This window comes from Lathyrus oleraceus, chromosome 6 (genome assembly GCF_024323335.1).
Source record: "Lathyrus oleraceus cultivar Zhongwan6 chromosome 6, CAAS_Psat_ZW6_1.0, whole genome shotgun sequence".
NCBI lineage: Eukaryota > Viridiplantae > Streptophyta > Magnoliopsida > Fabales > Fabaceae > Lathyrus > Lathyrus oleraceus.
Genome location: NC_066584.1, coordinates 50,715,887 through 50,787,975, shown reverse-complemented (window position 1 = coordinate 50,787,975; position 72,089 = coordinate 50,715,887). Strand labels below are relative to the sequence as shown.

Sequence of the window (72,089 nt, the reverse complement as noted above, 5' to 3'; positions counted from 1 at the left end):
TCCGCTAAATTCTTTTTGAGTAATGGAGTATTATACAAACGTAATCATGATTCGACTTTGCTTCGCTGTGTGGATAAAAAGGAAGCAGAAAAGATTATGGAAGACATGCATGACGGTATTTTTGGGACTCATTCTAGTGGACATACGATGGCCAAGAAGATTCTGAGATTAGGGTATTATAGATCTACCATGGAAGCTGATTGCCACCATCACTCCAGAACTTGTCACAAGTGCCAGATCTATGCGGACAAAGTACATATACCTCCTGCTCCATTGAACGTGTTGACAGCCCCTTGGCCCTTTGCAATGTGGGGCATTGATATGATTGGAGAGATTAAACCTACTTCTTCTAATGGACATCGTTTCATTCTTGTTGCCATTGATTACTTTATGAAGTGGGTAGAGGCAATCTCATTTGCTTCTGTCACCAAGAATGTGGTGGCACGGTTCATCAAGAATAGTCTTATTTGTCAGTATGGCATCCCTGAAAGAGTTATCACTGATAATGGTACTAATTTGAACAACAAGATGATTACTGAACTCTGCACGCAGTTCAAAATAAAACACCATAACTCTTCTTTGTACCGACCAAAGATGAATGGCGTCGTAGAAGCTGCTAATAAGAATATTAAGAAGATTATACAAAAGATGACAGTAACATACAAAGAATGGCATGAGATATTACCATTTGCGCTTCATGGTTATCACACTTCAGTACGCACTTCGACAGGGGCAACTCCTTTCTCTTTAGTCTACGGAATGGAAGTCGTTTTACCAGTGGAAGTTCAGATTCCCTCTCTAAGAATTATGAAAGATGCAGGCTTAGATGAAGATGAATGGATTTAGACTCGACTCGATCAGATAAATTTGATTGATGAAAAGAGACTTGCGGCTGTTTGTCATGGGCAGATATATCAGAAGCGCATGACCCAGGCATTTAATAAAAAAAGTCAAGAAACAGGTGTATCAAATTGGCGACTTGGTGATAAAGCGTATCATTCTACCACAAGGTGATCCTAGAGGCAAATGGACTCCCACATACGAAAGGTCATTTGTAGTTAAGAAGGTATTCTCTGGTGGAGCCATGATGCTTGCTACAATGGATGGAGAAGATTTCCCGCATCCCGTGAATGCGGACATAGTTAAAAAATACTACGCATAAAAGAGACCCACTAGGTCGACGTATCTAGGCAAAAGTAAGGGCATCCCGGCGAACCAAAAGGGTTCGGGCAAAAATTAGGGATAAACATATAAAATGTACACCCGGCAAGTCGAAAACCTGAAAAGGCGGCTTGGACAAAAAAGGGTATCCTGGTGGACTGAAAACCTGAAAACGCGGTCCATGCAAAAATTAGGGATTAAAGCGTATGACTATGTCCCGTTCTCGATCAACCTCACCAAAGTCAAAGGGACTGAGCAAGCCAATCACTTTTATCCGACAGCAAGGGATGAGATGCTTGAAGATATAATGGCAGTAGCAGAATTTAAATCAATAAGACTTTTTCTCATAGCTGTTTTCTTTGCTTTCTTGACTATTTCCTCTTACTAGGATTTCTGTCTCCTTGTATTAAAATCACCTGTTTATAGGCCCTCTTTCAAAATCAATACAATTTTATTTCCAAAAAGATACTTTTGTTTTACTTTCTCCGTTTTGTTTGCATAAACGTCCATTGATTTAATTCGAATTAATATATGCATTTGAATATGAATATGTTTATCAAAAATACATGCATAAAATAGAAATAGCAATTACTAAAAGACTTTAGGATCAAGGATAAGGTCTAACCATGCTTTCCAACAAATCCGGTTGCAAATCCTGTTCCCCAGCAAAACCAATTATTCCCCGAAGAAATTGGCACTACTAGACAGACTGGTCATCTTTGTTATCCCCAGTCAGGTTCTGTTGAATATTTCTACCATCAGACAGAAATCGAATATCCCCAGTTAAGAAAGGGTCATCAATATAAATATCTCCAACCAGAATATCGGGATTTATTTTCCCATGGCAAAAAATTTCAGACACATAATTCATTCATACATCATTTCACAGCATATGCATGCATGCAATGTTCGCATTTATTTTCAAGAGCATAAAACATCTCATGCATCATAACATGGCATGAAGCTAACTTTTTTTTCAGGTTAATTATCCTCCTGATACAGCTAAAATAAAGATTCATTCAGACGAATCTTTATCAATTACATTCAAGATTCAGATACATTTTTCAGATATAATCCATATGAATATTCATTCTGACAAGCATTCTGATATCCTCCTAATGATGGCATCTTTAAGCCCATCCCAGATATTCATTGCAAATACAACATATACAAATATTATCAGATATAGCCTAACGTACGGCTCATTCTGATTCAGCCTAACATATGGCTCCTTCAATTGTTCCAATACGGTCTAGCGTACGACCCATTTGGATACTCATCCCCTCAGATACTGCCTAGCGTACGGTACATTCTGAAATGTAGTCTAGCGTATGACTACCCCTTTTATCATCAGATACAGCCTAACAGACGGCTCATTCTGCAACTCAGATACGATCTAGCGTACGACCCATTCTGATCTTTATTTCTTCAGATACAGCCTAACGGACGGCTCATTCTGCTAACTCAAACACTACCTAGCGTACGGTACATTCTGAAATGTAGTCTAGCGTACAACTACTTTTTATCTCAGATACAGCCTAATGGACGTCTCATTTTGCTAACTCAGATACTACCTAGCGTACGGTACATTCTGAAATATAGTCTAGCGTACAACTACTTTTTATCTCAGATACAACCTAATGGACGACTCATTCTGCTATTCAGATACGATCTAGCGTACGATCCATTCTGATCTTTATTTCTCTAGATACCGTCTAACGGACGACTCATTTTGCAACTCAGATACATCTAGCATATGATTCATTCTGATCTTTCATCCCTAGTGGAGTCGCCAGCCTAATGGACGACTCATTCTGCAACTCAGATACGGTCCAGTGTTTGACCCATTCTGACCCTTGCCTCATCAGGTTCAGCTCACCCTAATGTCACCTAAGGGATGACTCATTATATGGTCTAGCGTACGACTCAGTGTGACACCCATGTCTTCAGATATGCTCTAACATACGACGCCCTCTGAAGCTCTCACCATCAAACTTTCTGGATGGCATCTTTAAGTCCATCTCCATCAAGACTATCTTTTAATTAACAAGTGCAAATTTTTGGGGCATTCTAAGTGTTCAATAATCTTCCACCTCCCGATCACGAATGACGTACATACCATTCTAATTCTCTCGGTTTAAGAATATTGAACAGGGGCAGCTGTCATACCCCAAAATTTGCCCGTTATTTTTATGATACTTTCAACGGGTCCCAATGAGGTTTATTCACTTTTCAAAGCATTAATCTCAGAGGAACAAAGATCCAGCGCACAGGTCACCCGAATCCAGAAGATGACCTGAAATGTCATGCTCGCTAGGCGAGCAAACACTTTGCTAGGCGAAGCCTACGCTTCACCCTTCACTCCAGCGAACTGTTAGTTGTTATTTTAAGTGTCGGGTTTTTGTTATCGTATCCACAGGGATTGTAAGATATCACCGTCGTTCGATGGTTGTATTAATCTTAGCTTAAGTAACACAGGGGGTTTTGGTTTTAATCACGTTATCTTGCATAAAAAGGTAATACAATGCGGTAAAAGTTTGATTTGAATATTTGAGAAATATTGCCAAAGTTAGGGTTCAACGATCACTTTGCATGTATTTGTTCGGTCAACAATCTTATAAACTCCTTTAGATGATAAATTATTTCACAAAGTCCCCCCAATGTGTTTCTCTCGAACATACATTGTGAGTTTTCCCATTTTGATCGATTGTTTATCTCTAACACAACCTATCAAAATGACAACTTTTTGGTTCAACCTTATGGTGAACAAAATCATTCATTACTATCTCTAGCTAACAAACAAGATTGGATGAAAACCTAGGTTAAGAGTTGGTAAACATCTCTCGATCATAAACCAACACAAAGAGTTTTGAATAAGAACAAAGTTTTCATCATATATTCACCATTAAAGAGTTTACACATGAAGATCCTTACATTTACACACAAAGCTAATGATCATCTACATCTAACCTTGACAAATGGAGGACTTAGCTACTCATTTTCATGGTAGCTTGGTCGGCAAGTTTCGGAAGAAGGTTGATCAACATCCGAGTCGAATAATCGAGATTGGATGGGAATCCACCTTCTTTTTGTAAAAGATGGTTAAGAGATGAAGAGAAATGAAATTTAGGGCACAAAAGCTTCTAAGAATAATGCTGTAAAAATATCTAGAAAAAGTGCAAAAGTATGGAAAACTAGGTATGGCTCCAAAAAGTGGCACTTGCTACTTATAGAGCTGTACTGGGCTGTCATGCTCGCTAGGCGAGCAGAATGGCTCGCCTAGCGAGGGTCTAATTGAGGCACATGAGGCACCTGCGCCCAGAGAAACAGCCTATCTCAGACTGTCATGTTCGCCTAGCGAACAAAACCTTCGCCTAGCGAAGGACACGCTTCAACCCTCGCTCCAGCGAGGTTGAGAGGTTTGGCTACTGGAATGCTCGCTGGGAACTCGCTAGAGCCTCGTCTAGCGAGTGAGTGCTGGCTGCGCTTTTCACCAAGTCTGGAAGCGTTCGCTGCAACGTTCGCTGGAAGCTCGCCTAACGAGTCCTTCGCTACAGCTCTCGCCTAGCGAGCAAGCTGATGAATGCATCTTCTCTTTGGTTCCTTTGCCAACTTTCTTGTGTCTTCATTTTCAATTATTTCATGCCTTCTTCCTGCACAATAACACACAAATCAAAGGTACCAAGATCGTTTATCAATGTATTGCATTTCATCTAAAACAAAGGTGATTTTGACAATTTAGCAAGGAAATGGAGTGAAAGATACCCATATTTGATAGCTCAAATAAGCACTTTTGGGTATCTAACAACTCTCCCCAACTAGATTCTTGTTTGTCCTCAAGCAAAGTATGCCTCTTGAAGGACAAGAGGATTTGCTTTAAGAAAATGGTTTCTCCGAAGTTGGATAAAACGGCTCAAACACAAGCGAATCAGCATATACAAGTTTCCAACGGTTCGAATAAAACAATACACAAGAACTAAAACTTAATAGCTATGCGAAATATTTATCTATCTACAACAATATTATTCTGAATGAATCACCCTATCTCTCCTCTTCGAATAAGGAATGAAGAATTTACGCGTTTGCAACCGCGGGAATAATCTCACTCTCTAACAAATAATGAAGAAATCAATTCGATTCATACAATGTCTAACAATTATAAATGGTAATGTGGAAGCACGAAGATCACTAAGGGCTTTTCGGTTGAAGCTTGGCCAGGTTAACAAACAAGGGTCATTTCTAAGGCCATTGAAAACGAAATTGTCGATGCAAAAGAGACATTCACTGTACACATATTCACACATCTCGACTTCGTTCCATTTGTTTCTTATTTGAAACCTTCACAACTTTTATTTCACAACTCAATTTTTATTTTTCACTATTTTTCTTCCAAGCAAGCATTCATTTTCATTCTTTCTATTTTTGTTCTTTTCTTTCACATCATAATTACAAAACATATGTTTCTTTTCTATATTTTTATTTTCAATGCTTGCTCGGTTTTTCATTTTTTTTTTCAAGAGTTGTGGTACTTACCGATTCTCCCCAACTTATTTCTTACTCACCCTAAGTGAATTCTCTTAACTTTTTACGGCAAAAGAACAATAATCAAGATTTTTCGGGTTGTAAAAAAAAGATTTTTGAAATCTCGCTTTATTTCAAGCTGAGATTCAACTGTTTAAGCTCAAAGGGGTTAACGAATACTCTCTCTGCTCACAGGTAAGTTGTTTTTGGATGTAGTTATGCTCGATAGAAAACAAGTGCCTTGATCATTTCTAACTGCTTCCACATATTCACAATAACAAAAGACAAAGCATGAATCAAATGAATCAACAAAACTTATTAGAATCCAGCATTTAAGTGTACAATGGAGGTTTCCTCACAATTTGTGGTTTTAAGTTCTAGATGAAACATTCATTCAATTATGTTGCAAAAAGACAATATTCAATTTACCAAAAAGAGTAAAGTTCTTAATGCATTCTATAATTCTAGCCGGAGGTAACCATGTACCTTAGCCTATCACTTGTTTATTCTTATCATTGCCATCCAAGCTCGGATGCACCTTCCTTGGGTACTTCTTTGAGGATCAACCAATCTAGAGGGTTTGCCACTCAATCAACCAAAAATTTATTAAAACAACAAAATTTAAAACAGAAATAATAATATAAACTTCAAAATTCAAATTTGTTCGTGGGGGACAAAACACCCCAAAAGTACAAAACCAAAGTCAAAATACAGAATCCGAAAATACAATAGAAATAAACATAAAAACTAAAAAATACAATAACTTAACCCTCCAAGGGCTCAGAATCCTCCTCGCTACCGGCCTCAGAACCGGTAGCCTCATCATCATCATCATCAGCTGCACCACCAGAAGACGCATCAGCGCCCGCCCCCTTACCATACACAGGCCTGTCCACAGGCCAGTTGGCGTTAAGCAGAAACTGCTCACGCGTCATCAAGGCATGAGCACCACTTCCCTGCAGTTGTAACCGCTGCATAGAGTCGTGCATATCTATCATGGCACACTGGGTTGCTGCCATCCATTCAAAACTGTAATCGCACCATTTTGTTAGTTGTTATTTTAAGTGTCGGGTTTTTGTTATCGTATCCACAGGGATTGTAAGATATCACCGTCGTTCGATGGTTGTATTAATCTTAGCTTAAGTAACACAGGGGGTTTTGGTTTTAATCACGTTATCTTGCATAAAAAGGTAATACAATGCGGTAAAAGTTTGATTTGAATATTTGAGAAATATTGCCAAAGTTAGGGTTCAACGATCACTTTGCATGTATTTGTTCGGTCAACAATCTTATAAACTCCTTTAGATGATAAATTATTTCACAAAGTCCTCCCAATGTGTTTCTCTCGAACACACATTGTGAGTTTTCCCATTTTGATCGATTGTTTATCTCTAACACAACCTATCAAAATGACAACTTTTTGGTTCAACCTTATGGTGAACAAAATCATTCATTACTATCTCTAGCTAACAAACAAGATTGGATGAAAACCTAGGTTAAGAGTTGGTAAACATCTCTCGATCATAAACCAACACAAAGAGTTTTGAATAAGAACAAAGTTTTCATCATATATTCACCATTAAAGAGTTTACACATGAAGATCCTTACATTTACACACAAAGCTAATGATCATCTACATCTAACCTTGACAAATGGAGGACTTAGCTACTCATTTTCATGGTAGCTTGGTCGGCAAGTTTCGGAAGAAGGTTGATCAACATCCGAGTCGAATAATCGAGATTGGATGGGAATCCACCTTCTTTTTGTAAAAGATGGTTAAGAGATGAAGAGAAATGAAATTTAGGGCACAAAAGCTTCTAAGAACAATGCTGTAAAAATATCTAGAAAAAGTGCAAAAGTATGGAAAACTATGTATGACTCCAAAAAGTGGCACTTGCTACTTATAGAGCTGTACTGAGCTGTCATGCTCGCTAGGCGAGCAGAATGGCTCGCCTAGCGAGGGTCTAATTGAGGCACATGAGGCACCTGCGCCCAGAGAAACAGCCTATCTCAGACTGTCATGTTCGCCTAGCGAACAAAACCTTCGCCTAGCGAAGGACACGCTTCAACCCTCGCTCCAGCGAGGTTGAGAGGTTTGGCTACTGGAATGCTCGCTGGGAACTCGCTAGAGCCTCGCCTAGCGAGTGAGTGCTGGCTGCGCTTTTCACCAAGTCTGGAAGCGTTCGCTGCAACGTTCGCTGGAAGCTCGCCTAGCGAGTCCTTCGCTACAGCTCTCGCCTAGCGAGCAAGCTGATGAATGCATCTTCTCTTTGGTTCCTTTGCCAACTTTCTTGTGTCTTCATTTTCAATTATTTCATGCCTTCTTCCTGCACAATAACACACAAATCAAAGGTACCAAGATCGTTTATCAATGTATTGCATTTCATCTAAAACAAAGGTGGTTTTGACAATTTAGCAAGGAAATGGAGTAAAAGATACCCATATTTGATAGCTCAAATAAGCACTTTTGGGTATCTAACAACTCTCCCCAACTAGATTCTTGCTTGTCCTCAAGCAAAGTATACCTCTTGAAGGACAAGAGGATTTGCTTTAAGAAAATGGTTTCTCCGAAGTTGGATAAAACGACTCAAACACAAGCGAATCAGCATATACAAGTTTCCAACGGTTTGAATAAAATAATACACAAGAACTAAAACTTAATAGCTATGCGAAATATTTATCTATCTACAACAATATTATTCTGAATGAATCACCCTATCTCTCCTCTTCGAATAAGGAATGAAGAATTTACGCGTTTGCAACCGCGGGAATAATCTCACTCTCTAACAAATAATGAAGAAATCAATTCGATTCATACAATGTCTAACAATTATAAATGGTAATGTGGAAGCACGAAGATCACTAAGGGCTTTTCGGTTGAAGCTTGGCCAGGTTAACAAACAAGGGTCATTTCTAAGGCCATTGAAAACGAAATTGCCGATGCAAAAGAGACATTCACTGTACACATATTCACACATCTCGACTTCGTTCCATTTGTTTCTTATTTGAAACCTTCACAACTTTTATTTCACAACTCAATTTTTATTTTTCACTATTTTTCTTCCAAGCAAGCATTCATTTTCATTCTTTCTATTTTTGTTCTTTTCTTTCACATCATAATTACAAAACAGATGTTTCTTTTCTATATTTTTATTTTCAATGCTTGCTCGGTTTTTCATTTTTTTTTCAAGACTTGTGGTACTTACCGATTCTCCCCAACTTATTTCTTACTCACCCTAAGTGAATTCTCTTAACTTTTTACGGCAAAAGAACAATAATCAAGATTTTCCGGGTTGTAAAAAAAAGATTTTTGAAATCTCGCTTTATTTCAAGCTGAGATTCAACTGTTTAAGCTCAAAGGGGTTAACGAATACTCTCTCTGCTCACAGGTAAGTTGTTTTTGGATGTAGTTGTGCTCGATAGAAAACAAGTGCCTTGATCATTTCTAACTGCTTCCACATATTCACAATAATAAAAGACAAAGCATGAATCAAATGAATCAACAAAACTTATTAGAATCCAGCATTTAAGTGTACGATGGAGGTTTCCTCACAATTTGTGGTTTTAAGTTCTAGATGAAACATTCATTCAATTATGTTGCAAAAAGACAATATTCAATTTACCAAAAAGAGTAAAGTTCTTAATGCATTCTAAAATTCTAGCCAGAGGTAACCATGTACCTTAGCCTATCACTTGTTTATTCTTATCATTGCCATCCAAGCTCGGATGCACCTTCCTTGGGTACTTCTATGAGGAGCAACCAATCTAGAGGGTTTGCCACTCAATCAACCAAAAATTTATTAAAACAACAAAATTTAAAACAGAAATAATAATATAAACTTCAAAATTCAAATTTGTTCGTGGGGGACAAAACACCCCAAAAGTACAAAACCAAAGTCAAAATACAGAATCCGAAAATACAATAGAAATAAACATAAAAACTGAAAAATACAATAACTTAACCCTCCAAGGGCTCAGAATCCTCCTCGCTACCGGCCTCAGAACCGGTAGCTTCATCATCATCATCATCAGCTGCACCACCAGAAGACGCACCAGCGCCCGCCCCCTTACCATACACAGACCTGTCCACAGGCCAGTTGGCGTTAAGCAGAAACTGCTCACGCGTCATCAAGGCATGAGCACCACTTCCCTGCAGTTGTAACCGCTGCATAGAGTCGTGCATATCTATCATGGCACACTGGGTTGCTGCCATCCATTCAAAACTGTAATCGCACCATTTTGTTAGTTGTTATTTTAAGTGTCGGGTTTTTGTTATCGTATCCACAGGGATTGTAAGATATCACCGTCGTTCGATGGTTGTATTAATCTTAACTTAAGTAACACAGGGGGTTTTGGTTTTAATCACGTTATCTTGCATAAAAAGGTAATACAATGCGGTAAAAGTTTGATTTGAATATTTGAGAAATATTGCCAAAGTTAGGGTTCAACGATCACTTTGCATGTATTTGTTCGGTCAACAATCTTATAAACTCCTTTAGATGATAAATTATTTCACAAAGTCCTCCCAATGTGTTTCTCTCGAACACACATTGTAAGTTTTCCCATTTTGATCGATTGTTTATCTCTAACACAACCTATCAAAATGATAACTTTTTGGTTCAACCTTATGGTGAACAAAATCATTCATTACTATCTCTAGCTAACAAACAAGATTGGATGAAAACCTAGGTTAAGAGTTGGTAAACATCTCTCGATCATAAACCAACACAAAGAGTTTTGAATAAGAACAAAGTTTTCATCATATATTCACCATTAAAGAGTTTACACATGAAGATCCTTACATTTACACACAAAGCTAATGATCATCTACATCTAACCTTGACAAATGGAGGACTTAGCTACTCATTTTCATGGTAGCTTGGTCGGCAAGTTTCGGAAGAAGGTTGATCAACATCCGAGTCGAATAATCGAGATTGGATGGGAATCCACCTTCTTTTTATAAAAGATGGTTAAGAGATGAAGAGAAATGAAATTTAGGGCACAAAAGCTTCTAAGAACAATGCTGTAAAAATATCTAGAAAAAGTGCAAAAGTATGGAAAACTAGGTATGGCTCCAAAAAGTGGCACTTGCTACTTATAGAGCTGTACTGGGCTGTCATCCTCGCTAGGCGAGCAGAATGGCTCGCCTAGCGAGGGTCTAATTGAGGCACATGAGGCACCTGCGCCCAGAGAAACAGCCTATCTCAAACTGTCATGTTCGCCTAGCGAACAAAACCTTCGCCTAGCGAAGGACACGCTTCAACCCTCGCTCCAGCAAGGTTGAGAGGTTTGGCTACTGGAATGCTCGCTGGGAACTCGCTAGAGCCTCGCCTAGCGAGTGAGTGCTGGTTGCGCTTTTCACCAAGTCTGGAAGCGTTCGCTGCAACGTTCGCTGGAAGCTCGCCTAGCGAGTCCTTCGCTACAGCTCTCGCCTAGCGAGCAAGCTGATGAATGCATCTTCTCTTTGGTTCCTTTGCCAACTTTCTTGTGTCTTCATTTTCAATTATTTCATGCCTTCTTCTTGCACAATAACACACAAATCAAAGGTACCAAGATCGTTTATCAATGTATTGCATTTCATCTAAAACAAAGGTGGTTTTGACAATTTAGCAAGGAAATGGAGTGAAAGATACCCATATTTGATAGCTCAAATAAGCACTTTTGGGTATCTAACACGAACCTTGTTGGTTTAGCTACTGGAATGCTTGCTACCTACTCGCTAGATGCTCGCCTAGCGAGTAAGTACTAGTTGTGCTTTTATCCAAGTCTGGGAGTATTCGCTGGAACACTCGCTGAGTATTCGCCTAGCGAACCCTTCGCTAGCTCACTCGCCTAGCGAAGCTTGCGGATATACAAAAATTCTGGGCCTGAATTGCCTTCAGTCTGAGCCCACAAAGACACAAAAAATCAGCTATAAATTCCAGAACTTCATTTGAAAAAGGGAGACAACGGAAATCAGAAAAACAGGGGAGAAAACCCTAGAAGCTAATTCAGAGAACTCATCTGCACAAAGGTTACCTCCACCAACCCTATCAGGCATAAACCCTAAGATTGCCCTGCAAACCCGATGGTGCAAATTCAATTTCATCCGATCCCTCCAATCAAGTTTGCCCTATTCCCACTACTCTATGCTCCCAATTTGAAATTTCTAAATGTATGAGGCATTATGGTTGAATTTGGAAAGGCGAATATCGTTAGGTTTTGCATGTGGGTTTATATGTACATAAATGTGTAAAACAATACTTTGAATATTCGATCACGTAATTTCTGTAATGGATGCCATAGGGTTTGGGGTTTCCGAAATCGTACCAGTATCAAAGAAGAACCCAGAACCCGCAGTCGTTCACTAGCACCTCGCTAAGCGAACATGTAACGGGGGTTCGCCAGGCCTTCGCTAGGCGAGGCAGTAGCGAACATGACAGTAGTTAATTTTTTCTGTTTGCATTCTGATCTATTCTGTATTTGGTTGACATGCTTTCTATTTCATTTGCACTTTGTTTGCCTGACATTATTATTGCTATGATTCTTTTGTTCGATGCAACTCTTGATTGCACCCCATCCCGTTATTCTAACATGTTTGCTGAGTTTTTGTAAGGGATCCCATGATTCTTGAAAAGATAGCTCGGTATTCCACTTTATTTGTGGGATACCATTGTGGAGATTTATTCTGTTTACTTGGCTAATTACATTGCCTTCGAATACGTGATCTTATCCCTCTCTTTATTGCCTTACGATATTACGGTCATGTCCCGCGAATGTGGGGATACCCTTAGCAAAGACCCTTTCGATTAAATCATCATCACCCCTAAACAGATAAGTCATAGTCCTCTCGATCAAAAGGTCAATGTCCCTACGAGATAAACCTTGTCCCTCGAACGTTGCCTTCGAATATATGACTTCGTCCCTCGATGACCCTTCGTTGTAGCCTACGATTAAATGATGATCGTCCCTTCGAATGCTAAGGTATCCTTACAAATGTTGCCTTCAATGACCAATTAACGACCCCACGATGTCCCTTTACATCCAAAGGATAAGACTACTTACTTCTCAATAGTAAGGACAATTTTACCCTCCTAAGGATAGGAAATACCTATAAAGACCTTGGTTAGGTATAACTCTTAAATGCTTGCTCACAACTTAAAATACTTTTCACACCTCACACTTTTCAAAACATCATTTAGAAAATCACCACTTGGTATACATTCGCACCAGAATCATCGCCGAGTTATATTTTTCTAAACATCTTTCAAAATCAAACGAGATAAACACTTTGTATACATTCGTACAAGAATCATTACAAAGTTAAACTCTCCTTTAAAAATATTTTCTAAACACACCATATTTCTCAAACACTTTCTCAAACAAGGAAAACATAAGTGAGTTAAGCAATTAAGAGCCCATGGATAACCATGGATACAAAGGGTGCTAACACATTCCCTTTGTATAATGTACCTCCCGAACTCAAAATCTAATCAAGGTCTTTCCTGTTCTTTTCCGCCTTTCCTTATTGGATAAAAGAAAAGTCGGTGGCGACTCTTGCTATCCGCAACATTGCTTTTCAAAGCAAAAACACAAAGTCAGTTCACCGCATCACAAAATAGATCCACAAACCAAAACAAAGAAGCTCAAAACACACGAGCTGAGAAAAATTGATAGGATGATCGAAAAAAACATTCACTGCCACAGACTAACCCAAACTACCGCCCAACCAAGCCTCTGTCATTTCCATTTTCCGAGGTCGTCTTCTGCCGCTACATGCCACCGCCTCCAGACTGCCTACTTGCGGTTTTTGACGACCTCTGAGCTATTTTGATAGATTTTCGGTTTCTCCATTCCCGTAAAATGTTTTCTTTCTTTTTATCACTTAAGATTTTAAGACATACTTTAACACTTTGTTGTATACTAATTACCTCTTTCCATGACAACTTCTCTTCGTCATAATCAATAATACTTTTAAAGGATTAAATAATAACTAATTTAATTGCTTACCAACATTTAAAATTAAATTTTAAAGAAAAAAAGTTTAATCCTTATGTACAAAATTTCACAAGGTAATACTAAAGAAGAAATCCAGTCTAATAATTCTATCTTTAACATAATATAGGATCAAATCTTAAAAAAAAAACATAATGAGAACTATTTAAAAAATGGAAATTAAAATATGAAAAGAGTGAATCTTAAAAAAAAAACATAATGGTGAAATCGAGGCTACAAGAATGGTTATTGACTTTATGAAGCTCTCCAAAATCAAAGGTTAAAAATGATCGGTGAATTTTCAAGAGAGCGAAAAATGATACTCCCTCCATTTTTTATTATAAGTCGTTTTTTACTTTTCACACGTATTAAGAAATGTAATCATTATGGTATGAAAAAGATAAATTATGAAGAATTTTACAAAATTATCCTTTATTAATGGTATTGGAAAGATAAATTGATATAATTGAAAGGAGAGAGAATAATAAATATTTAAGGGTATAATAGGAAAAATAACATTAATGATTCATTGGTATTATAAAATGACTTATATTGTGGTACAAAATATTTTTCCAAAGTGACATATAATAAAAAACGGAGGTAGTAATTGTTAGGATTTTAGGTAAAAAAAAATTGGAGATGAATTTGGATATGGTGTTTTCAGGTTTTAAAATCCTCACATGATCAAGGATACATGAATAAAATTTGGAGAAGAAAAGTTATGGTTTGAATATTAATTTTTGTGTAGAAAGTTAGGGTTGATAGAAAGTAAGGGAATATGGTCTAGAACTTAAAAAAATAATTAGAAATCACAGTTTTTCATACACGGTCTTAATCTTCAGATGTGCGAAGTCCGCATGAGGTGACTTCACACAAGATTTTCAGACACGCTAAATTTATACACGTGCGAACAAAAATACAAAACTTTCATACACACGAATAAAATTAAGGGAAAACACATGTACATGTGCAAAATTTGAGAATAAGACTAAGTTATACAAGATTTTTTCAAGGATAAGACACCTTTGAATTTCTAAACTTCCTAAACACAAATCCTAAAGGTCAATCTACACACTTTTACTTAAATCTAAGTACATTCATAGAAAATTTTGGGATGTTATATTCATTATTTTAATTTTGTATAAACATAAAAAATAACCTCAATTGTCATTATGATCACTTAGAATCTCCTTTGTTATTCTCATTTTATTTGAAGAGTTTTTTTATCTGTTTCTGAAAAAACACTATTTTAGTTCAAAAAGAGAGGATTATTTATACTCATATGTATAAATCATTATTTTTACTATTTTTATTTTAGACAACGTTATAGTTCTTATTAATTGTGTTTTCTCTTTTGTAGACATGCCCACCATTTAGTTTTAAAATAAATGAATGTCACATGCACACATAGTAATTTTTTTGCATTCATCTAACAAATACCCCGGTCTTGAAGATATATACAAAATTATTGGTGTGAAAATGTTTGGTCTTTTAAAGGAGTATAAGTTTTACAATTTGATTAAGAATCATATGATTCATGGGTGTCGTGGTTTGGCAAATAAAATTCCATCTTGATTGAAAGATGGGAAATATTCCAAGTATTGTCCAAAAAAATTATAAAGTTAAAATATAGTTGAGATGGTTATGATGTATATAAAATAAGAGATAACGGACATACAATAGAGAAAAATGGAATCATACTTCATAACCGCCATGTAGTGCCTCACAACCAATTGTTTTTGTTGAATTATGAAACATACGTCAAAGTGAAATGGGACAGTCAAAGTACTTTAATTAAATACTTATTCAAGTATATAAACAAAAGTTGTAATTTAATTTTAGTTGTTATTGTATCTTACGAGACAACTATAAGAGACAACTATAAGAGGTGGGAAAAAAATATTGATGAAATAAAATAATATCTAAATTATAGATATATTTTCCCAAGTGAGTCATGTTTAAGAACATTCTATAAACAATACATGGGAGGAAGTCTATTGTAGAGAGATTTTTTTTTCATGGAAGAAGAAAATTCAATGTACTACAAAGATTGTGAGCAAATTGGAAATGTGTTACTCAAACCAAGTGTAATATAATTCATGTTAACATCTTGATTTAGGTAAACAAAATCGTTGAAGAGGCAAAATTGATGACTTATGGTCTTTTTTTTGTTTGAAATTTGTTTATGTTAAACAAAGGAGAAGTTGAAAATCATGTAAAGGAGGATACACTATTGGAAGTCTTATTTGTGTTCCACATAGAACATGAGAATTTTATTATCTAAGGATGATGTCACCTGCGAAGAAAATACCATTAAGTTATGGCGACATCAAAAAAGTTAATGGTTTTCAACATAAACTATTAGAGACGCTTATTTTGCAATAAAATTTATGCAGCATGATCGAGAGTTTGTTTAGGAAATAAAATAGGAACATGTTTAGGGTTCTTATATATATTTTAGGGAAAGTTGTTTGTTACTATGTTGTTATTTGCATTAATAAATAGACAAGGGTATGTTTGGTGTAATTTGTGACAATACTAATTTGATGGTATTCTTTATGAGCAACCTTGGTTAGACATGAATCGAGGTAATCTAATCATATTTAATTATATAGTTTCTTAATTGTCTCCATTAGGACTAACACTCGCAAATTAATAAACACAACAACTCACACTCATGGCAATAGAATTATAACTACAAAATAACATAAGAAGTTTGAAGGAGTTCAAGTAAATGTCATATCCAAAGAATCGTGTAATTGTTTTCCCTGGAAATAAGTTGATTTATGGTGAAATAAAATGTGATCGAGTTGCTCAAAACCACCTATGTCAAAGGTTATTTTGCTCTCTTACATGTAAATGATGCATGTTTTCAATATGCCCAACATATCATGTCTTTACGTATGTTTGCCATTAAAAAATATATTTACACCTATGTTTTGGTCTAGATGAACAAAGAGATATATTCTCTAAACTTATGCAAGTTGTTCAAAACCAAAAAAGAAGGGTATTTACTAATATATTTAAACCTATGTTTTGTTCATGCATATTTTTCGATATGACTATGGTGATACTAGTAAAACATTTTTGTGGAACACATTGTCAATTGTACTTCGTTCAAAAAGATAGATTGTTTTAACTGTTGCCTCAAACATGAATGCAAGTTTATCGTTACCAGGAGGAAGAATAACACATTCTAAATTTAAAATTTTAGTTCAAATTATTGAAACTTCCATTTATAATAGACAAAGAATTTAAAATTATAGAGCTTCTAAAATTAAAAAATCTAATTATATGGGGTGAAACTCCTATGACACATAAGTTTTGCTTCAAGAAGCTCCTATGAAGCACCTAAGAATCTTATATGGGATGAAACTCCTATGACACATAAGCTTGAAAGATTTATGAGTGAAAATAAGATTGCATCTAAGAAGATATTTGGAGGAAAAGTAGTTGTTTTTTGTAATAATTCCCGAAAGATTGTTCTAGTTACACCAAGAGGTAGTAGATATGATAATGTTCATGCAATAATAAATGCTTCATGTATTTGGGATAATTTAAAAGTCCTAAGGCTTACAAAGTATATGACATAAACATGAGTACATATCATAGTAATGAGAAACACACAAAAACTTTGTTCACGCGGTTCGACCAAATTGCCTTTGTATGCGACTATAAAGTAGCTATAGTTACCTTTATTCATGTATTGTGAATTGATTGGATTGGAGTGTTACAAGCCATATATATTATACAAGGTTTTAGTTGATCTAAAACATTAATCCCTAGTTTCCATCAACAAACAATTATCTATATCCATAATTATCTCAATAATACGAGTAATTTTGTCAACAACCTATAATTATCTCAATAATATGAGTTATATTCTCAACAATCCATAATTATCTCAACAAACCATAATTATCTCAACAATATGAGTCATACTCAACAATCTCCACCTTGACGAATATCAAACCCCTATGAAGATTTCTACATAATGATTCATCTTGGAAACTAGGGAGGTGCACCTCCTGCTTAACACTGAGAAATATGTAACAATTCCAAACAGTGTTTAAATTTTTCGTTGGTGACTGGTGTCAAACCCCAAAATTTGTCTGTTAATTTTTATGATAAATTGATTCATGCATGACATTCATTTCACATTTGCATTCATTCATTAGCATACATTCTCATATAAATTATAAATTTTAATTTATTTATTATGTGATACAGATATAAAAAATAATAATAATTTTGGTTATCTGTATGATATAAATAAATTATATATATATAAATAAAATAGTTTTAATTTAATGATAAATAAAAATAGATTTGAATTTTAATTGTATAATTAAAATTTTAAATTAATTTTATTTGTTAAAGCTCATTAAATTATAAACTATTTTTTATAATTTAGTGACTCATGTTCCATTTATTCATTATTTATAAATAATATTTATTTAGTAATTCACGTTTTTACTTAATAAAATTTATTTATAAGAGTAACATTTTTTTAAGCCCATAAATTATAAAATAATTTTGGTTGATATAAGTAAGAATAATTTTGATTTTTTTTTAAATGATGAAAGTAAAAATAGAAATAGGTTTAAATTTTAATTCAATTATGTAACTAAAATTTAAATTAATTTTTATTTAAATTATTTATTATTTATAATAATATTTGTATTTAATAAATATTTAGCAAAGTTAAACTCTAATCCACACCATTATAAATACTTCATATGGCTGCAGCAAAAGGGGACGAAAAAGAGGAGAGATACATCAGAAGAAGATACACAAGGCAATGCAGAAGCAAGAAGATTCACGGGCAGGGAAAAGAGAAGCAACCATAAAGCACTCATAGCCTGAATAAGAACAACACACATACAGTGAGCAAGCTAGAAGAATCAAATCCCCAGTAAATGTTCATTATGGAATTTGCATCCAGCATGATTACCTTGCAATACTCCTTAATTCATGCATGAATAATATTGGTTTAATATAAATATTGAGACGATGTATTCATGGTTTGGTGGATGTTGATATTGCTTTATTCAAGTATGCATCTGTTCTTGATATGTCATAGCATGTTGGAGAAATTCTGTTTGCATGATTAAAGAATTATATCTGTCATTTAATTATTATTATATGAGTGTTATTTCTAGCATGATTATGTTTATTTCACATGCTGTTATTACGTAATAATGATGATGATGATATAATGGATGTTTATTTCACATGCTGTTATTACGTAATAATGATGATGATGATAATACAAATCCTTGGTTGTCTTTAACATGTATGTGTAAGGTTTGTTTTATCATTATCACTTGCGGTAAAGAGAACTAATACATGAGTAAAATAATATAAGCTTCTTGATTTGTGCATGGCTATTTTTATTATTGCATGATGATTACATATGATCTTATTTTATGTGTGTGGTTTGATATAAGATGAAGTTACAGGTTTGTTGTATTCACATGAAAGAAACAACATGAGAAAAAATAAAATAGCATGCCATAAGAGAGAAAGCTGTAACATTCATGGTGGTGTTGTGTCTGAAGGAGAATAGCCATCCAAGGCGCAGCGGAATTTAAAAATTTCTCCATTTAGTGATCCTTACGAATGGACATGATCAGTGATAGAATCGTTACCTCTTGTGGCGATTCAAACCTTTGGTGCAGATCTCTGATAATGATCAAAACCTTTGATACAGATCCACGGGGCGATCACGAACGTTGAACGATGACAACGTCTCTACTCAGTCCACACGAACGGATTCCTTCAATCGCAGTGCTAGCTGTTATGAATGAAGGCTTTGAGTGAGAGAAAGAGGGAAACAGAATTCCAAGTCTCTACTTGAATTTCAATCTGAGTGGAGTGGAGTTACAATGCTTCTACCCAAGGGGTTCTATTTATAGAACCACTTGTGTGGGCTTCAAGCTAAAAAGCCCACTTAAGTGTATTTTGCCCATATCTCATAATATGCCAAAATCACTTAAGTATTTGGTACCTTACCATATTTCGTTTCCACTTAAGTGCACCGTACCTTACGGTGTTCCTTAGTTACTCTATTTCTCATCAATCCGTCCTTTGTGTGTGACCCTATAGGTTTTCGCGATGTTGGCAATTATATTAAATCACGCATTTAACATAATAAACAGTGAGCGGTATCTAGCAACACATCACTGCTACCCAAGTCACGAAAATGTCATGTGATCTGACAAAACCTCCTGTGATAATAATTATGTGTATAATTACCCCTTTGCCCTTATGTCTATATTGAACACAAGGTATAGACCGTGTCACCCTTGTCCAGTTCAATATTGGGCCCATAGTTATTTATCCTGTTACGCAGGATTGACAAATTCCATCTAGGACACTCATGTCCCTCAGCATGCTTCATGGAGTACCCATCAACTGTCTTTATGGTTATCCAGTTACGGACAACGTTGGATCAACAATAAAGCACTCGACTATACATCTAGGATCCATAGTGGTTTCAGGTCGAAGAGTGGTATACACTATTATCACCATGTGAATAACTTATGACACTTTGCATAACTTTCTATATAGTATTCTCATAGCGGGTCAATCCGGTATAAATATTACTCCTAATATTCATACCTATGTTTAAGACTTGATAACTCCTTATCCATGATCCATGAGATGTGATCATCAGTCTACAAACATAATAGTCTTAATGCTTTAATGTTATCCCACTTCACACTAAAGCTCGACTACGGATACTTTAAGAATAGTGTCCTTATGTTTAATGTGTTCTCATGATTAAGTCACACTTAATACATTAAACGGACTATCTATTCTAGGGACTTTATTAATCAACCATAATAAAGAAAATGTCTTTAAATAATTCGATACAAGTACCAAAAGTATTGGCCTCTAGGGCTTACACCAACAGTGTCAAAATGGAAAAATCCATGTAGAATTAATATATATTTTAATGAAGGCTGATAAATAACGAATGGACCAACATGGCTCGTTGGTAGCTCCCCCTCGTTTTTAGCTTTTCAATGTTTTTACTATGTTTACTCTCTTTCCACTATAATTAATTCACCACTATTTTTCTATTATTAAAATAAAACCCATTAATTAATTTTCTAATTAATATATTATATTAGTTATTTAAACTAGGATATAATTTAATCTAGTTTATTAATTAAATTTTCATATATCACTTAATTAATTAAAATGAGCTATTTTGAATAATAAAAATCTAATTATATTTCTTTTTCCCTCTTTTCTTTTAAAATTTCTATCAATTTAGTCTAAGTTTTTCCATAAATTCATAAAAAAAAAGTTTCTATTATTATAGACTAAAAATATTCTTAATTCATTCTTAAATTTAGTTTATTTATTTCATTTGTCATGAACTTTCTATGTAATAGATTTAATTAGGATTTTTTTTATTTCTTTCTTTTTAGTTTAATTAGGTTTTATTATTTTGTATGCCCTTTTAATTTTGTACTCGTTAATTAAGATTTAGATATTGTATATCCCCTTTTAAATTATGTACCCCATCCCGAAGCCATGTAATAGCGTAGTCTTATTTTCCGCACTTTAATATTTCTATACTGTGACTATAACTGTCTAGATGTATGCTAATAGGATTGCATGGAAAGATAAATAATCGAACTTAGATAAATAATCGAACTTAGATAAATTAATTCAAGATAATATATCATTTCCACACTTGCACCTCTAGGGTAACCCTCTCTTTGTTGCCTTACGATATTACGGTCATGTCCCGCGAATGTGGGGATACCCTTAGCAAAGACCCTTTCGATTAAATCATCATCATCCCTAAACAGATAAGTCATAGTCCCTTCGATGAAAAGGTCAATGTCCCTACAAGATAAATCATAGTCCCTCGAACGTTGCCTTCGAATATATGACCTTGTCCCTCGAACGTTGCCTTCGAATATATGACTTTGTCCCTCGATGATCCTTCATTGTAGCCTACAATTAAATGATGATCGTCTATTCAAATGCTAAGGTATCCTTACAAATGTTGCCTTCAATGACCAATCGACGACCCCACGATGTCCCTTTACATCCAAAGGATAAAACTACTTACTTCTCAATAGTAAGGACAGTTTTACCCTCCTAAGGATAGGAAATACCTATAAAGACCTTGGTTAGGTATAACTCTTAAATGCTTGCTCACAACTTAAAATACTTTTCACACCTCACACTTTTCATAACATCTTTTAGAAAATCACCACTTGGTATACATTCGCACCAGAATCATCGCCGAGTTATATTTTTCTAAACATCTTTCAAAATCAAACGAGATAAACACTTTGTATACATTCGTACAAGAATCATTACAAAGTTAAACTCTCCTTTCAAAATATTTTCTAAACACACCACATTTCTCAAACACTTTCTCAAACAAGGAAAACATAAGTGAGTTAAGCAATTAAGAGCCCATGGATAACCATGGATACAGAGGGTGCTAACACCTTCCCTTTGTATAATGTACCTCCCGAACTCAAAATCTAATCAAGGTCTTTCCTGTTCTTTTCCGCCTTTCCTTATTGGATAAAATAAAAGTCGGTGGCGACTCTTGCTATCCGCAACATTGCTTTTCAAAGCAAAAACACAAAGTCAGTTCACCGTATCACAACTGGCTTGGTCAACATAGCAACTGCATTCTCTGAAGTACGAACCTTCTAAAATAATATCTGACTGGAGGCCAACAACTCTATGATCTTGTGGAATCTTCATCGATATGTCTGGTCCTAGCATGATACACCTGATTATTCACAAAATAGATAGCACTATAACTATCACAGTGCAACTAAACTCCACCTTACTCAACACCTAACTCCGTCCCTATTCCTATAAGCCACAATGCTTCCTTGGCAGCTTCAACTACTTCCACATAATCTACCTCAGTTGTAGACATGACTACTATGGATTGAACTAATGATTTCCAACATATAGGCCCTCACAATAGTAAACACATATTTGGTTGTAGACCTCTTATCATCCTTATCATCTGCATAGGTAGAATCCACACATTCCACAACTGATGGAACACCCTGCTCCATGTTGAACATGATACCACGATCCTCTGTACCATTTCAGTACCTTAGGATCCATTTGACTACTTCCCAATGTTGTTTCCCTGGCTTGTACATGAACTTGCACACTTGAATAACAGTTTATGCCAAATACGATCTAGTGCAAACCATAACATACATCAAACAACCAACTGCACTGGCATAAGAAATCTAAACATACCTTCAATCTCCGAGTCTATCTTCAGACATTGTTCCAAAGAGATCTTAAAATGACTTTCCAATAGAGTACTCATATGCTTTATTTGCTTGTGTCAAATCTGCTTTAAACACCTTTAACATAGTGTTTCTAAAACAACCATGATTTATTAGCTCATATGTTCTTATGAATTTCCATCCCAAGAATCTTCTTTGTAGCACCCATATCCTCCGTATCAAACTCCTTACCCAACTTGTTCTTCAACTCATTTACATCATGATAATGGTTGGCATAAATCAATATATCATCAACATAAAGTAACAGGAAAATAAAAGAGCCATCACCAAGGCTCCTAACATAATTACAATAATCATAATCACACCTTCTATATCCATTATGAAGTTTGTATGAATCAAAGTGCTTGTACCATTATCTCGAAGACTGCTTCAAGCCATAAAAAGACCTTTTCAATTTGCAAATAAGTCTACCATGTCCAGTATCACTAAAACCCTCTGACTACTCCATGTAGATTTGTTTCTCTATATTACCATGGGGGAAAGTTGTTTTCACATCCATCTACTCTAAATGCATATCCCTACTGGCTACCAGGGCCTATACTACTCTAATAGAAGTATGTCTAATGACCACGCTGAAAAATATCATCATAATCAATCCCCTTGTGTTGTTAATAACCCTTTGAGACTAGGAGAGCCTTGAACTTTTCCCCTTCTTTTTTTGTTACTATTGGATTTTTCTTGTACATCCACTTGCAACCAATATCTCTTTTTCCTTATGGAAGTTGAACAAGATCCCCTGTCTTATTCTTTTTCAAGGACTCCATTGAAGGAGAATAGCAATCCAAAACGCAACAGAATTTAATTCTTTTTCTCCTTTAGTGATCCTTACGAATGAGCATGATCAGTGATAGAATCGTTACCTCTTGTGGCGATTGAAACCTTTGATGCAGATCTAAGGAGTGATCACAAACGTTAAATAGTGACAGCGCCTCTACTCAGTCCACACGAACGGATTCCTTCAGTCTCAGTGCTAGCTGCTATGAATGAAGGCTTTGAGTGATTGAGTGAGAGAGAGAGAGAGAGAGAGAGAGAGAGAGAAACAAAATTATCATCTAAACGAATGATTTTGCATAAGGGTTTTATTTATAGAATCACTTGCGTGGGCTGCAAGCTAAAAAGCCCACTTAAGTGTATATGGCCCATATCTTATGATATACCAAAATCACTTAAGCGTGTGGTACCTTACCATATTTCGGATTCTACTTAAGTGCATCGTACCTTACGATGTTCTACAATTCACTTAAGTGCATCATACCTTACAATGTTCCTTATTTACTTTATCTCTCATCAATCCGTCCTTTTGTGTGTGACCCTGTAGGTTTTTGTGACATTGGCAATTATATTAAATCACATATTTAACATAGTAAATAGTGAGCGGTATCTAGCAACACATCACTGATGCCCATGGCACGAAAATGTCATGTGATCTGACAAATCCTTTTGTGATAATACTTGTGTGTACAATTACCTTTTTGCCCTTATGTCTATATTGAACACACGACATAGATCGTGTCATCCTTGTCCAGTTCAATATTGGGCCATTAAACATTTATCCTGTTACGCAGGATGGGCAAATTCCATCTAGGTCACTCATGTCCCTCAAGATGCTTCGTGGAGTACCCATCAACTGTCTTTATGGTCATCCAGTTACGGATAACGTTTGATCAACAATAAAGCACTCGACTCTCCATCTAGAGTCCATATTGGTTTCAGGTTGAAGGGCGGTATACACCATTATCACCATGAGAATAACTTATGACACTTTGCATAACATTCTATATAGTATTCTCATAGCGGGTCAATCCAGTATAAATATTACTCCTAATATTCATACTTATGTTTAAGACTTGATAACTCCTTATCCATGATCCATGAGATGTGATCATCAGTCTATATACATAGTAGTCTTAATGCTTTAATGTTATCCCACTTCACAATAAAGCTCGACTACAGATACTTTAAGAATATTGTCCTTATGTTTAATGGGATCTTATGATTAAGTCACACTTGATACATTAAACTGACTAGCTATTCTAGGGACTTTATTAAACAAACATAATAAAGAAAAAAACCTTTTATTATTAATAAATAATTCGATACAAGTACCAAAAGTATTGACCTCTAGGGCTTACACCAACATCCATCTCATCCATCATAACACTCATACACCTATCTTTCTCCTGGCTAACCATAACCTATAGAAAAGTTGAAGGGTCTCCTGAACTGGTAAGAAGAGCATATGTTGCTAAGTCTTCAAACTTGTATCTCACTAGAGATGTAATATAACGGGGCTCCCTATCACGCACAAGTGTATAATCCTGTACTCCATCTGAATCATGCAGTCCACCTGAATTCGAGCCTGATTCATCATGTTGTTGGGCTAAAATCTGCCTTGGACTCACCGGTGGCTCCTCAATATCCATATGAATCTTGTCTTGTTTGGACTTTTCTACCTCACTATCTGTCACAAAGGCCACATATGACTGTTTCAACATCGACTGCTCATCAAATACAACATCTTTATGACAACGATCGTCCTCTTAACTGGATCCCACAACTTGTACCTCTTCACACCTTTATTGTAGTTAATAAAGATACATTATTTTGACTCGGGGTCAAGTTTAGACCGATCCTTCACATCAAAAATCCTCAAATTAATCATATCAATGGGGTTACCTGTACACACCTCATATGCAACTTTGACATTCAATGAAGCATATGGTGATCTTTTTACTAGATAGCATGCCATATTGAGTGTCGCTGCTCAAAAACCTTTTGAAAGACCAGCATTCAATGGAAGGAACCTTGTGCTGTACTCCAAAATTTGCCCTCTTCTTTTCAACTCTAATTGGCTTATGTTTTATCATCATATACATTTATGCATATCATTGATTCTATGGTTATGGGATCAAGGTATCTCTCTTTTGGCCTTCTTCAAGCTTTAGAAGAAAGAAAGGTGACAATTAATGGAAGAAGGTTAAGATATCCTCAACTTCATGATTACTCAAGCTACAAGGGGTTTCTTATGCCCTAGGGTATCTCAAATGGCACATTACTTCATCAGTTAATTGAGAATTGCTAGAGATTGGAAGTTGATCACACTTTCCTATCTTTTGGTCCTTGAGCTAAGAGTGTTGGTTATCCTAGTGTGTGGCATACCAATGGACCAATTTTTATTCATCTACATGTTATCATTATACAAGACATTTTTGCTCACAAGTTTCTCCATTTTCCCTAGGGTAATCAAGGTTTTGAAGATGTGCACTCATCTTTATCTTTTTGGACTAAAATTAGGGTTTATGATAAAATTAGTTTATTTCTGATTTTTTGAGCAAAACTTGATTCCATGGTATTCTATAAGTCCCTAAGTATCTACGTGTAGGAGATTGCCCATTAATTTTATTCAGAAGAAGTTCAATGGCTCAGATGATCAATGGTTGATTCAATTGGGGGAAAAGTCAACTAAGCAGATTAAAAAGTCAACTCTTGATTTTTTGGTCACAATTGTGTTCCACAAGTCAAATATGGTCTATGGTTGAAATTTGATCAAGAAAAGTCAAGATATTCATCAAAAATGAAGAATTATGAAAGGTTGGATAAATTGGAAATTAGGGTTTTAAGGAAAGGTTACAAATTTTGGGCAAGTTTGCAACCAATTTCAGTCAACTTCATGGCCATGTTTCACCTAGATGCAAGCTCCATTTTAAGACAATTTCAACATGATAAATGCAGTACTAAGTTTCATCTTTCCAATGGTTCCAAGAACTCCTCATTTGGTTGGTTACAACTCAAGATATACTCTTCTAAAGTCATGACCTTAAGTTTGTAATTTGGTTTTATACTTAGTAAAAAATTTCCAAGTGTTTGATCAAGTTTCAAGAAACCCCATCCACAACCATTTTCACCTAGATGCAAGTTTCATTTCAAATTTACTTCAACATGAAAGTTGTAGATCACATTCCCCTCTCCATTTTAGCTTCAAAAGGTTTCTCATTTTTTGGCTTAATGAGCAACTTATTGAGTTGCCAAGTTGGGTCCTCAAAATTGTCAAATGACCTATAATTTGCATGCATGCATGCAATTTCAAGTTTCTATTTTCGTGGCCATTTTTAGTGGACCTCTAGGCCTTATCTAATTTTTTTCCCCAACATGAAACTTGTTCATCTCCCTTCCCTCTTTCCAAAAAGCCCAGGTTTGCTTCATTTGGTCAAGAAACCATGGAGTTATGATGACTTGAACTTGACTGGTCCTTAATTTACATCATCATGATTGTCATCGATTTTATGCATGTCATCACCATTTGCTTGCAGCATAGCCACTCCACACGCACGCCACACCTCTTTCTTGCCTTTTATGACCAAACAACACACATTTTTCATGCATGCAATGATGCCTCAAATTGGCCAAATATGCAAATGTTCCATTTGCCCTTCCTTCTCTTTCCACTCTCTCTCAAGTCTCACGAGTTCAGGACCTCTTCCATTCCATTTCAACTCCCCAAAACGACATAAAACTCACCTTAATCCCATCCAAAATGCATGATACAAGTCTCACTTTCTCTCACTCTCATTTTGTCTAAAATTGGAATAAAAACTTTGCCACACGTGTTGACCTTTATGCCCTCACCTAGGGCTAATATAAAACTCATTTTCATTTTCTAAACCTATGGAGGACGTGGGAAAGAGGCAGAACAAAGACATAGCAGATCTGAACATCCTTCACTCTCATTTACTTTTTTTCCTCCATTTTTGATGCTACTCTTGATCATTTATCTGGATCACCATTGCTCATCATCTTCCTATTGGTCTTGTTCTTCTTCATTCTCCAAGAACCAAAGGTGCATTAGACACTCTCCACCAGGTAAGTTCTCCTCACTTTGTTCTTCTCCATGATAGCCATTCACCATGCTTAAGCTCATGCATATGCATCTGGAAGATCTACTCTTGAGTAGATCATGGAGCTAGGTCACATTTTCATTTATAGTCATGTTTAAATGATGTTTAAACATGGTTGAACCCTTATATTCATCCTCACTTTTCTCAATTATCTATTCTTTATTTTTGAAATCTAAAGGTGCCATGTTGTTCTACTATCTGCATACTTCATTTTTTTATTTAAACTTCATTTAATTTGGTGGAGAGATGAGAAAGTTATTTGAGGGAGAAGATGGCATGTTAGAGTCGGGATTAGGGTTTGTAATCTTATTCTGATGCATGGTTGAGGTTGAAGACGGGGAGGTGTCGTGTTGTGATTGACCATGGTTTTGTTTTGTCTTTTTGTGCTTAAGTGATAGAGTGACCGGTTGATGAAATGTTCCACATGATTTAAGCGTGACACTGCCTATTTTATTTCATTTTCATTTTTCTGTTGGATGTGTGAACCGGGCCGTGTTCATTTTGTTTTCCCCACCCCCCTTTCCGGCCCATTTTCGTGGCCAACTAATCTCCTTTTATCCTTTTTACTAATGCACACCCCCTATTTTCCTTTCTTTATTATTTGATTATTATTGTCCAAAAATCCCCAAATAATTCATGAATTGTACTTTGAATGTTATTTAATTTTCCATGTTTTTTAATTTCATTTTTGATTTATTTTAATATTTGTTTTGATTTTTAGAATTAAATGTGTTTATGTGTACCTAGTTGTTTATTTTGGTATGCACTTGTGCAACCATGTAGGATCTCTTTCCCATTCTTTCTTGACTAATTCATCATCATTTAGGAGTCCTAAATACACTCATATGGATCATTTTAGGTATCTCCAATTGACGCTTCTTTGCTTGATTACCTTGATTTCTATTTGCTTACCTTTGAGATCATAGTTTGGATTGTGTCTTGTGCATTCCAACTTGAGTACTATGAGTCCAAATGAATTTGATTCCTCTTGTTTATGTTTATTACTTACTTGGTCTTGGTACCCTTATACCTTGCTCTGATAATTTTTTGAATGACATTCCATTGCCACTTCATCATGATGACACATTAAGAGCTACATTCTTCTTTTCTTGACCTAGTTTGGGGTTTAGTGGATGGTGAAGCTCTTAGGAGTTTGAGATCCATTTTTTGTATGGTTTTATGTTGTTCTCATTTCATTTCTTCATGTCTCAATCTAATTTTACATTGATCATTTAATTTGATTGGACAAATGACTCCTTATTTGGATGATGTCCATCTTTTGACTTGCTAGTTATATTTGGACTTTAAGATCCTTTGCTTGTTGGTACCTATTAAGGTTTAATGTTTTAATATTATGATTTAAATAGGACTTTGCCTTTGTCTCATGACTTATAAGCATTCCTCACTTGAACTTTGTTTATCTTGTTGCATTTTGATAAAGTATTTTTTTTCCTAGGATGATATCTTTACTTGTTTATCAAGTTACTTGACTTTGATGTGGGTGTGAAGTTTGAATGACTTCCCTTGTTGCTATTGAACCTCATCTTGAGTTAACTTATTTCACAAGTCATACAACCCTTGATTTCATGTGTATGCTTCATTGTTTGTTTACTTCTTGCTTAAGCTTCTTTGAACTTGTGTGATTGTTTGCCTATCTTTTGGCTTATCTTGGAACATAGCTTGTGTGATACATTCTTGATGCTTGAGTGACTTGTATGTGGAGTTTAATATGTCATAAACTTCTGACTTGTATGTTTTTATACCATTTCCCCCATAATTCTACTTCATTTGTACTTGCTTGAAGTTCATTAGCCTCTAGGAGCATGACTAGGGTTTGATTTTTGATTATTACTTATCTTAACGTTTGAGTGTGCTTTGGTATAATGCCTTTGAGATGTCTTGATTTTCTTATGAGTATTGACACCATGTATTTGCTTTTGATCTCATTCATTTACTATTTACTTTGCCATGTCTAATTGTCCATACACTTGTGTTCGTTTCACTTTACAACTTTACAAGATGATTGTGTACTTTAAACCATGCATGCATGACCCTTAGGAGCTAGACAACATGTCTTTGTGCTTATTTGTGTATGATGGTTATGCCCATTTTGGTTTGGTAGTTTGTTGCTTGCTTAAGTTGTTCCCTCAACCTATTTGAATTTTGTCCCCCCCCCCCCCCCCTTTAATGACTAGTTTGAGTGAGTAGTTACTATATGTTAACATGTGACTTTTTGGTGATAATTTGTGATGTCTTAAAGCATTTTTTAGACTTGAGAATTCACCTTTTATCTCTTTCCGTATTGGTATGATTTCATCTTCTCTTCCATGACTTGATATGGATTATTTACCCTTTTTTTCATGACTTGATATGGATTAATTTGTTATTACTTTTCTTTTCTTTCATGACTTGATATGGTATTGTTTGTTTATTATTCCATGACTTGATATGGATTGTCATCTTCTTCTATCTCTTTTTCTTGTGTGGATAACATGTTCCCCATAGGATTTATTTGGTTCATTCTTGGTTAAGATTTAACTAAAGTAGACCTTAGGTTTGTTAATCAAGCATGACAACATTAGGTAGACCCCATTGGTCCTTAACCATAGGTCAACCTTTGTATGCTAATTTAGGTATCTGTTTCCCTTTTATCCTAACTTTAGGACCACTATTGCATGCCAACATTAGGTTTATCTCTATAATTCCTTTGGATTTTCCTTTCTCTCTTGCATTCATTCTAAAATAAAAACCTTTTTTTTAGTCAAAATCTAAAAACATTCTAATATTACTTGAACTCTTTAAATAATAAGAAAGAAGTACTCAGATACATCCTGCCTTGGGTGGACCATTTGATGTATTCTTTCAACAAAAATACTCAACCAATCACACTTCTTTTGCCGCTTGGCTTTTCTTATGAAAATTTTCAATAAGGGTGGTACCCATAAAAAGCACCAACAAACCAAATTTTTTGAGAAAAACTATGATGCTCTGATTCTTTTTTATACGTAGGCATTGGGTTGCAAAACCTAAGCGAGCGCAATAATAAAATTTTCTTTTTGTTTGTAAATAATTCAATCTTTTTGCATGCATTCAATTTTAGTTGGTAAGTTTTAGTATAAACACACCCTTTTGATTAGAACAACAAGAGTGGATCATGTAGAGTACTACAAACGTGAGGGGTGCTAATACCTTCCCCTCGCATAATCGACTCCCTTACCCATCTCTTGGTTGCGAGACCAATGGATTCATCCTTTGTAGGTTTATGCAATGCTTCCTTTTCCTATCTTGGAATAAATAACATTGGTGACGACTCTGTTTTATGTGTGTGTTTTTTCGAGATGCGACACCTTGCCTTCTTCGTCAGGGTCTTGTTCATCCCCTCTGCAACACCATTTTATTATGGTGTCTTCCTCACATAAAAGTGCCTTTAGATTCCATTCTCCTCAAATAAATGCATGAACTTATTGTCAATGTATTCAGTTCCATTATCGACTACAAATACTTAATTTTTCTCTGTGTCTAGTTCTCAATCTCTGCCTTCCACAGTTTGAACTTGGCGAAGACCTCAGATTTATATTTCATAAAATAAACTCACACCTTACGATAAAAATCATTAGTGAATGTCATAAATTACCTGGAACCTCTAATAGAGGGCTCTTTTGTAGGCCTCAGACATCAAAATGGACAATGTATAAGATTCCATTGGTCATGTGTTGCCCAATCTTGAAACGAAATCTACACGGTTTCCTAACAACATAATACTTGCACAATCCAATTGTGAAACTGCGAACACCCTTCATCAAATTCCTCTTATGTAGTTCCATCATCCCATATTCACTAATATAACCCAAACGCATATGCCACAATTTTGTTGCATAATTATCAGTTTCAACAGATGCTACATCATCCATTATTATGCCCCCAAAAAATATCTAAATGTTGCCAATAGTTATCCTTGTCTTCATCACTATCATTGCACCTCTGATAACCCTCATGATGTCTCTATCTCCATGTAACCAGAATGAATAACCATTCGATTGGAGAGTACCTAGAGAAATCAAATCCCTCCTTAATTTTGGAAGATAAACACCTCACTCAACGTGCACACGCCACAATCATCCAAAACACTTTCACTTTTCCCATTTCTAGTGATGGTACAAATTTTATCATCACATAAATAGGAAAAGCCATAATCACCTGATTTAAAAGAGTTGAACCACTCCCGATGCAATGTCATATGGTAAGAGCACCCAAAATCAAACACAAAGCAAATCCTCTTCACTATAAGAACCATCAATTTGAACTACATTTGTTGAACTATTGTTGTCTGACTTTTTGGACATTCCCTCTTCCAATGTCCAATTTGCTTCGAACCATAAAATTATGTTGTTTTTCAATCCTTAGAATTGAATCTCTTTTTATTTTCAGAACCCATTGCATTACCCTTGCCTCTACCATGGTCTTGACCTACCTTCACAAATAAACCTTCACCTAAACTTCCTTCACTTTCCTCTACACTTTGGCAATGTTATACGTGTTGCAAATCGAATTCAACTTAATTGCCTTCTTCCCGTATGTGAGAGTGGTCATCAGATGTTCATAAGAGCTTGGTAAAGAACACATCAAAATAATGACAGTATCCTCATCATTAACCTTCACACCAAGTTGTGTCAAATCAATGAGGATGTTGTTGAAAGGGTTTACATGAGTCTCCATATCGCCTCCTTCCTATATCTTCAAGCTATAAAGATGTTATTTCGTGAACAATTTGTTCACGAGCGTCTTGGATATGTATTGATTTTCCAATTTATCCAAAACATCCTTTAGAATTGTGAGGTCCAGGATATGATTCATCACACCATAAAAAAATGCAAAGTCTTATCAAACATGTGACTTTCTCCTTCATCTCGTTTTAATAAATGGTTGTGATGTCCATCAGTTTCTCATCACGAAGCGTCTTCTGTAAATCTTGTTGAGCCAACAAATCCTTAACCCACATTTGTCATAAATTGAAATTCCTTATTCTTTCGAACCGAGTCACTTCGAATTTTGCACCTCCAGGATTAAGCGTCATCTGATACCAATTGTTAGAACAAAAATGTGAATACAAATCAAAATAGAGATAAATACACAAAAACTGTGTTCATGTAGTTCGGTCAAATTGCATACGTCTGCAACTATATAGTACCTATAGCTCCCTTTATTTGTGTCTTATTAATGCATTAGATTACAGTGTTACAAGTCATATATATATATATATATATATATATATATATATATATTATAATATATATATATATATATATATATATAATATTATATATATATATATATATAATATACTAATTTTAGCTCATCTAAAACCACAATCCCTAATTTTCTTCAACAACCAATTATTTTTAATGTGTAACTAATACTTGAATTGTATGGTTGTTAAAACACAATAAAATTGATCAAATAATTATTCATATTTGAAATTGTGCACGATTTCTTTCTTGTTGAGTATGCAAAGAAAGGGGTTAAGATTAGAAATTTTTAGGTTGGGAATGGAAATTTTGGGCACGTGTTTCTATCTAGTTGAGTAAGCAAAGAAAAGGGGTAAAATTAGAAAATTTTAAGTTGGGAGATGAAATTTCTAAAATTAACTAATTTGAAATAAGGTTAAATAAATTAAAAAATGGTCATGATAATAAAAAATTTAAAATTAATTGTTATACACGATCAGATCAATGTAAAAAAATATTATAAAATAGATATCTCTAATTGTTGTAAACTTGTGATTGACAGACAATACTATTTACTCTAATGGTGTTTATAAATTAAATAATAATAATATAAAATAATGTAAGATCTAGTTTGTGGACACCTGTGCTTCAGTGATTCTGTTTACCAAATCAGCATAAGATAAATAGCAAGGATTAAATTTGTTAATGCAAAATATGTAGAGAATGAAATAATTTTATAGGAACAGAAAACAAATTTAACTCAAATTTTATATCGCATTTTAAAACGACAATACAATCCATAAATTTGTGGCACAACTTTCAGATAACTAACAAGAACAAAATATTACTCAACTTAGTAAAATATTACTCAATTTAGTAACATCGATAACTTATTCATGAATATATGACCTAAATCTTCTCTACATAAATAGATAAGCAAAACAACTATCAAAACCGAGAAAGTGGATATTCCTTGTTTTGAATATCTACATATAGACAACAGCATTGAAGACACCCAGTTAGGTGTTATACCTGTTCGTTTCCCTTGAGAATATTGTACTTACAAAGTGGACATGTTGCATTCATCTTTAGCCATTTTACTATGCAAGAAGAATGGAAGTGATGGTTGCAGGGAAGAGTATGAAGCTCCACTCCATCCTCATACGGACAGAGGCATATACAACATTCCTGAAAAGCAAACATCAAATAATAATAAAAATATACTCCACTTAAAATTGTAAGTTATTTTAGAAGTGTTCGGGCCTACATTTTACTTCCAAGAAATATTTAGCAGAAACTCAACTAAAACCATCAACAAAATCTTAATAGAAATCTACTATCTGTTTTTTTTACTAATAATCCTTTTTTCTTTTGCAACATGACTTTAAAAAGCTAAACTAAAACCATTTTTCTTGCTATTTGTTTAATTCAAGTTTGAACTTCTATCAGTTAAATGGTAAATTTCTAAAATATCAAGGGGCTTCGAAAGCTAGTTTTTAAGTTTGATTCATTTCTTTTTCCCCTTTAAATGCCCAGATTCACATGCATGCAAACACGTAGAGCTAAAGTAACAATCTTCATGTGCAGTAACACTAAAATAGAAAATCAGGGAACCATTGATTTCCCTTTCTCAGAAGTGATAAATTATAAATATCCAAGACTGAAATAAATTGTGTTTCAGGAAACCATACTGCATCCTCAGGTAAAAGTATCCGTTCATTATCCAAGTATTCACTGGATGTATCTGTGGGAACCATCGATCCAGCTCCACCGCTAGCCTTTTCCTCATTGTTTAATAATCGAAATCTGTATTTTGGAAGTATACTAAGGTCTGCTTCTGACGCACCTTCCTATATTCTCTCAAAATGAAACAACTAGAACAGTTAGAAGGTTCCCATGTTATTGTTCAGTCAGTTCAAAATACTTTTTTATTCATACCTGTCCTGCAACAGCATAGAGAATAGCAATGATGCAGGGCAAACAACAACAGAGAGCAATGCCAATCAAGCATGCCAAAACAACACAGAAGATGGCAAAGAAGACATCAAATGCCAGAAAGATGACAGCCAACCTGTAAAGATTGAAAAACAGATCATTATGTTCATTATATCAACAAACTTCACAAATCTATCAAATAGAAAAAATAGAGTAACTGCCCATTTTGGACGTCTATAAATACCCTCAGTATCACCTTTGTTCTTCATTTATATTTGAGATATCAAATTGGTTCTTCAATAGCAATTAATGAAATCAATTTTGTTCTTTTAAGGACTGGTTGGGTTGTCATGCTAAGGACCATACTGATGCAGTTATAATGGGTGGCCAAATTTGGCCTTTGACCAAGAAACATTCTTTATTGAAAAAACTTTCCACGGTACTTCTGAAAGCTACGAATTTGAAAAAGAAAATCTAGGTTCTATTGTAATAAGTGGTGACTAATATTTAATCACATGTTTCACTTTAAATAGAGGAATATAAGGAATCATTTTTATATACATAATTCAATTAAATGGATCTAGCCACTAGTTGCTAAGTGTAGTAACTATGTGTGCTGGTATCCTCTTATAATGTATAAAAACAAAGGGTATTGAAGAAGTCTTCTTTTATCCAAAAACAAGAATGAAAAGGAGCATGTCTTTCGTACATAATAAACCCCCCCTAAATCAACAAACATATACAAAATCACACACACACACATGCATTTTCAGGCACCTTAACAAATAGAAAATATCATGTGTATGCGAGTGAATCTATAAATGCAGATTAAATATCATACTCTTAAAATTGATATATAACATTATTCTTAAAATGTAAAAAGTAAAAGCTTACCAGTACAAGCTTGGAGCATTTTCCAGAAGGATATCACCACCAGAGACAACCCAGTAAAAACCCACCATCCACCAAATGAATGAAACCCCGGTATTTATTGATTCACATCGCTTGGTGAACCTGTTTTGCAGATAAACAAAATAAGTGTCTACAAATCTTAATTACTTGATTCAGTCCAGCAATGTGATAATAAGCCAAACCACACATCTTTACATATAGCTAAAGTGGATTAACATGCATTAGCCAAGTTCATTTAGAAGAGGAAGAGACATTTTATTTAATTTTCAAAAACTGTACATCGGATAATGTGAGGTATGGTATGGCATCTGTTACAAAAACGTAAGTAGAAGGTGGAATATATACTGAAATCCTAATGAAACTACAAAATAGGAAGAAATCCAATGATAGTTGTCAATAGCACCCTGCTGTAGCTGCGTAAAACACCGGCCATTACTTTCACTTATGTGGTGTAGCAATTTCATGATACTGCCGCAATCAATGGTGGAGCTTCCCAGTGAAAGGGGAGTCCCTGCTCCCCAATTTTTTTAAATATTAGGTATATATATATATTAATATATATAATATATATATATATATATATATATATATATATATATATATATATATATTATATATTTGGCATTGATTTATAGTATATTGCAAGAGATGTAGCGGCATAATGTTAATTTTTCTACTGCTAAGGTTTGGTATCAACTCCAGCAGGATTCATTTTTGCATTTCTACATTGAACAATTGAACAAAATGTGGCCAGTGTCTTCATGGCGTCGAACTCTCTTCTTTATATAAAAAATGTTTTTACTGTTTCGCCTCAATACCAAACTTATGCTTAGATTACGCATTTAATATGTATATGTATCTATGGCCCCCTCAAAGAACCAAGGTAAGCTCCACCACTAATAGTGTTTGAAGTGCGTGAAAAGGGGGCAACTTAAGCACCCGAGAATTAAAAAATGCCCTAAAAAACCAACATTTCAGAGGGGGCCGGGGGCAATCTAGGGATTTCAAGACCAATAAAGGTTACAAAATGGAGAATGCTAACTGTTTGTAGTCTAACACGATACACGGCAGACACAGCCTTCATCCTCCCGACATCCCAGTTTCTGACATTATGTTGGAAACAGAGTAGCACAATTGTGAGAATTTTATGGTTATACTTAATTCGTGATGACATGTTGTCTTTTAACAGAAAAAGGGAGCCATCAACCTTTCAAGAGGCTGGAAGAAGCTTAGATGCTTCTCTCTGCGGCGGATGACAACAATGCATGAAGGAATAGAAGCCTTGCATAAAAACAAAACATGTGAACTTGTTGAATTTCCAAAAGGTCTGAAAGCCATCAGGAATAAATGGATATACAAGATAACGAGATGGTAATCTGCTCATGTAGAACGATATCGTGCAACACTGGTGGTTAAAGGATATGCTCCGAAAGAAGGCATTGATTTCAATGAAATATTGTCCCCAATTGTTAGACTCACTACTCTCAGAATAGTGTTGGCTATGTGTGTTGCATTTGATTTACATCTTGAGCAATTGGATGTAAAGACTGCTTTTCTTCGTGGTGAATATGAAGAAGAAATATATATGCCCCAGCCATAAGGTTTTGAAGAAGAATAAAAATAAAACTTGATTTGCAGGTTGACCAAATCTCGGCACAGTTTAAAGCAGGCGCCGAGGTGTTGGTACAAGAGATTTAATTCCATCATTATTAGCCTTGGGTACAACAGACTTAGTTCACACCATTGTACGTATTACAAGAGGTTTGAGGATAATGTAATGATTTTATCATTTTGCTGTTGTATGTGGATGACACGTTAGAGACCACCCACCAACGAAGCTTGACGACAACTTTTCAGCCAGCATTAACTGTTTTCAATTCACTACCTCAGGCTTCCTTTGTCACTTTTCTGCTCACTTTTGTTCACTTTTCTTTCTGCTGCAGGTTGCCCCCCTGGTCTCCCTCTTTTATCACTTTTGCCTAGTTTCTCTTCTCATGTTTTTCTTTCACTATGCGGTTTTCTTACACAAAATGATTCCAATCCTATGTTATATTTATCAAATAAAAAACAAAGCCTCCAATGTCAATGTAAAATCTACAATAATATGCACAACGCGACATTATGACCAGCCACAACTCTGATGATCTCACAACAACTTATTCCAAATAAATATGATAACAGTTTCTTCAATAAGTCCACAACATAATAAAACAAGTGTCCTAACATATCACTCTAATGTAATGTTATGTTGTATATTGCCAGCAATCTCATAAAAACTTGAAGTTAAATTGCAGGCAACATAAATATTCATTGAACACTACGTAGAACATAACATCATGCTCTTTTCAGTTCTGTTTAATTATAATTTTTTGCAAGTAAAATAAAAGTACACAAATCACATAACTAGTTATATATAAAACTAATATGTTAATTAACAAAGTTAAGTTAAATTTATATGCATACATAAACCCTAGCATGCAAAAAAACTTGAGCTGCAAATAGTAAGAAAGTCAAACATCTAAAAAAATCGAATATAATTTACCTGGACTGAGATGAGTTCCCGTCACCGTCATCACTGTCGCTTCCGTCAGAACTGGCTCCGTCGTCGTTCTCCCTCTGCCACCGCCTCGAATCTCTCCGGCTACGGCGGTTGTACTCAAGCCACACTAGAACAACATGAACGAAACACTGCAGCGCGTAACCGATGATCCAAATTCGGATCGGCGTGATCGGAGTCTCGTCAACGGTGCACGACAACATCACCACCGAAACCACAACGAACGCCATGTTCCATGATATATCTAGCGCTACAACTGGCTTCGAGTATCCCCAGTCAGCACGCCGCTCTTCTAGTTCACGCGCCGCTGTCTCTCGCACCAGAACCGACGGTCCTCTCCGTCCGGCGGCGCGTCCTAGAAGAAGCGCGAGGGATGTAGAGCGTCCTCCTTCATGGCGTGAACGGAGGAGCGGCGCCTCTTGCGTTTCAGAGGTTGTTGTTTGAGAAGACATCGTTGAGCTAGAGAGAGAAAACGCGCGTTTGCATAATTGAAATTGAAAAGCGAAATGAATTGAAAAGGCAAATTATTAAATATAATAGAGAGAAAAAACCTTTGGGAGATGAATAAGAAATTGGAATTTAGGGGAAAGTGCTTTTATGAATCTCGCGCGAGTTGTAACTGGTTAGTGAAGGAGTGGAAGAAAAAGGAAAAAAATGAATAAGTGATTATTTATTAGTAGTACTAAGAAGGAAGAGAACAGAACAGTGTAACGCGTTGAAAGGTGGATCGGAAGGGGAAAAATGGTTGTTGAGAAAACGGTGTGGTACGGTGATTGGTGGATGATAGGATATTTGAAATCCCGTAATTAGTGTCACAGATATGTTATGTTACTATCGTGTTCATCACTTCATTCTTCTTCCATTACAAACGGTGGCAACCGATCCAACAAAAATAAAGAAAATTATTATTAATATAAGACTTTTATTTTTTAATCGTTAACATATGTTTTGAACACGTACGTTAACAAGACTTTAAAAATAATGGATAATTAAACAATTTTAAAGGGAATAGTTCAACTTTGATTTTCATCGGGAAAATTAGGTCAGATTAGGTTGAGGAAAAAAAACGAAACTAAATAATTATTAACACATTTTTGTGAATCAAACATTATCAAATTAATGTTATCAACTAAGGGAACACAATAAAATCAATTATTATTATTTATTATTATTAAAAAATAACACATTAAACACATATAAGTCATTGTTGACAAAAAAAAATATCTTACCTCTAATCAGTTATCTCAAATTTGACAATCATATCAATATCTTTAGAAGTATCATGAATATGCTCGTAATGAATAGATGTCAAAACACCAATGAGATCTAAAAATAAGATAATAAGAATAAACTAAAATATGGATGTTGCGTGCATCAAATAAAAATTATCACAATATACTATAATACAAACATTTACAACTATGAATAACTATACTAAACTGGTAAGTCAAGATTTCTCTATAAGAAAGTATAGACAGATCATATCCATCAATACAACAAAAAAACAGATTTAAGATCGGTTGAGTATAAGGTTACATTGGTTTCATATACGAGGTGACGAAGGTTGTCATAAAAAATGTATTACTTTACCTCTCGATTTTTATTCAATTGGAGAGTAATGAGTAAAGGACATGAGTTCAATCCCCGGAAGATCCATTTTGGAATTTTTAAATGACGAAAAACACTTTTTCCATTGGTCTTGACAACTATGACTAGCAAGACAAACACAACTTTAAGGGTATGACTGCAATGATGAACAATGTAACATGTACCAAAAGAACATGGTGACATGGGAAACCATAAAGGCAAATTCTTTGAACCAAAGAGTAAAGGAGGTACAAAGTAAGATGTGGAGGAACATGAGCATCCTCACTGTATTGTCCTAACTAAAAACAAGGAATTATGTGTTTGGCATCAAGGCAAACATCTCTTGGTTCAAAAGATGGGCAAATGTCCTAAAAGGGTAGGTATGGGATCCAAAGGAGAATGATGATTAGTACAAGGAATAGTATATCACTACAGGAACAAACAATTTGAAACCAAAGAAGAATGGTATATTGGATCCATGAAGGAATAAACTCTGAACCAAAGAGTAAAGGAGGTACAAACTAAGATGTGGAGGAACATGGGCATCCTTACTATATTGTCATAACCACAAAATAAAGAGAATTAAGTGTTTGGTTCCTGTCATACCCCAAAATTTGCCCATTAATATTATAAGGCATTTCTTAGGCACTCCAACTTATTTTTCAAGGCATTGACCTTAAAGGAACAAAGCCCAGCTCACAACATGCCCAATCCAGAAAAGGCCCAAACTAGCTTGCTCGCTAGGCGAGCAATTCCTTCGCCTAGCGAACCCTTCGCTATACAGCTCGCCTAGCGAAGCTTGCGAATAACAGAATTTTCGGGCTTCATTCTGAGCCCATTAGGTCACAACAAGAGCATTATAAATAGCCAAGCTTCAGTCAGAAAGAGGGGGAACAAAAACAGACGACGACGGACGGAGACCCTGGCATAGAAACCCTAAAGACTAGTCCAGAGAGGGCGAAGTAAAGAAACCCTGACGGCCGCTCATCCGCACCGAAGTTACCGCCGTCCAACTCCACCCGATACCAAAAGCGATCTGCCAGTTCAGTGTTACAATTCAGCTGCAACAGGTTTGCGCATCACTATTGTTTTATGCTTCCAAGTTGTAATCTCTAAATACATAATGCATCATAATCGAATTTTTGGATATGTAGTTAGATTTTGCATGTGAGTTTAAGTATGCCTGCCTATCCTGAATGTTTGACCATATTATTTCTGTAATTGAATACCATAAGGCTTGCAGCATGCTGAGATTATACTGTTCTGAAATTCAAAACCCGCAGCCGCTCGCTAGCACATCGCTAAGCGAGCATGTAGCGAATATTCGCTAGGCCTTCGCTAGGCGAGGCAGAGGCGAACGTGACAGTCGCTAATATTTTGGTTGTTATGTCCTATGCTTATCTGATCTATTCTATGTTAATTCTGTGTTGTTTGCCTGACATGCATACTGCTGTGTTCGTTTTGCGGTGTAATCCTCGATTGCACCCTGATTTGGTATTCTAACCCGTTTGCTGAATGTTGCAAAGGTTCACACACCCCAGGAAAAGATTGTTGTTTAGGTCTTCCACTTTATTTGTGGGATACCCTTGTGAAGATCTACCCTAAATTGTTTAATTAATTTTAATGTAGTAATCTTAATGTATTATTTTTAATATATTGATTTTAATGTGGAGATTCATCCTAATTACCTAATTAGCTTTAAAATATGGCCTTTAAATATGTGATCTTGGACCTCTCTTTTGCCTTACGATATTACGGTATTACGGTCATGTCCCGCGAATGTGGGGATACACTTAGCAAAGACCCTTCGATTAAATCATCATAAAATAAATCATAGTCCCTCGGATGTTGCCTCGAATATATGATTTTTGTCCCTCGATGACCCTTCGGTGTAGCCTACGGTTAAATGATGATCGTCCCTTCGAATGCTAAGGTATCCTTACAACTGTTGCCTTCAATGACCAATCGATGACCCTACGATGACCCTTTTACATCCAAAGGATAAAACTACTTACTTCTCAATAGTAAGGACAGTTTTACCCTCACAAGGATAGGAAATGCCCATAAAGACCTTGGCAGGTATAACTCTTAATTGCTTATTCATAACTTAAAATACTTTTCACACCTCACACCTTTCAAAACATCTTTTAGAAAATCACCACTTGGTATACATTCATACTAGAATCATTACCGAGTTATATTTTTCTAAACAACTTTCAAAACTAAATGAGATAACCACTTTGTATACATTCATACAAGAATCATTACAAAGCTAAAGTCTCTTTTCAAAACATTTTCTAAGCATTTCATAAACACTTTTTCAGACAATAAAAATATAAGTGATTAAGCAATTAAGAGCCCATGGATAACCATGGATACAAAGGGTGCTAATACCTTCCCTTTGTATAATGTACCTCCCGAACCTAAGAATTTAAATTAAGGTCTTTCCTGTTCTTTTCCACCTTTCCTTATTGGATAAAAGAAAAGTCGGTGGCGACTCTTGCTAACCGCGACATTGCGATTAAAAACACATAAAGTCAGTTCACCGTATGACAGAACTGGCGACTCTGCTGGGGACCCTTAAAAAGAGAGGTTACCTTAAAAACAAGATCACTTATTCCAAATTGTCTGATTTACTTTTAAGGGATTGCGTGGGTATTTTTGAGTGAAAGATCCTACACCCGGATCTAGTGTACCTTAGGTAAGTAGCAATAGATCATCGTGACTATCCGGCGTATACTGGAATGGTTAAAATGATGGCTACGGTTAATGTGACACTTTGGATGTCCTGATGTTCCTCATGTTTACTTGAGGAAAAATTTGGCTTCCGCGTGGTGTCATCAAAGCATTAACCAGACCTTTAGAACCCTAATTGACTCATCCTAGCCATTAGAAAGTAGTGAGATAACTGACTTCGGTTCCGACTGGGGTTGGTTGAGACTCGATACTACACTCTTTGAGATTGGACTTTAGAGAAGCTCCGGTCAACCACTTGGTGTTGCACTGAAGTGGACTTAAAGGAAGGTCGATGATTTGAGATCCTTATAGAACCCGGTTACTATTCTAGGACAGGTTGAACCAACCAAACTTCAGTGGGGAGGGTACTTACCTATGGAACTCATGCAAGCCTTAAAACTTAGGAATGATTGTTGTGTGACTTGCTTGTGCTTGCTATTTACATAACATCATAACATCATAACATCATAACATCATGACATTGTACTAACCATTTCAAGGACTTAGGGATTTAGCTTTGCCCTGTTAAACAGGTTATGGCTTCCAGGAAGACTATCCGGATCAATCTTGTAACGATCCCTCCTCAACTCAAGGATTTAGTGTCAGAACTTCCCGATCATGCTCAGTTCATCAAGAAACATGGTTCTATCCTCAATTTGGTTACCACTGGTTTCAAGGAAGATATGATGAGAGTTCTATTCCAGTTCTTCGATCCTAAGCATCATTGCTTCACCTTCCCAGATTATCAGTTGGTACCCACATTAGAAGAATTCTCCAAGTTGCTAGGGATACCTATTCTTGACCAAACACCTTTCAGTGGTTTAGAAAAGGTTCCGAAGTCTGAAGAAGTTGCCGCAGCTTTACACATGACAAAGTTTGACATTGAAATTAATTGGGTAACAAGAAGTGGAGTTAAGGGTTTACTTGCCAAATTTCTGATAAGTAAGGCCCGAGAATTCCTAAAAGTTATGAAGGTCCATGCTTTCGAAGATGTCCTAGCATTACTAATCTATGGTTTGGTGTTATTCCCTAATCCAGACCAATTCATAGACGTGAATGCTATTAAGATATTCCTCACTCATAACCCTGTGCCTACCTTGCTCGGAGATATTTTGCATTCCCTTCACACCCGTACTAGGAAGAGACAAGAGACTCTCATGTGCTGCATACCTTTATTGTCTAGGTGGTTTATTTCGCACCTTCCTCAATCAGTCTTGAAGAATGATCAAAATCTGAAATGGTCTCAAAGGATAATGGCACTCTCCCATTCAGACATCCGTTGGTGTTCTAATCTCAGAGAAAATGTTATCCTCATCGACCGTTATGGAGAATTCCCTAATGTACCACTCATGGGGATAAGAGGAGGCATTACTTATAATCCTGCCTTGGCCTTACGTCAGTTTGGTTATGCTCGAAGAGATGGTCCACATGAAATGATTATTCAAGGTACAGTGTTTGACTATGACAATGACTCTCAAGGTCTCTGTCAAAGGTTCGCACGAGCTTGGGGCATGGTGAAAAGAAGCACCTTAGGACAGAAAAACTCTATTCCTATGGAACCTTATCTCAGATGGGTACGCGCAAGAGCTCGTGAACTTGTCATGCCATATCTTGCAGTCGGACCGCTGATTGTTGAACCAGAAACTGAAGAAGGTACTTCTCAGATTATTCCTTATCCAGATATGCCTACCGATGTTGAAGAGTTGAAGAGATCCTGGACCCAGTTGAGAGAAGAAAGGGATACTTTCGAAGCTCAGTTCAAGGCATAAAAGAAGAAAGTACTAGAGCTCACCAGCCAGCTTAATGAGGAACGAAGACTCAATGTGTATCTTCGCCCAAAAAGAAGCCGCCCCTGGGAGACTTAAGCTTTCATTGTATTTTTATTATTATTTTTGTAATGAACATTGATTAAAAAAAATTAGTAATAAAAGTTCCTCTCTTTTTGGTAGTTTACGCAAAGTTAAATTCCAAAAGTCCTTGAAAACATTTCATACATTGCATTGCATAACATAACATTGCATAACAGGTACTCTAAAGGATCATATTCTCACGGTCTTCCTCTTAAACAGAAACATGGCCCTCAAACAAACTGTCAAAGACCTCCAGGCTCAGAATGCTCAATTCCAGGAGATGATGCTAAGCTTATCCAAAGGGCAGGAGGAACTGAAGGCCCTCTTGCTCGAGAAGAAGAAAGACCAGAAACCTATGAGCTACATTAACACGGGAAGAAGGCTTAAAAGACAGGCCGCGGGAGTCAAGTTTGGAATTCCAAATGGTCCAGAAGAGGAGCCGGAGAATGATTCAGAGGAGGAGAATGTTGATTTCTCCAACCCTGAGGATGACGATGAAGATTATGAAAATGAACAGTACTCTCCAAGAGATGATAAGTACAAGTTGCTGGAAGAACGTATACTAGCCATGGAGGGTCAGAAGGCGCCCGGTCTGGATTTCGAAAGTTTGGGTCTGGTCTCCGATGTGACCATTCCTCGCAAATTCAAGATCCCCACTTTCACTAAGTACGATGGTGCGTCTTGTCCTCAGATGCATCTGAGAGCTTATGTGAGAAAGATTCAGCCGCATACCACTGATAGGAAGCTATGGATCCATTTCTTCCAAGAGAGTCTGTCTGGTACACAGTTGGAATGGTATTATCAACTCGAGAGCTCGAACATCCGCACCTGGACTGACTTAGCAACAGCTTTCTATAAACAATACCAGTATAACTCTGAACTAGCGCCTACCCGGCTACAGTTGCAGAATATGACTATGGGATCTAAAGAAAGCTTTAAAGAATATGCTCAGAAATGGAGAGATTTGGCTGGCAGAGTCAAACCCCCTATGACCGACCGAGAATTGGTAGACATGTTCATGGGCACGCTGACCGGCCCATTCTACAGCCATCTACTGGGAAGTTCTTCATCAGGGTTCACTGAACTTATACTGACAGGTGAACGCGTGGAGAGCGGCATCCGAAGTGGAAAGATACAGGCGACTACCTCCGCAAGCGCCAAAAGGTCCTATCAGGGGAGGAATGAATCGAATGCTGTGTACGGTCAAAAGGGTCGTAACAAGAAAAATCGGGACCATACCATTGGAGCGGTTACGATTGCAGCATCGCCATCTCAAAACTTCCAGCCCAAACAAGACAAGCTAAGAAGGCAGTTTACCAGGATCAATATGACCTTGGCACAGGCACTGCAGGGAATGCTAAAGGCAAATTTGATCACCCTCAGAGATCCTCCTACGAAACCCAACACTACTTCTTCTCGTTATAACCCCAATGCCAGGTGTGCATATCACTCCGATAGCCCCGGGCATGATACAAACGATTGCTGGTCATTGAAGAATAAGGTTCAGGATATGATCGAAGCTGGAGAAATTGAATTTGAGCCTCCGGAGACTCCTAATGTCATCACTGCTCCCATGCCTAATCATGACAAGACTGTTAATGTTGCGGATGATTATTCTCACATCACTACTGTAGCAGACTTAACATCTCCTCTCCTGATCATCAAGAAGAATTTATTGCAAGCTGGTTTATTTCCAGGTTGTGCTGAAAGTTGCGATCTTTGTGTACTTCGGCCCAACGAGTGCTTGAAGTTGAGGAACGGTATTCAACGGCTGATGGATGATCGTACAATTCTCTTTGAAAGGATTCCTAAGGTGGAAAACACTGTTGAAGAAATATCTGTGATTGCAAGGTCCAAAGTTCCAGTGAAGATTACTGCTCCCAGAGTACCTGTGAAGATTACTGCTGAGCCCAAGGTAGCTCCCCTAATCATTACTGCACCTGGCCCAGTACCATATGCCTCAAGCAAATCCCTTCCGTGGAACTATGGAGGTGATGTTTACATCCATGGCGTAAAGCAAGTAGGTAATTCTGCTAATCCTAATGACATTGTTGGGACTAGTAGAGTCACTCGAAGCGGAAGGATCTTCTCTCCAGAAATCTCACCTCCCGTCCTTGAAACTCGAGGAAAGGAGCCAATCACTCCTTCTCAGTCAGAGACACCGGTCGAAGTTACTACCGATGATGTTGCCAAACAGGAAATGGAAGAAGTGTTGAAAATCATCCGTAAGAGCGATTTTGATGTGGTAGAACAGTTGGGCCATACCCCGTCTAAGATCTCGATGTTATCCTTGTTGTTATCTTCTGAGTCTCATGCCAATGCACTGATAAAATTCCTGAAGACCGCTCATGTACCTCAGGAGACATTCGTCGATCAGTTCGAAAATTATGTTGCCCATCTGGCTATTGACAATGGCCTAGGCTTTTCTGATGCTGACCTGACACCAACGGGAAAGAATCACAATAAAGCCCTGCATATCTCCATCGAGTGTAAAGGCATCACCTTGTCTCATGTGTTGATCGATAATGGCTCTTCTTTGAATGTGCTACCGAAAGCCGTGCTCGATAAACTTGACTGTAAAAGCATTGAACTGAAACCTAGTGACATTGTGGTACGTGCTTACGATGGTGCGAAGAGCGTTGTCCACGGTGAAATGGTCCTCCCTATCAAGATAGGACCTCAAGTCTTTAACACTACCTTTCACGTAATGAACATTCGTCCTGCCTATTCATGCTTGCTGGGACGCCCTTGGATTCATGGGGCAAGTGCTGTAGCTTCATCTCTCCATCAAAAGTTGAGGTATCCAACAGAGGGTAAGATTGTCACTGTGTGCGGAGAAGAAGAGTACATTGTCAGTAGTGTGCATGCCTTCAGATACGTCGAGATGGATGGTGAATTCATTGAGACTCCTTGTCAGTCATTTGAAGTAGTTCCTCCGACTAATCCTGTCCTTAAGCCAACTTCCTGTGCGCCTAAGGTCATTTGTGCTCCTCCTGCTATGATTTCTCTGAAGGACGCTCAAGCCGTGGTTGAAGATGGTAATCGTACTGACTGGGGTCAACTGATCGACGTACCATACAAGTCTGACAAGTCTGGTTTGGGATTCAACTCTGAAAAGATGGTCAAAGATCAAATTAATGCTGTAGAAGATGCTGATAGCGATTGCGACCTGGATAGCTGGATTTTCCCAACAATTGGTGACGGACTCAATAATTGGAAGGCTGAAGACACTATCCCGATTTCCTTTAGTCAGGAGTAATTGTTATTGTCTATTTTAGTGTTGCAAATTTTTTTAGTTTTTACAATCGAACTTCTTAAAGCATTGTGTCTATGCCCAGGGCACAATAGCTAATTTGTTAAGGGTTTTGTCATTTTCATAAGCATATTCATATTCAATAAATCAATGGACTTTTTGCATTCAAATATTGCGCTCTTCATCTTTCCTATCATCTTCCAAAAAAGGCTATGTTTTCTTACACACACTCACGTAACAAATTGCAGATCCACACCCACTCTGGATCCTGTTGATAATAGCTCTACTACTGTTCATTATGCCTTTGAAAATCCGATCTACCAAGCTGAGGATGGAAGTGAGGAAGATTGTGAAGTACCTGGAGAACTTGCCAGACTGTTACTGCAAGAAGAAAGGACCATACAGTCGCATGAAGAGTCAATCGAAATTGTAAATCTAGGTACCGAAGTGGACAAGAAAGAGGTCAAAATAGGAGCAGGCTTGGAAAACAGTGTCAAAGGAAGATTGATCCAGATGTTACATGACTATGTAGAGATTTTCGCTTGGTCTTATGAAGACATGCCCGGATTGGATACTGATATAGTAGTGCATCGTCTGCCAATGAAGGAAGACTGTCGTCCTGTTAAGCAAAAGGTTCGTCGCATGCGTCCTGAAATGTTTGAGAAAATCAAAGTCGAGGTTATGAAACAATTTGATGCAGGTTTTCTGGCTGTTACTTCTTATCCTCAATGGGTTGCTAATGTGGTACCAGTGCCGAAGAAGGATGGTAAGGTGCGAATGTGTGTAGATTACCGAGATTTGAATAAAGCGAGTCCCAAAGATGACTTTCCACTCCCGCATATTGATGTTCTGGTAGACAACACCGCTCAACACAAAGTATTCTCCTTCATGGACGGCTTCTCAGGATATAATCAGATTAAGATGGCACCTGAAGACATGGAGAAAACTACGTTTGTGACGCAATGGGGCACTTTCTGTTATAAAGTAATGCCATTCGGTTTAAAGAACGTCGGGGCAACGTACCAGCGTGCTATGGTGGTTTTGTTCCATGATATGATCCATCATGAAATAGAAGTATATGTGGATGACATGATAGCCCGATCTCATACTGAAGAAGAACATCTCGACCATTTGTACAAATTGTTTGAGAGGTTGAAGAAATACAAACTGAGATTGAACCCGAACAAATGCACCTTTGGCGTAAGATCCGATAAACTCTTGGGCTTTATTGTCAGTGGTAAAGGAATTGAGGTTGACCCGGCTAAGGTGAGAGTTATTCAAGAAATGCCAGTTCCACGTACAGATAAAGAAGTCAGGGGTTTCTTGGGACGTTTGAATTACATTGCCCGGTTTATCTCCCATTTGACCACTACTTGCAAACCCATCTTCAAGTTACTGAGGAAAAACAAAAGATGATATGGAATGACGAATGTCAAGAAGCTTTTGACAAAATCAAGAAGTATCTTCAAGAACCTCCGATCCTGATACCACCAGTTGAAGGAAGACCTCTAATCATGTATTTGACCGTGTTAGAAAATTCAATGGGGTGTGTGTTGGGGCAACATGACGAGTCTGGTCGAAAAGAGCATGCCATATACTACCTTAGCAAAAAGTTTACCGACTGTGAAACAAGATACTCACTGCTCGAGAGAACTTGCTGTGCTTTGGCCTGGGCTGCTCGCCGACTAAGACAGTATATGTTGAATCACACTACTTTACTGATTTCTAAGATGGACCCTATCAAATACATATTCGAGAAACCTGCCCTCTCCGGAAGAATAGCAAGATGGCAGATGACTTTAACGGAATATGATATCCAGTATACTACCCAGAAAGCAATCAAAGGAAGCGTGCTAGCTGATCAGTTGGCTCATCAAGCGGTGGACGATTACCAATCTATGAATTTTGAGTTTCCAGATGAGGATGTCATGCTTGTTACTGATTATGAAAAACCTGGACCGGATAAAGGACCCGATCTGGGATCCCGATGGACTATGGTGTTTGATGGATCTTCTAATGCATTGGGCCATGGTGTTGGGGTTGTAATTATTTCTCCCGGGGGTTACCATACACCTTTCACTACCGCACTATGTTTTGATTGTACCAATAATATGGCTGAGTATGAGGCATGTATTTTGGGACTCAGAGCTGCTATAGACCTAAGAATCAAGTCTTTAAGTGTGTATGGAGACTCAGCATTAGTAATCAGTCAGATCAAAGGAGAATGGGACACTAAACATCCAAATCTCATCCCTTATCGAGAGCGGGTGATGACGTTAATCCCATACTTTGAAGAGATTACATTTGAATATATCCCACGAGAAGAGAATCAGTTGGCAGACGCATTGGCTACCATGTCGTCTATGTTCAGAGTCAGATGGGATAATGAAGCTCCCAGGATCACCATTGAACGATTGGATGAACCAGCATATTGTTATGAACTTCATACTGAGGGAGCAGAGGAGAAACCTTGGTTCCACGAAGTGAAAAGATATTTAGAAACTCAGGAATACCCTGAAGGGGCATCCATCAACGACAGAAAATTTATGAGGAAGTTCTCCGCTAAGTTCTTTTTGAGTAATGGAGTATTATACAAGCGTAATCATGATTCAACTTTGCTTCGCTGTGTGGATAAAAAGGAAGTAGAAAAGATTATGGAAGACATGCATGACGGCATTTTTGGGACTCATTCTAGTGGACATACGATGGCCAAGAAGATTCTGAGGTCAGGGTACTATTGGTCTACCATGGAAGCTGACTGCCACCGTCACTCCAGAACTTGTCACAAGTGCCAGATATATGCGGACAAAGTACATGTGCCTCCGGCTCCCTTAAACGTGTTGACAGCCCCTTGGCCCTTTGCAATGTGGGGCATTGATATGATTGGAGAGATTAAACCTACTGCTTCTAACGGACATCGTTTCATCCTCGTGGCTATTGACTACTTTACAAAGTGGGTAGAGGCAGCCTCATTTGCTTCTGTCACTAAGAATGTGGTGGCACGATTCATCAAGAATAATCTCATTTGTCGATATGGCATCCCCGAAAGAGTTGTCACTGATAATGGCACTAATTTGAACAACAAGATGATTACTGAACTTTGCACGCAGTTCAAGATAAAACACCATAACTCTTCTCCGTACCGGCCAAAGATGAACGGCGCCGTGGAGGCTGCTAATAAAAATATCAAGAAGATCATACAAAAGATGACAGTAACGTACAAAGACTGGCATGAGATGTTACCATATGCTCTTCATGGTTATCGCACTTCAGTACGCACTTCGACAGGGGCAACTCCTTTCTCTTTAGTCTACGGAATGGAAGTCGTCTTACCGGTGGAAGTTCAGATTCCCTCTCTGAGAATCATGAAAGAGGCGGGCTTAGATGAGGATGAATGGATTCAAACTCGACTCGATCAGATGAATTTGATTGACGAGAAGAGACTTGCGGCTGTTTGTCATGGGCAGATATATCAGAAGCGCATGACCCAGGCATTTAACAAAAGAGTCAAGAGACAGGTGTATCAAATTGGTGACTTGGTGATTAAGCGTATCATTCTACCACAAGGAGATCCCAGAGGCAAATGGACTCCCACATACGAAGGGCCATTTGTAGTTAAGAAAGTATTCTCTGGTGGAGCCATGATACTTGCTACAATGGATGGGGAAGATTTCCCGCATCCCGTGAACACAGACATAGTCAAAAAATACTACGCATAAAAGAGACCCGCTAGGTCGACGTACCTAGGTAAAAGTAAGGGCATCCCGGCGAACCAAAAGGGTTCGGGCAAAATTAGGGATAGACATATAAAAATGTACATCCGGCAAGTCGAAAACCTGAAAAGGCGGCTTGGGCAAAAAAGGGTATCCTGGTGGACTGAAAACCTGAAAAGGCGGTCCAGGCAAAAATTAGGGATTTAAAGCGTATGACTATGTCCCGTTCTCAGACAGCTTCATCCAAGTTCAAGGGACTGAACAAGCCAATCACTTCCATCCGACAGCAAGGGATGAGATGCTTGAAGACATAATGACAGTAGTGGAATTAAAATCAATAGGACTTTTTCTTCATAGCTTTCTCTTTGTTTTCTCGACAATTTCCTCTTACTAGGATTTCTGTCTCCCTGTACACGAATTGCCTGTTTATAGGCCCTCCTTCAAAATCAATACCATTTTATTTCCAAAAGATGCTTTTGTTTTACCTTTTCTGTTTTGTTTGCGTAAACGTCCATTGATTTAATTTGAATTAATATATGCATTTGAATATAATCGATGTTTACCAAAAATGCATGCATAAAATAGAAATAGCGATTACTACGAGACTTCAGGATCGAGGAGAAGGTCTAACTATGCTTTCCAAGGAATCCGTTGCTAATTCTATTCCCCAGCGAAACCAGTTATTCCCCAGAAGAGGTTGGCATCACCGGACAGACTAGTCATCTCTTCTATCCCCAGCCGGGCTCTGTTGGATGTTTCTGCCATCAGACAAAAATCGAGTATCCCCAGCTAAGGAAGGGTCATCAATACAAATATCTCCAATCGTAATATGGGGATTTATTTTCCCCAGTAGAGCCCTCGGGAGGAACCTTTCAGATGCATAATTCATTCATTACATCATTTCACAGCATACGCATGCATACATTGCTCGCATTTATTGTCAAAAGCATAAAACATCTCATGCATCATGACATGGCATGAAGCTAACTTTATTTTTCAGGATAATTTTCCTCCTAAGGATGGTATCTTTAAGCCCATCCCAGCCATTTATCGCAAATACAACATCTATAAATACGATCAGATACAGTCTAACGTACGGTTTATTCTGATTCAGCTCAACATATGACTCCTTCCACTCAGATATGAGCTAACGGACGATCCATTATGACATTCAACTACTCCAATACGGTCTAACTTACGACCCGGTAGGACCTGTCATTTCTCAGAGGCTACCTAGCGTGTAGTCTAGCATACGACTACCCCTCCCGGATACTGCCTAATGGACAGATACAGTCTAGCGTACGATTCAGTCTGGTATTTCATCCCCAGCGGAGTCACCGGCCTGATGGACGGCTCATTCTGCAACTCGGATACGATCTAGCGTACGATCCATTCCGATGTTTCATCCTCAATAAAGTCACCCGCCTAAGGGACAACTCATTCTGCGATTCAGATACGATCTAGCGTATGATCCATTCTGATCCTTTATCCCCAGCAGTGTATGACTCATTCGGATCTTTATCTCATCCTGATTCGGCACAGCATATGACTCCTCCAACAAGCCCGATACGGTCTAGCGTACGACTCATTTGGATGATCTTTCCTCAGATACTACCTAGCGTACAGTACATTCCGAGGTGCAGTCTAGCGCACGACTACTTTTCATCAGATACAGCCTAACGGATGGCTCATCCTGCAATTCAGATACGATCTAGCATATGGTCCATTCTGATCTTTTACCCCAGCGGCGTATGACGCACTCTGACTCCCCAGTAAAGTCGACAGCCTAATGGATGACCCACTATACGGTCTAGCGTATGACCTAGTATGACACACATGGTTTCAGATATCGTCTAACGTACGACGCACTCTGAAGCTCTCATCATCAAACTACCTGGATGGCATCTTTAAACCCATCTCCATCAAGACTAATTAACAAGTGCAAATTCTTGGGGCGTTCTAGTGTTCAATAATCTTCCACCTCCAGACCACGAATGGCGCACTTACCATCCTAACTCTCTCGGTTCAAGAATCTTGAACAGGGGCAGCTGTCATACCCCAAAATTTGCCCATTAATATTATAAGGCATTTCTTAGGCACTCCAACTTATTTTTCAAGGCATTGACCTTAAAGGAACAAAGCCCAGCTCACAACAGGCCCAATCCAGAAAAGGCCCAAACTAGTTTGCTCGCTAGGCGAGCAATTCCTTCGCCTAGCGAACCCTTCGCTATACAGCTTGCCTAGCGAAGCTTGCGAATAACAGAATTTTCGGGCTTCATTCTGAGCCCATTAGGTCACAACAAGAGCATTATAAATAGCCAAGCTTCAGTCAGAAAGAGGGGGAACAAAAACAGACGACGACGGACGGAGACCCTGGCATAGAAACCCTAAAGACTAGTCCAGAGAGGGCGAAGTAAAGAAACCCTGACGGCCGCTCATCCACACCGAAGTTACCGCCGTCCAACTCCACCCGATACCAAAAGCGATCTGCCAGTTCAGTGTTACAATTCAGCTGCAACAGGTTTGCGCATCACTATTGTTTTATGCTTCCAAGTTGTAATCTCTAAATACATAATGCATCATAATCGAATTTTTGGATATGTAGTTAGATTTTGCATGTGAGTTTAAGTATGCCTGCCTATCCTGAATGTTTGACCATATTATTTCTGTAATTGAATACCATAAGGCTTGCAGCATGCTGAGATTATACTGTTCTGAAATTCAAAACCCGCAGTCGCTCGCTAGCACATCGCTAAGCGAGCATGTAGCGAATATTCGCTAGGCCTTCGCTAGGCGAGGCAGAGGCGAACGTGACAGTCGCTAATATTTTGGTTGTTATGTCCTATGCTTATCTGATCTATTCTATGTTAATTCTGCGTTGTTTGCCTGACATGCATACTGCTGTGTTCGTTTTGCGGTGTAATCCTCGATTGCACCCTGATTTGGTATTCTAACCCGTTTGCTGAATGTTGCAAAGGTTCACACACCCCAGGAAAAGATTGCTGTTTAGGTCTTCCACTTTATTTGTGGGATACCCTTGTAAAGATCTACCCTAAATTGTTTAATTAATTTTAATGTAGTAATCTTAATGTATTATTTTTAATATATTGATTTTAATGTGGAGATTCATCCTAATTACCTAATTAGCTTTAAAATATGGCCTTTAAATATGTGATCTTGGACCTCTCTTTTGCCTTACGATATTACGGTATTACGGTCATGTCCCGCTGATAACACGAAATTATATCATATTTTAGGACTTAATTCCATTAAATTCTATGACTATTTATTTCGGTTTACTGCATTTTATGAGATATTACGTGGTATTTTCTTCCTATTTGTCTCAGGTAGTCCATTTTGAAGAACAAGTGAAAACGGAAGAAAAGAAGGTGCAAAAAGGAGAGAAAAGGAACCAAATGCCAAAGCCCAGCCCAAAGCGCACAAGTCACCAATGCTGTGCCTGTGACGGACGTCACAGGGTGCGTGACGAGCGTCATGCAAAACAGCCTTGTGACGGACGTCACACATGGTGTGACGAGCGTCACACCATTCCACTACCTTTTTGGCGCAAGTAACGCCCTCAGAAGACTTGAAGAAGAGACGTTGAGGAGTTGGTCTCCTATATCCACGCCGTGTATTTAGCCACGTTGAAGAACTGGAGAAACGAAAAGCAGTTACCAGCACCAATATAAATAGCCATCTCAAAAACCTAAAGGCCGCTCGGGTTTTTCCACGCTCATATTGCCGAAGCTCTGCCAATTTTCTTTTCACGCTTTTGCTTATTTTCTTTTCCAGCAACTTAACATAGTTTATTTTATTTATTTCTTTTGCAAGTTCTACATTCTTTTTCCCTTGCAATTTACCTTTCCCTTTTTAGCATTTAGATATTTTTCGCATAATAGTTTCTACACTGGAAACTATTGTGCAACTTTTTATCGGATCTAACCTTACGTTAGATTCTAGTTTTATTTCCTTGGTTTAATTTATTGTTTAATTGAAGAATCGAAGAACAAATCCTACCGGCTTGTGGTGGAGTGTTCAAGACTATTGTATTACGCATTCAGGTTCTTTAATCATTATTTAATATTTTGTTTTATTATTTATCTATATTATCTGCCTGGAATGAGTCTGTTTATGCATGATATGTATTCTTGTTTATTTAGCATGTCTGGCTAATTCGCCTAGGTATCGGTATGTAAAGTAAGCAGAATAAGGGATCAAGACTGAGTCGGTCTATCTAAACTTAAAATTAAAATCAATCTTTTTACGGTCTCAACTTACAGGTTTAATAACAAGATTTTTTACAAAAGTAAAGGACATAAAGAAGTTAAAATCAATAGAGCGAGAGTTTGAGGTTTTAACTGGACAGTGTAAGTTAGGCATTAATTCTAGATCAGGGCGAGAGCAAGTTTTAGAGTTAATTAAATTCTGACCTTTTCCAAAAAGTATTTTTAAAGATTGAATGTGAGGACGAGAGTTAAGAATTTGGATTTGATTATATAACCTAAGTCAACAGAGCGAGAGTTTGAGATAAGGGTGTTTAAAACGGTCAGTGTTTTCTTAAAAAGAGTTTCTGCAACTTTATTGTTTTCAAAATATGGTTTTTGACTTAATTATAAGTGACAGCTACATTAATATAAAATCATGGTTTATTCAACAGAGCGAGAGTTTGAGATAAAATCTTTAACCAATAAAGTTAACTGAAACGATTTATTTTAAAAAAAAACCAAGAAACCGACAAAGACTTGATTCCCTAGTTTTGACGAACTACATACCGATATCCGTTTTATTAATATTTAATCTAGATCTTAGTTTAGCCTTTAGTTTTTCCCCAAACAATCAAACATTTTTAACCTTAGATTTACGTAGTAACCTTAGATAACGGTATATCGATTCATAAGTCCCTGTGGGATCGATATCTTTTAAAACTACGCGATAGAACTGTGCACTTGCAGTTTGTATCCCATTCTCGACTCACACAGTCGAGCAATCAAGTTTTTGGCGTCGTTGCCGGGGACTTTTATTCAATCGATATCGTAACTCTTCCGTTACGCTGTAGAGACTAAGGTTTCTTTTTCTTCTATTCTTTCTTTCGTTGATTTGTATGCCACGCACTCGCTCACAAGGTGAACCGCTCTATCTACGAATCAACGATATCGAACTATATCTCCGAGTCTTACGACGAATTCGGGAATATCGTGCTGCAAACAATCTCCCTCCTATAGACTTTCCTGATCTCAAAGATCTTCCTTCTTTAACCGAGATGGCAGAACCAGCTCGTGCTCTTAGAGATTACGCCGCTCCATCGCAAGATGAACCGCATTCAAGTATTGCTCCGCCCGCAATTGAAGCAAACAACTTCGAACTCAAACCTTCGCTGTTGCAGGCTGTGCAACAGAACCAATTCTCTGGAAATCTTACCGAAGATCCAAACCTTCATTTATCCGTATTTGTTCAATACGCTGATACTGTTAAAGCTAATGGTGTCACTTCAGAGGCAATTCGACTTCGTCTTTTTCCTTTCTCATTAAGAGATAGCGCTAGAAGATGGCTTCAATCTCTTCCTTCCAACTCAGTCACCACATGGAACGAGTTGAAGAAAGTTTTTCTTGCCCGATATTTTCCGCCAAGCAAAACAGCTATGTTAAGAGCCCAGATAAACGGATTTAAACAGAAAGACAACGAGTCTCTTTTCGAAGCATGGGAAAGATACAAAGACATGATGAGACTTTGCCCACACCATGGTTTGGAAGACTGGTTAGTAATTCACACATTTTATAATGGTCTCTTATACAATACAAGGTTAACAATAGACGCCGCTGCAGGTGGTGCACTAATGAACAAACCTTATGCTGATGCTTACCAGCTTATCGAGAGCATGGCCCAAAACCACTATCAGTGGGGAACCGAACGAACAACGGTGGAAAAACCTCAACCGAAAACTGGCATGTACGAGATAAGTAACCTTGATCACGTTAATGCAAAAGTGGATGCTTTGGTCCAGAAAATTGAAAGTTTAAACGTATCACCTCCAGCCGCCGTGGTTGCTATAACTCAGAATTGCGAGGTCTGTGGAATCCAAGGCCACACTCCTGCGGAATGTCAACTCTTGACTGGAATCCAAGCAGAGCAAGTAAACTATGCTCAAGGAAGCCCCTACTCGAATACCTATAACCCAAATTGGAAGAACCATCCAAACTTTTCATATAAGAGTAATAATGCTTTATACGCACCTGGACAGTCTCCAAATCAAGCCCCATCTATACCTCCGGGATATCAGAAACCGAATCCTAACAATAATACCCCTAGAAAATCCAACTTGGAAATCATGATGGAAAACTTTATAGCTTCCCAACAACAAACCAATAAAGATTTCTTAAACCAGAACATACATACTGGCGAACAACTTAAACAACTAGCAAGCAAAGTAGATGCCTTGGCTACCCATAACAAAATGCTAGAAACACAAATATCACAAGTAGCTCAACAACAAGCACCTACTGCTGCCCCAACTGGTACATTCCCTGGACAGCCCCAACCTAATCCGAGAAGCCAAGCTCATGCAATTATATTAAGAAGTGGAACGGAGGTGGAAGGACCGTCTGACCCAAGGATAGAAAACCAAAACCCTAAGAAATCAACTGAGGAAAGTGAACCTAAGGAAAAGGAAGAGAGTAATAAGGAAACCCTAGAAAAGAAGGAACCTTATGTACCTCCACCACCTTACAAACCACCTATACCGTACCCTCAAAGGCTTGTTAAAACCAAAGATGCGGGCCAATTTAGAAAATTTGTTGATCTCCTTAAACAATTAAACGTTACAATTCCGTTTACCGAAGCTATTACGCAGATGCCCTCATATGCTAAATTCTTCAAAGAAATTCTTTCTAATAAGAGGAAACTTGAGGATAGCGAAACCGTTACACTCCCTGCCGAATGTAGCGCTATAATCCAAAACATGCCTCCTAAACTCAAGGATCCGGGTAGTTTCTCTATACCCTGTCACATAGGAAAATTTGTCATCGACAAAGCCTTATGCGATTTAGGAGCCGGAATTAGCGTTATGCCTTTATCCATATGTAAGAAACTGGAAATGGGTGAATTAAGACCGACCAAAATGTCCGTGCAACTAGCAGATCGTTCCATCAAATATCCTGTAGGAATCCTTGAAAACGTTCCCGTACGCATAGGTCAGTTTTACATTCCCACTGACTTCACAATTATGGACATTAGAGAAGATGATACTACACCTATTATACTAGGAAGACCATTCTTAGCAACTGCCGGTGCAATCATAGACGTAAAACGAGGACGACTCACCTTCGAAGTAGGTGAAGAGAAAATTGAATTCATTCTTTCCCAATTCTTGAAAGCACCTGCAATAGAAGATACATGTTACTTCATGGATATCATCGATGAATGCATAAAAGAAGCAGAGTTAGGAGAAGACAAATCATCAGACTATCTTTTAGAGGACAAATCTAAACAATGCTTAGCAATAACACCGGACCCTACGCAATGTCTTAACAAACCAACCCCTGATTTGAAAACACTTCCCAAAAATCTGAGATATGAATTCCTAGACTTAGAACTTGAACGACCAGTGATAGTTAATGCAGATCTAGGAAGACTCGAAACAGAAAAACTCTTACATATCTTAAGGAAATATCCAACCGCACTAGGATACCACATCACCGATCTTAAAGGAATAAGCCCTTCTATTTGTATGCACCGCATCGTGTTAGAAGAAGACTGTAAAACCTCTAGGGAACACCAGAGAAGACTAAATCCGATCCTAAGTGAGGTAGTAAAGAAAGAAATAACCAAGTTATTGGAAGCAGGTATTATATATCCTATATCTGATAGCAAATGGGTCAGTCCTGTACACGTTGTACCAAAGAAAGGAGGCATAACCGTTATTGAAAACGAAAAAGGAGAAACTATAACTAAACGAATCGAATCGGGATGGAGAATGTGCATTGATTATAGGAAACTAAACAAAGCAACCCGAAAAGATCATTTCCCTTTACCATTCATTGACCAAATGTTAGAACGATTAGCTAAACATTCACATTTCTGTTATCTAGACGGTTATTCAGGCTTCTTTCAAATACCAATTCACCCTGATGACCAAGAAAAGACAACGTTCACATGCCCTTTTGGTACCTTCGCTTATAGACGAATGCCGTTTGGTCTGTGTAATGCCCCTGCAACTTTTCAAAGATGCATGATGGCAATATTCGCCGACTTTCTCGAAAACATCATGGAAGTATTTATGGATGACTTTTCTGTATACGGACAAAGTTTCGAAGAATGCCTTGAAAACCTGGAAAGAGTTCTTGAGCGATGTGTAAAAGTAAACTTAGTACTTAATTGGGAAAAGTGCCACTTTATGGTACAAGAAGGAATTGTTTTAGGACACATCATCTCGAACAGAGGAATTGAAGTAGACAAAGCCAAAATAGAGGTAATCGAAAATCTTCAACCCCCAAGAACCGTGAGAGAAGTACGAAGCTTTTTAGGACACGCCGGTTTTTACCGACGATTCATCAAAGACTTCTCTAAGATAACTAAACCCTTAACCGGACTGTTGATGAAAGATGTTGAATTCATATTCGACGATAACTGTTTAAAAGCATTTCAAACTCTTAAACAAGCATTGATCTCCGCACCCATTATGCAGACACCAGACTGGAATGAACCATTCGAAATAATGTGCGATGCCAGTGATTATGCTGTAGGTGCTGTTTTAGGACAAAGAAAGGATAAAAAGCTTCACGTTATATATTACGCTAGCAGAACCCTGGATGAAGCGCAAATGAATTACGCCACTACCGAGAAAGAACTCCTAGCGGTGGTATTTGCGCTAGATAAATTTCGTTCTTACTTGGTAGGAGCCAAAATAATAGTTTACACCGATCACGCTGCTATCAGGTACCTTTTAACAAAAAAGGATGCTAAACCTAGACTCCTAAGATGGATCTTGTTGCTACAAGAATTCGACTTAGAAATCAAGGACAAGAAAGGAACTGAAAACGTAGTAGCAGACCACCTCTCTAGGCTTGAGAACCTTGAACCGGAAAGAACATCAATTAATGATGATTTCTCGTACGACAAACTTATAGCTACTTTGGAAGAGAACAACTCCGACATACAAGTAGAAACCACCTTAGCTATATCTGTCACACCATGGTACGCTGATCTAGTAAATTATTTAGCTGCCGGAATAGTTCCACCCACTTTATCTTACCAGCAGAAGAAACGATTCTTCCACGACATAAAACACTATTACTGGGATGATCCCTTACTTTTCAAAAGAGGCTCCGATGGTATTTTCCGTCGATGTATACCCGAAGAAGAGGTAGAAAATATAATCCAACACTGTCACTCCGCTCCTTATGGTGGACACACAAGTACATCCAAGACCTGCTCTAAAATCCTACAAGCTGGCTTTTATTGGCCAACTATATGGAAGGACGTACATGCGGCTATTAAGGAGTGTGACAGATGTCAGCGCACGGGAAACATATCTAGACACGACGAGATGCCACAAAAAGGTATTTTGGAAGTAGAGATTTTTGACGTGTGGGGGATAGACTTCATGGGACCTTTCCCATCCTCTTTCGGTAACAAATACATACTCGTGGCAGTTGACTACGTATCAAAGTGGATCGAAGCTATAGCTTCTCCAACAAATGACACCCGAGTAGTAACTAGACTCTTTAAAAATATAATATTTCCGAGATTTGGCATCCCAAGAATAGTAGTCAGTGATGGTGGATCACACTTTATATCCAAGGTACTCGAAAAACTACTACTTAAGTATGGAGTGAGACATAAGATAGCGACACCTTACCACCCTCAAACCAGTGGACAAGTGGAAGTGTCTAACAGAGAAATCAAGCAAATACTAGAAAAAACGGTCGCCACTTCAAGGAAAGATTGGTCATTGAAATTACCAGAAGCTTTATGGGCATACCGAACTGCTTATAAAACCCCCATAGGGACGACCCCATTTAAGCTCATTTATGGAAAATCCTGTCACCTCCCGGTAGAATTAGAACATAAAGCCTATTGGGCTATTAGAAATTTAAATTTGAATTATAAAGCCGCCGATGAAAAGAGAATCCTTGACATAAACGAACTAGAGGAACTCAGAAGAGACGCCTATGAAAATGCCAGAATCTATAAAGAAAGAACAAAACAATGGCATGACAAGCGTATATCAAGGAAAGTCTTCAAGCAAGGCGACGCAGTACTTTTATTTAACTCTAGACTAAAGTTATTCCCGGGAAAACTACGATCCAGATGGTCAGGGCCTTTTCATATCACTAAAATCTTTCCCAGTGGAGCGGTAGAAATAAAAGGACAACCTACAGAACCGTTCACCGTAAACGGGCAACGTCTGAAACACTATCACTATGCGGAAACCAACGAGGATTCGCAAATTCTACACTTAGACGAAACGCCCCCAGGACTTATAGACTATATTTAACAGTTTCTTTGTCGAGCTTGCGACATTTAAACAAAGCGCTTAGTGGGAGACAACCCACAAATTAATTTGTTATTTTATTATTCTATTATTATCATTTCCCTATTTCTTTCTTAATTATTCTTTTAATTTCCGTTTAATATTCATTCTTGATTTATTCATAAAAAAAATAAATAAATAAATAAATAAATAAATAATAATAATATTTTTTTCTTCTTTCGGCATTTGGCCAAATCCTGACTTAAACTCATGTTTTCTTTTCTCTAGTTAACACTAACCAGATGGGACATTTTGATCGTATGGGTATCAAGTTCAGAGGAATGGCTCAGAAACAAAAGTTTGAAGAACTAGCCGCTAGAGAGATGCTACCTAGTTTATATGCTGATGATTGGGCTATGACTGCCCTTGGACTGAGACAGAGTGTCCTGTATTTGCTGAATCAGATAGGATGGGTGACCTCCCCTATCCTGAGACATTTCACCACCTACCGGAGACTCACACTAGAATTCCTTAGCTCACTAATCTATCTACCCAGCCATGGAAAAGGAATTAGCAGAGGTTTTATCCAGTTCAGAATGTTCAATATGGAGTACCAATTTAATATTAGAGACTTCACCAACCTTTTGGGTTTCCCTACCTCCTTTGATACATTCACTGTAAGCCAGGAAGAACTTTTTGAATATAGAGAGCTTGAACACTTTTGGGGTAAGCTGACTGGAAATGATGAGCCCGAAGAACTTGAGTTTCTCTCTGGAAACATACATAACCCGACTTTTCGCTATTTCCATAAGATCCTGACCCACACTTTATTTGGGAAGAAGCCAAACAGTACTTCAGTTTCACGTGATGAACTTTTCATCATATTTTGTGCTTCCCAGAACCGTCCAGCAAACGGTGCCACTTTTATGTTAGCTAATTTGGACCACCTTATCCAGGATGAGCGAGCACCCATTAGAATAGGCGGTTTGATAACTATGATAGGTAACGCCATTGGATTACGTCAGCCTATGCTTGACCTTAGCCCTTTTTGTGGCATTACTACTATGAGTATACCTTTCCTCTTCAACACTATGTTTATAGCAAACCTAGGGTCTGATGAGTTTGAACTTATTATTGATAACCATGTTCTCTGCCTATTCACCATGCCCGATCCTAGGACTAGTGTTCATAACCAAAGGAACTGGCTCTATAACCTGAATGAAACCCCAACTCCTGCTGGATCCACTGAATCCATCCAGGATTATGAGATTTGTAACGACTATGAGAATTATGTTGACCAGATATCTCATGCTGAATCTGACCCTCAGACACCATCCGGCTATCATGATATTGACCCTCCTCCTCAGCCTGTTCCGACCGAAGAATCAGCCATACCTGACCTCCGACATCATATGCCCGGAACTGATTATAACACCGCCATTGAAGCTTTGATGTCAGAACAAGACGCCCTCAGAGGAGAATTTACTAACATGAGAGACGAAGTTCTAGGATACATGAGCAGTATGACGAATCAGTTTCACGAATTGCTACATCATGTTAACTCTTTTGCTCCTCCGGCCAGAGATCGTACAGAGGGATAGAATTTAGTTATCTTTCTAAGTTATTTAGTTTTACGTCAGATTATTTATTAATGTTATTTGAATTCATGTTTATTTCTCTTTCATTTCATTGTTTTCCTTTCCTGTATTACATTATGATCATTTTTATTGAAGCTGTTTAGTTAATTTTATTATGCAAAAGCTATTATGCTCTACTGTTGCTACCTATGAATTATTACTATATGATAACACGAAATTATATCATATTTTAGGACTTAATTCCATTAAATTCTATGACTATTTATTTCGGTTTACTGCATTTTATGAGATATTACGTGGTATTTTCTTCCTATTTGTCTCAGGTAGTCCATTTTGAAGAACAAGTGAAAACGGAAAGAAAAGAAGGTGCAAAAAGGAGAGAAAAGGAACCAAATGCCAAAGCCCAGCCCAAAGCGCACAAGTCACCAATGCTGTGCCTGTGACGGACGTCACAGGGTGCGTGACGAGCGTCACGCAAAACAGCCTTGTGACGGACGTCACACATGGTGTGACGAGCGTCACACCATTCCACTACCTTTTTGGCGCAAGTAACGCCCTCAGAAGACTTGAAGAAGAGACGTTGAGGAGTTGGTCTCCTATATCCACGCCGTGTATTTAGCCACGTTGAAGAACTGGAGAAACGAAAAGCAGTTACCAGCACCAATATAAATAGCCATCTCAAAAACCTAAAGGCCGCTCGGTTTTTCCACGCTCATATTGCCGAAGCTCTGCCATTTTCTTTTCACGCTTTTGCTTATTTCTTTTCCAGCAACTTAACATAGTTTATTTTATTTATTTCTTTTGCAAGTTCTACATTCTTTTTCCCTTGCAATTTACCTTTCCCTTTTTAGCATTTAGATATTTTTCGCATAATAGTTTCTACACCGGAAACTATTGTGCAACTTTTTATCGGATTTAACCTTACGTTAGATTCTAGTTTTATTTCCTTGGTTTAATTTATTGTTTAATTGAAGAATCGAAGAACAAATCCTACCGGCTTGTGGTGGAGTGTTCAAGACTATTGTATTACGCATTCAGGTTCTTTAATCATTATTTAATATTTTGTTTTATTATTTATCTATATTATCTGCCTGGAATGAGTCTGTTTATGCATGATATGTATTCTTGTTTATTTAGCATGTCTGGCTAATTCGCCTAGGTATCGGTATGTAAAGTAAGCAGAATAAGGGATCAAGACTGAGTCGGTCTATCTAAACTTAAAATTAAAATCAATCTTTTTACGGTCTCAACTTACAGGTTTAATAACAAGATTTTTTACAAAAGTAAAGGACATAAAGTAGTTAAAATCAATAGAGCGAGAGTTTGAGGTTTTAACTGGACAGTGTAAGTTAGGCATTAATTCTAGATCAGGGCGAGAGCAAGTTTTAGAGTTAATTAAATTCTGACCTTTTCCAAAAAGTATTTTTAAAGATTGAATGTGAGGACAAGAGTTAAGCATTTGGATTTGATTATATAACCTAAGTCAACAGAGCGAGAGTTTGAGATAAGGGTGTTTAAAACGGTCAGTGTTTTCTTAAAAAGAGTTTCTGCAACTTTATTGTTTTCAAAATATGGTTTTTGACTTAATTATAAGTGACAGCTACATTAATATAAAATCATGGTTTATTCAACAGAGCGAGAGTTTGAGATAAAACCCTTAACCAATAAAGTTAACTGAAACGATTTATTTTTAAAAAAAAACCAAGAAACCGACAAAGACTTGATTCCCTAGTTTTGACGAACTACATACCGATATCCGTTTTATTAATATTTAATCTAGATCTTAGTTTAGCCTTTAGTTTTTCCCCAAACAATCAAACATTTTTTTAACCTTAGATTTACGTAGTAACCTTAGATAACGGTATATCGATTCATAAGTCCCTGTGGGATCGATATCTTTTAAAACTACGCGATAGAACTGTGCACTTGCAGTTTGTATCCCATTCTCGACTCACACAGTCGAGCGATCAAGTTTTTGGCGCCGTTGCCGGGGACTTTTATTCAATCGATATCGTAACTCTTCCGTTACGCTGTAGAGACTAAGGTTTCTTTTTCTTCTATTCTTTCTTTCGTTGATTTGTATGCCACGCACTCGCTCACAAGGTGAACCGCTCTATCTACGAATCAACGATATCGAACTATATCTCCGAGTCTTACGACGAATTCGGGAATATCGTGCTGCAAACAATCTCCCTCCTATAGACTTTCCTGATCTCAAAGATCTTCCTTCTTTAACCGAGATGGCAGAACCAGCTCGTGCTCTTAGAGATTACGCCGCTCCATCGCAAGATGAACCGCATTCAAGTATTGCTCCGCCCGCAATTGAAGCAAACAACTTCGAACTCAAACCTTCGCTGTTGCAGGCTGTGCAACAGAACCAATTCTCTGGAAATCTTACCGAAGATCCAAACCTTCATTTATCCGTATTTGTTCAATACGCTGATACTGTTAAAGCTAATGGTGTCACTTCAGAGGCAATTCGACTTCGTCTTTTTCCTTTCTCATTAAGAGATAGCGCTAGAAGATGGCTTCAATCTCTTCCTTCCAACTCAGTCACCACATGGAACGAGTTGAAGAAAGTTTTTCTTGCCCGATATTTTCCGCCAAGCAAAACAGCTATGTTAAGAGCCCAGATAAACGGATTTAAACAGAAAGACAACGAGTCTCTTTTCGAAGCATGGGAAAGATACAAAGACATGATGAGACTTTGCCCACACCATGGTTTGGAAGACTGGTTAGTAATTCACACATTTTATAATGGTCTCTTATACAATACAAGGTTAACAATAGACGCCGCTGCAGGTGGTGCACTAATGAACAAACCTTATGCTGATGCTTACCAGCTTATCGAGAGCATGGCCCAAAACCACTATCAGTGGGGAACCGAACGAACAACGGTGGAAAAACCTCAACCGAAAACTGGCATGTACGAGATAAGTAACCTTGATCACGTTAATGCAAAAGTGGATGCTTTGGTCCAGAAAATTGAAAGTTTAAACGTATCACCTCCAGCCGCCGTGGTTGCTATAACTCAGAATTGCGAGGTCTGTGGAATCCAAGGCCACACTCCTGCGGAATGTCAACTCTTGACTGGAATCCAAGCAGAGCAAGTAAACTATGCTCAAGGAAGCCCCTACTCGAATACCTATAACCCAAATTGGAAGAACCATCCAAACTTTTCATATAAGAGTAATAATGCTTTATACGCACCTGGACAGTCTCCAAATCAAGCCCCATCTATACCTCCGGGATATCAGAAACCGAATCCTAACAATAATACCCCTAGAAAATCCAACTTGGAAATCATGATGGAAAACTTTATAGCTTCCCAACAACAAACCAATAAAGATTTCTTAAACCAGAACATACATACTGGCGAACAACTTAAACAACTAGCAAGCAAAGTAGATGCCTTGGCTACCCATAACAAAATGCTAGAAACACAAATATCACAAGTAGCTCAACAACAAGCACCTACTGCTGCCCCAACTGGTACATTCCCTGGACAGCCCCAACCTAATCCGAGAAGCCAAGCTCATGCAATTATATTAAGAAGTGGAACGGAGGTGGAAGGACCGTCTGACCCAAGGATAGAAAACCAAAACCCTAAGAAATCAACTGAGGAAAGTGAACCTAAGGAAAAGGAAGAGAGTAATAAGGAAACCCTAGAAAAGAAGGAACCTTATGTACCTCCACCACCTTACAAACCACCTATACCGTACCCTCAAAGGCTTGTTAAAACCAAAGATGCGGGCCAATTTAGAAAATTTGTTGATCTCCTTAAACAATTAAATGTTACAATTCCGTTTACCGAAGCTATTACGCAGATGCCCTCATATGCTAAATTTTTAAAAGAAATTCTTTCTAATAAGAGGAAACTTGAGGATAGCGAAACCGTTACACTCCCTGCCGAATGTAGCGCTATAATCCAAAACATGCCTCCTAAACTCAAGGATCCGGGTAGTTTCTCTATACCCTGTCACATAGGAAAATTTGTCATCGACAAAGCCTTATGCGATTTAGGAGCCGGAATTAGCGTTATGCCTTTATCCATATGTAAGAAACTGGAAATGGGTGAATTAAGACCGACCAAAATGTCCGTGCAACTAGCAGATCGTTCCATCAAATATCCTGTAGGAATCCTTGAAAACGTTCCCGTACGCATAGGTCAGTTTTACATTCCCACTGACTTCACAATTATGGACATTAGAGAAGATGATACTACACCTATTATACTAGGAAGACCATTCTTAGCAACTGCCGGTGCAATCATAGACGTAAAACGAGGACGACTCACCTTCGAAGTAGGTGAAGAGAAAATTGAATTCATTCTTTCCCAATTCTTGAAAGCACCTGCAATAGAAGATACATGTTACTTCATGGATATCATCGATGAATGCATAAAAGAAGCAGAGTTAGGAGAAGACAAATCATCAGACTATCTTTTAGAGGACAAATCTAAACAATGCTTAGCAATAACACCGGACCCTACGCAATGTCTTAACAAACCAACCCCTGATTTGAAAACACTTCCCAAAAATCTGAGATATGAATTCCTAAACTTAGAACTTGAACGACCAGTGATAGTTAATGCAGATCTAGGAAGACTCGAAACAGAAAAACTCTTACATATCTTAAGGAAATATCCAACCGCACTAGGATACCACATCACCGATCTTAAAGGAATAAGCCCTTCTATTTGTATGCACCGCATCATGTTAGAAGAAGACTGTAAAACCTCTAGGGAACACCAGAGAAGACTAAATCCGATCCTAAGTGAGGTAGTAAAGAAAGAAATAACCAAGTTATTGGAAGCAGGTATTATATATCCTATATCTGATAGCAAATGGGTCAGTCCTGTACACGTTGTACCAAAGAAAGGAGGCATAACCGTTATTGAAAACGAAAAAGGAGAAACTATAACTAAACGAATCGAATCGGGATGGAGAATGTGCATTGATTATAGGAAACTAAACAAAGCAACCCGAAAAGATCATTTCCCTTTACCATTCATTGACCAAATGTTAGAACGATTAGCTAAACATTCACATTTCTGTTATCTAGACGGTTATTCAGGCTTCTTTCAAATACCAATTCACCCTGATGACCAAGAAAAGACAACGTTCACATGCCCTTTTGGTACCTTCGCTTATAGACGAATGCCGTTTGGTCTGTGTAATGCCCCTGCAACTTTTCAAAGATGCATGATGGCAATATTCGCCGACTTTCTCGAAAACATCATGGAAGTATTTATGGAGGACTTTTCTGTATACGGACAAAGTTTCGAAGAATGCCTTGAAAATCTGGAAAGAGTTCTTGAGCGATGTGTAAAAGTAAACTTAGTACTTAATTGGGAAAAGTGCCACTTTATGGTACAAGAAGGAATTGTTTTAGGACACATCATCTCGAACAGAGGAATTGAAGTAGACAAAGCCAAAATAGAGGTAATCGAAAATCTTCAACCCCCAAGAACCGTGAGAGAAGTACGAAGCTTTTTAGGACACGCCGGTTTTTACCGACGATTCATCAAAGACTTCTCTAAGATAACTAAACCCTTAACCGGACTGTTGATGAAAGATGCTGAATTCATATTCGACGATAACTGTTTAAAAGCATTTCAAACTCTTAAACAAGCATTGATCTCCGCACCCATTATGCAGACACCAGACTGGAATGAACCATTCGAAATAATGTGCGATGCCAGTGATTATGCTGTAGGTGCTGTTTTAGGACAAAGAAAGGATAAAAAGCTTCACGTTATATATTACGCTAGCAGAACCCTGGATGAAGCGCAAATGAATTACGCCACTACCGAGAAAGAACTCCTAGCGGTGGTATTTGCGCTAGATAAATTTCGTTCTTACTTGGTAGGAGCCAAAATAATAATTTACACCGATCACGCTGCTATCAGGTACCTTTTAACAAAAAAGATGCTAAACCTAGACTCCTAAGATGGATCTTGTTGCTACAAGAATTCGACTTAGAAATCAAGGACAAGAAAGGAACTGAAAACGTAGTAGCAGACCACCTCTCTAGACTTGAGAACCTTGAACCGGAAAGAACATCAATTAATGATGATTTCTCGTACGACAAACTTATAGCTACTTTGGAAGAGAACAACTCCGACATACAAGTAGAAACCACCTTAGCTATATCTGTCACACCATGGTACGCTGATCTAGTCAATTATTTAGCTGCCGGAATAGTTCCACCTACTTTATCTTACCAGCAGAAGAAACGATTCTTCCACGACATAAAACACTATTACTGGGATGATCCCTTACTTTTCAAAAGAGGCCCCGATGGTATTTTCCGTCGATGTATACCCGAAGAAGAGGTAGAAAATATAATCCAACACTGTCACTCCGCTCCTTATGGTGGACACACAAGTACATCCAAGACCTGCTCTAAAATCCTACAAGCTGGCTTTTATGGCCAACTATATGGAAGGACGTACATGCGGCTATTAAGGAGTGTGACAGATGTCAGCGCACGGGAAACATATCTAGACACGACGAGATGCCACAAAAAGGTATTTTGGAAGTAGAGATTTTTGACGTGTGGGGGATAGACTTCATGGGACCTTTCCCATCCTCTTTCGGTAACAAATACATACTCGTGGCAGTTGACTACGTATCAAAGTGGATCGAAGCTATAGCTTCTCCAACAAATGACACCCGAGTAGTAACTAGACTCTTTAAAATATAATATTTCCGAGATTTGGCATCCCAAGAATAGTAGTCAGTGATGGTGGATCACACTTTATATCCAAGGTACTCGAAAAACTACTACTTAAGTATGGAGTGAGACATAAGATAGCGACACCTTACCACCCTCAAACCAGTGGACAAGTGGAAGTGTCTAACAGAGAAATCAAGCAAATACTAGAAAAAACGGTCGCCACTTCAAGGAAAGATTGGTCATTGAAATTACCAGAAGCTTTGTGGGCATACCGAACTGCTTATAAACCCCCATAGGGACGACCCCATTTAAGCTCATTTATGGAAAATCCTGTCACCTCCCGGTAGAATTAGAACATAAAGCCTATTGGGCTATTAGAAATTTAAATTTGAATTATAAAGCCGCCGGTGAAAAGAAATCCTTGACATAAACGAACTAGAGGAACTCAGAAGAGACGCCTATGAAATGCCAGAATCTATAAAGAAAGAACAAAACAATGGCATGACAAGCGTATATCAAGGAAAGTCTTCAAGCAAGGCGACGCAGTACTTTTATTTAACTCTAGACTAAAGTTATTCCCGGGAAAACTACGATCCAGATGGTCAGGGCCTTTTCATATCACTAAAATCTTTCCCAGTGGAGCGGTAGAAATAAAGGACAATCTACAGAACCGTTCACCGTAAACGGGCAACGTCTGAAACACTATCACTATGCGAAACCAACGAGGATTCGCAAATTCTACACTTAGACGAAACGCCCCCAGGACTTATAGACTATATTTAACAGTTTCTTTGTCGAGCTTGCGACATTTAAACAAAGCGCTTAGTGGGAGACAACCCACAAATTAATTTGTTATTTTATTATTCTATTATTATCATTTCCCTATTTCTTTCTTAATTATTCTTTTAATTTCCGTTTAATATTCATTCTTGATTTATTCATAAAAAAAAATAAAATAAAAAAATAAATAATAATAATATTTTTTTCTTCTTTCGGCATTTGGCCAAATCCTGACTTAAACTCATGTTTTCTTTTCTCTAGCTAACACTAACCAGATGGGACATTTTGATCGTATGGGTATCAAGTTCAGAGGAATGGCTCAGAAACAAAAGTTTGAAGAACTAGCCGCTAGAGAGATGCTACCTAGTTTATATGCTGATGATTGGGCTATGACTGCCCTTGGACTGAGACAGAGTGTCCTGTATTTGCTGAATCAGATAGGATGGGAGACCTCCCCTATCCTGAGACATTTCACCACCTACCGGAGACTCACACTAGAATTCCTTAGCTCACTAATCTATCTACCCAGCCATGGAAAAGGAATTAGCAGAGGTTTTATCCAGTTCAGAATGTTCAATATGGAGTACCAATTTAATATTAGAGACTTCACCAACCTTTTGGGTTTCCCTACCTCCTTTGATACATTCACTGTAAGCCAGGAAGAACTTTTTGAATATAGAGAGCTTGAACACTTTTGGGGTAAGCTGACTGGAAATGATGAGCCCGAAGAACATGAGTTTCTCTCTGGAAACATACATAACCCGACTTTTCGCTATTTCCATAAGATCCTGACCCACACTTTATTTGGGAAGAAGCCAAACAGTACTTCAGTTTCACGTGATGAACTTTTCATCATATTTTGTGCTTCCCAGAACCGTCCAGTAAACGGTGCCACTTTTATGTTAGCTAATTTGGACCAC

The 72,089-nt window shown here is 37.5% G+C and overlaps 1 protein-coding gene and 2 pseudogenes across 2 annotated transcripts; all 3 read right to left on the bottom strand.

Moving 5' to 3' along the window:
* Positions 1 to 33,920: 33,920 nt before the first annotated feature.
* LOC127091825 (E3 ubiquitin protein ligase RIE1) lies at positions 33,921 to 39,440 on the bottom strand. 2 transcript variants are annotated; one of them, XM_051030536.1, is made up of 6 exons: positions 39,052 to 39,401; positions 38,486 to 38,959; positions 35,926 to 36,045; positions 35,035 to 35,167; positions 34,788 to 34,946; positions 33,921 to 34,284 (listed from the first exon to the last, which is right to left on the bottom strand). In XM_051030536.1, exons 2-6 carry the CDS (start codon positions 38,950 to 38,952, stop codon positions 34,123 to 34,125), a joined length of 1,041 nt encoding a protein of 346 aa, XP_050886493.1. In that variant the 5' UTR covers positions 38,953 to 38,959; positions 39,052 to 39,401; the 3' UTR covers positions 33,921 to 34,122. The 2 variants fall into 2 exon arrangements, with proteins under 2 accessions (XP_050886493.1, XP_050886492.1); XM_051030535.1 differs by having other exon boundaries at positions 38,486 to 39,440.
* Positions 39,441 to 57,287: 17,847 nt separating this feature from the next.
* On the bottom strand, positions 57,288 to 57,387 carry LOC127099017 (uncharacterized; annotated as a pseudogene).
* Positions 57,388 to 66,333: 8,946 nt separating this feature from the next.
* LOC127099016 (uncharacterized) lies at positions 66,334 to 66,433 on the bottom strand (annotated as a pseudogene).
* Between the last annotated feature and the right edge of the window lie 5,656 nt (positions 66,434 to 72,089).

Excerpts from the sequence above, each read along its gene's own strand:
- LOC127091825 (XM_051030535.1), bottom strand. The coding sequence starts at position 38,952 with ATGTCTTCTCAAACAACAACCTCTGAAACGCAAGAGGCGCCGCTCCTC. Across the intron at positions 35,168-35,925 it reads AATGCTCCAAGCTTGTACTG|GTTGGCTGTCATCTTTCTGG; the intron begins GTAAGCTTTTAC and ends CAATCTTTACAG. Across the intron at positions 34,285-34,787 it reads TACTTTTACCTGAGGATGCA|GAATGTTGTATATGCCTCTG; the intron begins GTATGGTTTCCT and ends TTTGCTTTTCAG.